Source organism: Eurypyga helias, unplaced genomic scaffold, assembly GCF_000690775.1.
Source record: "Eurypyga helias isolate BGI_N326 unplaced genomic scaffold, ASM69077v1 scaffold4055, whole genome shotgun sequence".
NCBI classification, from domain to species: Eukaryota; Metazoa; Chordata; class Aves; order Eurypygiformes; family Eurypygidae; genus Eurypyga; species Eurypyga helias.
The window spans coordinates 1-58,153 of NW_010253314.1; the positions used below are offsets into that span (position 1 = coordinate 1).

Consider the following 58,153-nt stretch of genomic DNA (forward strand, 5'->3'; position numbering starts at 1 on the left):
AAATAGGGCAGCTTTCCCTGAAGGCTCACCTCTTGTTTGCGGAGGGGAAATTTGCCGGATGCGACTTTGTGCTACTTTCTGACTTCTCTGTATCCCCTTAAATAACGAACAAATAAGGGATGGGATTGTTTGGTCCTGAAGTGAAATAGGCTTGTTTTGCCATAGTACAGTAGAAGCCACGTATCTTAGTTTTAAAAAATAGCCACTTTTAATCCCCCTGCCCCAGATATGAAAAATAGACTTCCCCATTCCAATTCCTAAATATTTGGCAATTTCCAGATGCTTTTGTAGATTAGTCACTGAACAAAAGTATTGAGGGCTGGGGTGAACTTGCTTGGGACTGAAATGCAAATTTTAGTTTCTAAATTCAAATGTGTTTTTTCTTGTGTGGAATAGTTTCTGCTTCATGTATGAAGAATGACATTTTAGACACTCAAAATTCTAGCTCTCTGTCTCCCTCCCCACACCCATTTCCAGGACAGTCCAGGGGTTTGGGTCATCACGTAGGAGAGCAAGCCTCCAGTTTCAGTTTCCCTCTCTGCATGAGAGTATTCTGAAACCACAACTGAACCATGAAACCCAGGATAGTCAGAGGAAATTTTTCCACTTTACTCAACCAGATGCTGACCAGTTCCAGAGGAGGTTAATAGCTCCTTTGCTTCCCAGTGCATTTCCAGCATCAGAAGGCGCATAGCACTGAGAGGCAGGAATCCAGATACTCAGATTGCATCATTCCTTTGAAGTCACTCCTTTGACTTCAGTCGTGGTAATGATTTATATCAGCTGATCCTTAGAGCCAAATATAGAACTGTTTTGACATGACCTTGGACTTGCATATTGGTTTTGGATGATCCACTTCATAAACAGTCACATTATTTCCCTCAAGTTTTATGTTGTACCTGCTTGATGGGCTGTTAGAAGCTGAAATTTTCAGGAGAGACCACAGGAAGTAGATGCTCATTTTTGATACTCGAATTAAATGTTGAGTTAGGCTTTCTCAGAAGATCTCATGGGGAGAGCTTTGTACATTTTAGGTGTTATGCAAATGACAGCTATTACTGTTCTCTCTCAGCACATCAGATCCTGATTTGCTGTTTGGATTATCTAATCACTGTCAGCCCAAGTGTTTGGAGTGGAAGTAATTACAGCAGTACTTTCAACTAATTCCTATTCATGGAGTAGTAGTGAAAATGTTGATTTGAGGGATAAGTGAGCTAAGTATTCATGACGGAATAAGCACCTAAGAGCATTTGGGGCTGGTTCTTGCTGCTGTCAAAACAGCTGTAACAGTGTAAACAGTTCACATGCTGTCTTCAGCTTGAAGAAATACTGACAAGTCTCAGGCATGTGCTGGGTCATGATGGCGTCAAAGACCTAATTACTTGCTCTGCGCTGTAGCTCATAACAGGGTGCATGATTAACTCTGTCTTGGGCACATCATCTCTTCTGTGCATTGAAGGGCTTTCAGTGCTCCTAGGCAGATGCTGTCAAACTGCTTATTCATAGAATCATAGAATGGTTTGGGTTGGAAGGGACCTTTAAGGGTCACCTAGTCCAACTCCCTTTTTTATCGATTTATTGCTAGAGGTTTAGGGTATCATGTAGTTTATGTTCAGTTAAGGTGGTGCTGGATGTTCACCTGTGACAGAGATGTGTCATGGGAGCATAGAAATGGTACTGCGATAATAGTACCCATTCTTGATGGGTACTCATCCTTATCTCCTTTTAGAAGGTGCTAAGCATGTTTCAAATGAGGGGATGCATCTTCTGTTTGAGTTTGTTTATAAGCTCAGCAGAGAGGAGGAGAAGAGTTAACCATCTGATCACTAACATTAATGGATTCCAAACTCTGTATTCAAGCAAAAAATTGTTTATTGTCTCTAATGAAAACAAAATACTTTATTCTACTTTAAACTGCTGTTGTGGTAGGAAATCTCTAGGCAGAGAGATTCTAAGAGAAGGGAGCTGACAAGCTCTTACAGAAGGAGGAGGAAGTTCAGGGGAGGGACCTTCATGACCTGACTTTCCTGCTGTTTGCTCAAGTTAGCATCATGAATGTTGTTTGTTCTTTATAGGCGTAGTTACTTGGGCCGTGATCATGTTTTCCTGAAGCACTGGCATAATCTGTTCCAACTCTGGGACCCTTTTGTTAGAGAATTGTTGTAATATGGGATTGGAACCAAAACTCAAAGAACAGCATTTATATTGTAGGCTGATTTGACTTTTGCATCCCTGGAGGTACGTACGTGAAACAGTTGTTTTGGGGTGTGGGTTCTTTTTCTCACCCCCAGCTGTGCCTTGATTCTGATCAAAATCCAAAAATTAGTCTTGGATTAGTCATTGTTGAACTACAGTAACAAATCCCAGTAGCACCAATTTATAGCCATCTACCACGGTTGACTGGAGTTGATTGCTAATAGTACTTACGCTTGTAGTGGCATTTGGAAGGGTGATAACCATACTGGATCTCTGCCCAGCTGGAGGTAGAGCAAAACTTTACTTTCTTACTTGTATTAGAATGTTGTTTTCCTGTTCTGCCCCTAATTCTGTGTGCTGCTGAGCTGACCATTGCAGCTACAGCTTTGAGATGCTTGTTGACCCAGAGAGGTGCGTCTGAGTAGGACATCATCATGTTGTAGTTGCTGTCCTCGTGTGTGTTGTATAATGGCAAATGCAGTACTAAAGGATTCTGTTCTCTTCTATGGCTTCTGGTTGCTACAGCAATAACTATAGGGTTTTTGAAAAGCAAAAGGGTTGAATGCTCAAACTTTTGACAATCTCTTTGGGTGGGGTTTTGGAGAGTTTTTCTTGTCAAGTGTCATGAAATTTTCTGGGCCCAGCAAACAGGATTTTCAGAATGCAAATGTGGAAAGTCTATTCCAGTATAAATGGGTGCATACCTAAGTTGTTGTGTGTGTTGTTTTCTGGTGTGGTGTTTTTTCTTTTTTTTTTTTTTGGTGTGGTAAGGTGTCATTTTGGTCAGTGTGCAGTAATTTTTGAACAATTCAATTCAAATACTTGAGTTAAATAGAACAGGTTGAGTGGCCAATAAACTGTAAAATTGGAAGAAAATCTTGATAGGTTCAGCTGGTGCCTGGCATCAGGACAGCCTGTCCATATGCTAAATGCTTCTGCAGCCAGGCGGGCCAGGAGTTTGAGTGCCCATGAGTGAGGCAGAATAACAAAGCTGGTGGGGAAGTAATGTGGCTTGCTGAACAGCCTTATAGAAACAGCTCAGAGTTGGTGAAAGAAGCACAGCCAGTCAACTAACAGTCATTTTTGGGTGCAGAACCAAAGTTATAGTTACTTTTTATGGTGTCTTGTGCTGTATACTTTGGTTAGAAAGCCATCAAGTGTTCAAAGGATGGAGTTGCCTTGTCTGCTGGTTACTTGTTGGGTGTTGGCTTAGCTGTAGGCAGTGAGATGTTTTGATGGGTCTCATCCCTGACCACTCTGGTGAATTTGTGCTGCGCTGGAGCTCTGCCAGAGCTGTGAACTACTTGATAGTGGCTGATCAGGTTTTTTTCTTTGAAATCACACTAATTTTAGTGGCAGTTTTGTTTTATTTCTAACTTGCCAGGTGTTACTTTGGAATTACTGATTAAATGTAGGCTGTGAACAGTTGGCAAGGCTTATAATTCTGTCCTTCTACACAGACAGTATGTCATCTAAGATGAGAGCTGTGGTTTTGAATGTAAGAGATTGGTAGAAAGTGCACCACAGTTAAAGAATAGATGGGAAGATTGCAAGACATGGTGTCAGAAATTTGGAGGATGAAGTGGCTTAATGCTTTAGATGGAAAGGTGTGTTTTCAACCACTCTGTACAGTCTTCCCCAAGTGACTTGAATTTAAATTCAACTGGACATTGAAAGCAAAACAGCAGCTGTCAGATTGGTTCTAGGTTCTGCATCTAAATGATCAGTCTTTTTCATTACCCAGTAGTTCAGTTTCTTCTCCCTTATGTATCATCATTTACCCTTATATATAGAATATACATTTACAGTTTTCTGTCTCATACTTTTGTGATGGAAGGTCCATTCCTACCTGTCTACTCAAGCTTTCTTCATGTCCATCTTAAACTTGCAAGACTGGAACCAATAACAAATCCACATGGAAAAGTATGTCACTTCAGTTTTAAAAAGCTGTTTCCTAGAAAACCCAGCATGTGCAAGCATGATTACAGATATTTCTTCCTAGCACCCTTCATGCGAGCATGTACTATCTTCAAAACAATTACAATTACATTGTATTGTAATTCAAAGGAAATAGGATGTAACTATCCAATAGCTTGATTTCTTGCTTTGTCTAAGCTACTGAGAGTCATTAACTGTAGCTCCAGAGCAGCAGCCGATTTATGAATTTAACATCTGTGCAAATATTAGTGATATTAAAGTCATTAGAGATGCCAAGTTTACTCTCTTCTGTTTCTAGATTTACCAGAGATGCTGGTTAGTATTTAAAAAAGCTTCAAGCAAGGGTCCAAAGAGGCTGGAGAAATTCTCAGATGAACGAGCTGCTTACTTTAGATGCTATCACAAGGTAAGAATTGGTAATACAGTTGTTTCTCAAACTTTTTTTCCTAACATACAATCAAGGCTAAAATATGAAGTTGATATGTATAAACTTGCCTGAAAACTGGAACTTTTTTACTATCAAGATCATAAACCCAATTCTATGTTCCTTCATTCTGTGAAGTGGAGGCAGAGTAAATGTTCTGTTTTCTGCTTTGTAGCAAACCTTTTGCTAAGCTAATGGAAAACAGCTTTATTTTTAAAGAAAATATCATTTTCTGTCCTCAGCTCTTTAAAATCAGATCTGAAATACTTTGCAATGACTACTACTCCTCATAATTATGGTAACAACCATCCAAGGTAATGTGAATTGAAAAAGCTGGGTACTTAGAGGTTCCAATCTTACTAGGATTTTGTATCTGTGGGAAGACAGTAGACAGCTACAGAAATGAAGGACAATATGCAAATTTTTCTTGCAATGATGGTGTGAAAAACTTTGCTAAATTCACCAGTATTAAAAGAATGAAGTTTTTCCCTCTAATCACTTCTCTGGAGTTATGTGCACATTTCATATTCATCTGAGAATTTACATGTGTAATTCTCCTGGGCATGGAGATGAAAATAAGAAACCCTTTAATTTATAATCATTGTTGGCAAAAGCTTAATATATTAGAAGATTAGGAATTATGTGCATAAATTCCTCGGCGTCAGCGAGCATAGCTCAGCTTGGGGCTGATCTGCACTTACTCACTTTGACATATATTTAGGAGGAAATCTTGAGGGAATACTGAATCTGAATTCAGACTTGTCTGTCTACGTGCCATGTAATTTGTAATTGATTGGTCATAAAACCTGTGGCTATTTGTAGTAAGTCATGCCTGGAAATAGTTCATTCAAATTTATATTAAGCAACTTCAAAAAGTAATGAGAAGTGCCCTTTTTTGCATTTGATGTGTGGGGGGTGTTGCACAGGGGGATAAGACAATTTCCAGCTCTGTGTGAAACGCTGTGTTTATATTAGCATGTCTCTGTCAATTATTGATGCAAATCTCTGTTTCTTCCATTGTATTAATGCAATATTTTAGCAGCACACACTGACTTGAGGTTCACATCAGGTAGTGGATATGAAATCCAAGAGGAATCTAAATGAGGCTGGACTTTTTTCCTTCAAGAAGTTCTGTAGGTCAGCACTTATCTGTCACATATATAACCTAACAGCAGCTTCCTATGTCTGGATCTGCAGACTAAAACACTGTGGAAAGTATCACTAGCTTGGAGGGATTTTCAGTTTTAAGTCAAGCTTACTCTATAGTTAACAGTTACTTAATTTTGAACTATTGCTTCTTCTATAGATTTAGTTTCTGGTTTTCTCTGGTGGTTTATTTGACAGGAATAAACAATGGTCAGATCAGTCACTGGAAATTGACTGTTTAGTAGTTGCAGAATTCATACTTTCTGCTTTAGAAAGCTGTAACTGTATGTAATCAGATCTGTAATAATTATAGTTAAGGCAAGCCCTTGTCTTGGTTGAAGTTTTGAGAAACATTGTTATAACAGTAAGATCTTACACACGTATTTTGTGTGTGTGTTTTTTAATCAGAACGTAGCCAGATTAGGGGGTTATTTCAGGTAGGATGAAGGCCTCAACCCAAATGTCTTGAGGGGAAGTGGCCAGAGAAATGTTTACCTTTTGGGGGAGTAAACCAAATTGGAATGCAGCGTATACTCCTGAAAGCACTGATTCCAGCGGGGGTGAACGGACGGATTATTTCCTAAGTCTTCTCAGGGGGGTGGGTGGAGTGTCTTGGGGTCTGACTCTTAAACTGAATATGCTTGAGGAGTTCAGTGTGTTTTTGGTGTCTTAGACCTGCCGATCTAGACTGCCAGCTCCAATCACGCTGAGCCCTTCCCTTAACTTCTGTCTGCTTCAGGTCCCCATTGTCACACTGATGGTAAATGAGACTGTCCTCTCGTAGGGTCACCAGCTATGCAAGTGATTGCTCCTGTTTATTTTTAAAGAACCTTACCAAAAGGAAGCTAATGAATATTAAATAGCATTTTCTGGTTAAAATATACTAACTTATAAAGAGCACAGGTGGATAAAAATTAGTTTATTTTTTAAATAAGCTTTGTAAATGTGTGAAATTCTAAGGTGGTGAACTACGCAGTTTCTAACAATATTAAATATGAGGTGTTGAAAAAGAACGTGTCACTGCTTCTCTATACTGCTCTGTAGTCGAACGGATTCTTATAAAAAGCATAGTTAATTATTAATTTAGAAACAAACAAAACATGAACAAACAAACAGCTAGAGATGGCAGTCTTCAACTAACACCTGTCACCCAGTTTTGATATATAATATTAACGGGACTTTGGTACTCAAGACATCATCCGGAGGTCTGGGATAGCCATTGCTGTTGTCTTGGTACACATTTGGTCAGCAAGAGCATCCTCTTGTAGTAATAGCTTGATGGTGTGTAGAGGCTTTTCTGTGACTATTCTAGTTCTGTCACTCCTGGACAGAGGGCTGCTTCCCACTCTCTCTGACAATAAATCCTAAAAATGAGAAGCCCAGCCACTCCTGTTAACATGTCAAGTGTCACTGTGTCATAAGCTTGTGCTAATGACTCTTAGGACAAATGCAGTTCAGTCTGATAGATGATACTGTGAGAGGAAAACCTCACTCACAGATTACCCGTGTTTGGGAAGTATGGTCGTTAACATCCTACCGGGGTTCTGAAGTGATTCTCAAATACTGCTGAAAGCAGCATCAAGTCTAGAAAACTGAGAAGCCCCTGGTCACCCCATCAATCTCGGGAAAGGTTTAATCCATCATAAAACTGTAAAGGGTAGAAAAAGAAAAATGATGAATGAAGCTAATTTTTCAATAGCACCTGCCTCCTTCTCTGAAGTGTTAAATTGTTTCACTTTGTTACTTTTCCTGTGATGAATTAAAGTGCAAATGTTACTTGGATTTATTAGTAGAAAGAGGCTGTCCGTTTGTTCTGTGTCACCGTGGTGGTACCAGTCACTGGAGCGGAGTTGCTGTGCTCCGAGACTGTGCTCAGAGCTCCTTGGCACCTCTATCGAGTCAAGGCCTCTGATTATCCCATGAAGTCCAAGTGACAACCAGCGTTTCGGAGGTGTCTCAGTGGTGCTTATGTTTATTGGGAGGTCCGCTTTCTTTGTGTTGGAATGTACTGATGTGCGTGTCCTCTTCTGCAGCCCCGCACCAGTGGCTGAATTTTGACATCGTTGCCACTGGAATTTTGAAACAACAAAAGAAATAAGTACTTTGTCTTGTATAATATTGACCTTTAAATACCTTCTGATCTTGTTCTATTTTTTAAAAAGTGGAAAGGTTAGTGTCCTAAAATACAGGTCGTCTGAGAACAGTCATCTCTAGCTTATGAAACGGAGATCTGCATACGCAAAGCAAATTGCCCACTTAATTCATTTGTTCCCACAAAGGAGAAAAAATAATTAAGTTCCAGGCTACAAAATCTATGCAGAGAATCGCCTTTCAGGTAGCTGTCTAGTCTTCACTTGTTAATTGTAAATAATCAGCCACAAATTACCATATTTTTAACAAAATAATGTTGAGGAAGGAAGAAATTCTTATTTCTCCAAGTGACTTTTGACTTTGCAATGTGCTGGAAGAATCCTTAATATTCCGATACAAAACCAGCTAATTGCATAATGCTGACAGCAATATACTGATTCCTCGAGGGGCTCTAAGTTTTAATCCGGTTGTATTAATCTTGCCTTGAAACAGCAGAAGTAATTTAAACAGTCTTTCTGTCTAGTTATGGAATAATCCATTTGGAAAATTGAATTGTGTAATTTGTAATTGTTTTCCAGGCTCGCTAATGCAAAACTGTATCAGTAGCAAATTAAATGTTTAAAGTATGACCACTCTGCTCATAACTGGCTGTTAAACATTTATTTTAATGAATACTATCACATACTACAAATGAAATGTCTAGTTTGAGCTTTAAAAGAATTAAAGCACCTTGTCAGGATACTTTGGTATCTTCACTATAATGCCATACAGCAGGGCTTGTTGCAAGTCTGTGGGGGCAGGTATGTGTCCTTCCATATGGGAGGACGTACCTTGGGCACAGCTCCACTGATCCTGTGAGTGAGAGAGCAGCCTCTGAGAGTGATGGTAAAAACTGAATCTCTAAACCTGGTAGTTGTTCCTGGCTTTCATTTCTCGGCATAAGCCAGTGTTGGACTACAGCGGGGTTACACCAGTGGGTGTGATTCTGTATGTGAGCAAGTGAAAAGTGATGTTTTTTTGAAGAAAAGGGTTATAGGCATGGCTGTAGATTTTATTTTTATATGTATGTGCATTTTAAATAAATACTTGAAAAACTATATAGAATTTTAATATGTTATGTGAGGTATATACAGGCAAGTATTATAAGCGAGACTGGGCTGTAATTACAACTGCATTTTCCTTTAAATGTTTCCCAGGAGTTTCCTGGGGAGTGTTCTACGTGTACTCATGGGGCGGAGGGAAGGGGAGGGCAGGGATTTTCAGGAAGCCAAGACACATGCACAAAGTCCTTAATTAAGATTAAAACATAAGATGAAAACCATTGAGCGTGGCAGTTGTGTAGGCAATAAACATACTCCCTTGTGTTATGTTCTGAAAGGCAACCCATATTGAAGAATTATGTACTACTTCAAACAATAGTTTGAATACTAAAGACCATTTTTTAGTAAACTGTGTGTTTGGCATGTTTTTGAAGGGAATGGGAGAGATGGAAGAATTTTTGCCTGAGTGTAGCTGGTCAGGGTGAAGCTCTGTCTGCTTGTTCTCTCAGCTGGGAAATGAATGATTAATCCCACTTCCTGGTTCAGAACTCTCTTACCACACAGCTCTGAAAGGATTTTAGCTTTTAGTGTAATGAAATATATTTCAATTCTATGGTTTGTCATCTCAAAAGAGGCGTGGAAGTAAAGGGGAAAGGAGAAGTGTGCAAAGAGAGGTCTTTAACCCCTAACAAAAATATAATTCTTCTTGTGATGTATCTGTTAATACTGGTTTAGGTCCAATATTTGTGGTTTACCCACCTTTTTAGAATTGTTTATAAATGTACATTACTTATTAATCTCAGATAAATAAAACATACTTGAATTAAAGTAACCATGAAAACACTGTTTTCCAGGAGCCTGGAAGGAGGACAGTTATTTAAAAAATGCTAAAAAGGAAAACTTCAGCCTCAAATATTTGCAGGTGTTTGGTGTCTGCTGCTGACTCCATTCCAAACGCGTGGTAGAGAGGACGTTAGCAGCCTGCCGCTTCTTCAGTGTGAGTTCGGTGCATATGTGCCAGACAATTTGGCACCATCTGTTGCACAAGGGTGAGCAACAGGAAGGCTATTTAGGCACCTGGGATAATGGTGGCATTTTGGAGCACCTTGCTTGGTGCCGCAGGAGGTCAAATATCAAGTGGTCTTTAGCCAACTCCTCCCTCAGAGTCCAGGTGCACTGTGGAGACTTGGCAGCAAATGGATTTTGCCAGAAGGGGCTACAGCCATACTAGAGTACCTCTGAAAGTTGACGGCAACTTCAGCAGTTCAACCCCGAAGGAGAAGAGAGGGCAGCTGCTTATTGAGTATGTTTTTTGCCAGACATGACTATCAGGTGCCATGGGGTTGAGCCCAGGACAGAAGGCATGCATGAGCTGAAAGGCTGAACTCCAGTGTCTCTTCTGCATGCGATCGCTTCTGCCACTGAATTCAGAAAGAGTCCCAGATTTTGTCCATCTCCATGTGGCCGCTAGGTCTGGTACTGAAAAAAATTTAGCCTGAAACCAGCAGGGAGGAGAGTAGAATGTGTGCATATTACGGTAGACGTTTGGACCTTGGTGTTCACTGGACTGTCAACTTCAGAGGGAGATGCTTTGGTGTCAGCTTGTGCAGCTCAACAAAAGCACATGCCTTCAGATGCATGTGAAGACTTTCAGATCGTGCTCTGTGATGTGCCATTATACAAGACCTCTCAAGCAGTCAGTGCAGCACAAAATAACCCAGGAGCTGCCAAATATTGTAGCTAGTATTTCACCAAATACAAATATCCCTTTTTTCCCAGTTCAGAGCTAAAACTTGAGTTACAAAGGATTTGATAATCAGGGAAATTAACGACACAATACTACTGATTTCAGTATTTCTTCAAGATATCGCCCAAGGGGTGAGATCACCTGTAATTTTATTTGTCCAGGCTATGAGCCAGGGCTCTTCAAGTGTGTGTTTGGTACATGGCCACTGTGCTTTGCAGTGCAGTCAGTCTGTATTCACACAGGGCATAACGTGATTCCTGGAAGCACCTGACACTGCACAGTGCCGCAGTGTGCAGACTTACGCTGGATCTCTGCCCTGTCCCTCCTTTCCCAGCTCATAGCATTTGGAGGTAGAGAGTGTGATGAGGAAGGGGCTTAGGGTAGAACTTTATAAACACATTAGAAGAAGTAAACCTCATAGAATGGTTTGTTCGTGTTCACCCCATCTCTGTGCCCCTTTTTCCTTCCTCCCTTCCTTGTATACCCACCCTTCAGACCCAGGGAAAAGCAATCTCAGTTGCCCTTACACTACCACCCTGGTCAGTGACACACTCGTGTCATCTATATCTTCATCCTCTGCTCTTACGTTGACTTAGGAAGAGCTTTCACTTAGAGATGTATTGACTGCTGGTTGATAACCCAGAAAAGCAGAATAGACCACTGTGAATACTGCGAAGGCAACAGATAAGAGATAAGCAGTGTCTTAGATAATCTGAATTGTCATCTTCATAACACAGTATGCTTAGAGGGAGTACTGTAATAAAAAGCAGATGTAGGAGAAGGCATATTAAAATGTAAACATTTTTTTTCTGTTCAGAAGGATGAACTTTGGGATTTCAAGCAAGAGCTGATCTTTGTAGAATCTATTGGAATATATTACTCTGCATTTGAGATTACAATGAAGTACTTTGCTGCAGTAACTAAGTGGCTTTTGAGAGGAACTTATGATAAGAAGGAAAAAAGTATTGCTATTCTCAGCTCCAAAACAATGATGCCATTATATTAATGCTTTTTTTGTATTTAGTTGTTTCTAAAGGGATTTGAGCGTTATGCTGTCAAGTCACCCAGGCACCATACTTCTGGACACCTGAGTTTTGCACAACTCCCTCATGGTCCACAGAAGCGACTGTAGCATAAAGTGCGTACCCTTACTTGGGGGGAGCAGAAGGGAGGTTGCTGTGCTGGGCCGTATCTTGGAGGAGGAGCTGCTGTGTGACTTTCAGTGAAACTTTTCTTGACTGGGAGACCTAAAGAAAGAAAATTCTTGGTTGCAAGAAATGGTTGTGGCTTCTTTCCTATTCTGTGTGCTGGGGAGATCTTGTTGGAATTACCAACTGCTTCTGATGTGAAGTTGTAGACTGGAGGGAGACCGCAGGTGTTGGAACTAGATGATCTTTAAGGTCCCTTCAAACCCAAACCATTCCATGATTCTGTATTGGCAGGAGCAAATCTCTGTCCCTGTGGCTGGGTTCAGAGATAATGCAGACTTAGAGCTGCAATGAGGATATGATGTATAAGCAACAGTCTGCAAGGCTGGAAGCCTTTGAGTGAGTAGGGGTGAGCTGGAGATTGGAGTGTGGTCTGGAAGTACAGGATGTCTCTAGTAGTACCGAAATGAGGGGAAATGGATGGTGGATGCTCTGTGCCAGAGATGCAGAGACTGCAGGGGCTCATGTAGTGACATTGGGCAGTAGTTGCAGCTTGCAGTCCTAATGAGAAGAAAATATGACAATTTGGGGAGTAAAGTGTGGTCTTAGGGAAGCTGGGGGTGGTGAGGGTAAGAGCTACAAGGTTGGAGTCATAGTAAGATCAGAAATGTCTCTCCTTTAGTGTGGGCAGACAGAGCAAGTGTGTTAATCTTGTACTCGTGCTCCCAGCAGTGTGAGAGACATCTGTTCCCATCGGGCCCGGAGGTGCATGACTCAGCCAGAGCACAGGGTCATCAGTGCTACTGTTAGGGTTGGCGGTTTGTGTTTCCTTTCCCAGTGCTGTGCAGCAGCTAGCAGCCTCCCACACCATCCAGTGCCCTTTGCCTCGCTGGCTGGGATGGAGGGCGTCTCTGCCAGGGTTATGGGGGTCCCATCCCCAGGGGCTGACAGGGGCATGGGCAGCAGCTGACCAGTTGGTACTTCTGAACCTCCTAACTGCCAAAAGTGCTTCTGGCTCTTGAACCAGCATGGAAAAGCAGTGTGCTGTTCCCTGATGAGTATAAACCTTTCATGATCTCACTGAGCCCTGTCACAGCATCCTCAGGATTCATCGCACTGGAGACAATTACTGAGATACCCGACAGCAGGAGTGTGACATGCCTGATTTTAAGCAATGAGCTTTCCATTAGGATGAATCTTAGATAGCTAAACGATTCATTGCCAGAATGTATGGCTATGTTCTGTTTCTGCTAACTTTTGTGCTCTTAAGTACAAAACTTCATTAGCACATTCCCTTGCAGAAAATGTAAATGTGCTGGGTGTAAATGTCAGCGTGGCTGCTGTCCTGCATGAAAAAGTCTAGCTCTTTTTTTATTTCCTCTTGCATTTGAATCCATTTTTGGCATATGAGAAAAGTATGTGTTGAACTTGGCAGCTGGCAATTTGTGCTTGACCTGCTATGTGCTGAGCACGATGGGAATAGGTTATGACAGATTTGTCATATTTAACCATGAGTGTCTCGGTGTCTTGTTAGCACTGGCTGATGTGCTTCCATCACAGGGTTTTCTGGAAGAGTAAGAAATGCTCATGCAAAATTAAGCACAATTAGGAATTCTTAGTTTTGATGCTTTTCAAAATCTTGGACCTGGAGGCTATAAAAACCTGAGTTCTAAATTTGGCAGCTATGCAGGAAGTTTGGTGTGTTCCTCATGGGATGTTCCTTCCATTATTTCCTTCTGCAACTGCCCCTAGAGTGAATTTCTGGAGATTGGATGTGTTGCTTATTTTTATTTTGGGGAGGCATTACCCACCAACTGCTCTTTGTTCCTTCCATTCACAGTACGATTACCTTTTTGGGGGTATTGCTCGAAAATGTAATTTTTGGCTGGCTGTTCTCCCTTGCTGGAAGGGGACAGGCAATGAATTGATTCCAACAAGAAAGTAACTTAGGCTGAAGGGCCAGAGGGATGTAGTGGGTGTGCTGGTGAACCCAAGATGCTCTCAGGGAGCGGTTTCTGTTGCTGGACCCTACAACACAGATGATTATACTTCTTGAGTCTTAGAGATAAGACAGTTGCTGCATTTCTTTAAATAAAGTTGACACAGTTTGATGTGAGAGTACTCCCCAGGACTAATGAGACCAAAGAAGTGAAGCTGTGAGGTTGTATGTTTGGCAACATTTCTGTTAGATTCCCTTTCGTTCTCTTCAAAAACTACCATGCAAAAGAATCAGTGAAATATTTTCTAATAATGAATACTTAAATATAACTTCTTGATCCCCTGTCTGGGCGTTAACCTTTATAGTAAAAGGAATTTAAATAATGAAGAATTCCACCTCAGTCAAATTTAGGAGTGTTACTTATGGTTGTGAGGATGAAAAGTGGATGTTAGAAATACAAAGCAACTGTACTATCTATTTACTAAAGCTGTTTACAAGGTAACAGATACATGTGTGTGGTTTTTTTTTTTTGGCGTGAAGGCTACTTTTCAAAACTGTTTTTGGCCACCATGCAACAGAAATCTGTGTTTACAAGTCTGTGAATCTTTAAAGCTAAAAAGCTTTCTAATAACTAAAACTGTGATTTTACTTTTTTTCAAGTGGATGATTCAAACAAATCCTCAACTTTCACTCAAAAAGTAATTTAGAGAGCAACTTTTTACCATTATTAACAGTTTTGCTTTTTTTCCAAGTGGATGATTCAAACCCTCAACTTTCACTCAAAAAGTAATTTAGAGAGCAACTTTTTACCATTATTAACAGTTTTGTCCTCCACAATGAAAGCTGTACTGGAACTGGACTTGCTCATCCAAATGGGTGAATTTTTATCTTCACCTGTCTGCTTCTGCTGCATCAGGTTGGTCTTCCTCTTGTCCTTCAAGGAAATGTTTCTCAAACTGGAGTAGGCTTTGACTCTACCTGCCCTCGGCTGAAATCCCGTGCAGATGGTGTTGCACTGAAGCTCACATGCAGACAGAAGAGAACTGGACGATGTGGCTGCTTTGTCATCCAGGGTCTTTGAGCTGACTGTCTAATGTGATTGATGTCAAGGCTGCGTACCTTTAGGAGCAATCATGGTCATGTTCACACTTTCTGTCCTTTGCAACTTGACGTAATTATTTTCTCTCCTTCTCCAGTCAGTAATGGATGTATATCTTTTTAGCCTTCTAATTAAAGCTCTGAATTGTGCTTTTTCAGGTCACAGAGCTCAATAATGTGAAGAATATATTGCGAATGCCAAAAAGCACAAAGAAGCATGCTGTTGGGATTTATTTTAATGACGACACCTCCAAAACCTTTGCTTGTGAGTCAGGTGGGTAAACTGGCAACACACATTAGAAAACGTAAGAGCATTAATTGTGAAATTATAAATGTATTATACCTACACACAGATTTTCTGGGCATTTATACAGAACTTGAGGCAGATGAGTGGTGCAAGGTGCTGCAGATGGAGTGTCTTGGAACGCGAATTAATGACATTAGCCTTGGAGAGCCTGACTTGTTGGCATCTGGCGTAGAGAGGGAGCAGAGTGGTAGGTACATGAATATTGACATTTAAAATCTTTAATAACATTATTTTAATGTCTTTTGGATTGTCCATAGGAACATCTGAAATAAATTGTTGCAAAATTGTTTTTCCAAGCCCTCCTTCCTATATTGTGGTGGGTTTTTTTGTTTGTTTAGGGGGGTTTTTTGGCTTTTGTTTTTGTTAATTGCTATCAAATAATAATTAAGGCAAGTAGGGTTATTTTGAAAATGCACTTTTCTATTTCAGACAAGTTAGTTGCTCTTGGAGATGGGAACTGTCTTTTGTTGTATGCTGTTGTATGATGTATGTACAGCAGTTTCAGTCTGTGACTGATGCTCTTTGGCAACATTGTAAAGCAAGTAATAAATAGTAGTAATTGCATGCAAAACCTCAGCCCATGGCTACTTCACTTTCCTATGCAAATTAACTAATTACATGCACAAATGTAATTGCAATGTATTTATTCATGCACACAATTTTATTAATTGTTTGCAAATACCAGGATTATGATGGTGTAGTTCTCTTTGGTATGTGAACGCACGCACAAATGTTTGACACCCTTTGAGTGCAGCATTCTGACTGCCCCAAACACGGAGTTTATGGAGTTATTGGATGGAACTGAGTCTTTGTTTTTGAATTAATTGTTCAAAGTGGAAATAAGATCTTGTAATAGAGGTGGAAAATAGGAAATTCCTTTAATGACTTGTGCATTTAATGAGCAGGGATTTTAGACTAATCTTTTGTTTTTCTCCCAGAGAGATTCAATGTGTATTTGATGCCATCCCCTAATTTAGATGTGCATGGGGAATGTACCTTGCAGATAACATTTGAGAATATCTGTCTTTGGGACATCCAGAATCCCAGAGTAAAACTCATCTCTTGGCCATTAAGTGCCCTCCGACGCTACGGGCGGGACCCGTCTTGGTTCACGTTTGAAGCAGGGAGGTAGGTGTTCGCTGTATTGTGTTGCTTTCCTTGGTGGTGCTGGGTGGTGCTCTGGACCACTTCTGAAGGTTGTGGAAGGGCATCAGAGCCCATCTTCAGACAAAGGCTAGTCTGTACCCTCTGCTAAAAAAATCCCATAAAACAAAAATAAACAAAAAGAAAAGAAAACAAACAAAAAATTCAGTCAGTCCCAGGTTGCAGCTTGCATGGAAGCAGTTGCCAAATGAAAGTGCCTGAGGATGGGGGTGGGAGAGCGGCGGTATCCGGGGGGAGTGCAGGGTGGAGGCTGACAGCATTGTATGTTACTCTGTAGGGTTGTTCTTAAATAAAGTGTTATATGAGCCAGGGAATTGGATGGACAGATCTGGGAAGAAGTGTTGAACGTCATTCCAGAATTTGTACAATGTGGGCCTTTGGAGACAGAGTTATGGGTGCTGTACTAGGGGAAGTGGAGGTTGAAGTTGGGAGCAATGAGTGCCAAGTTGTTTCCCAAGATCAAACTGAAGTAATGGAGAAGAGATTTCTGTTTTCCATTGATTATATTTCTGGCTTCTGTCTATTTGACAAATGTATGTCTAAGAAATTAGAACACAATTCCTTGTTTTAGAGATGTTGTTCTGTATTACTTCTAGTGTTAAAGTCTTTGTGTGGCTGAAGTTGGAGCACTTATTTGTTGAACTAAACTATCAAATCCTTTCTAAGGGATATGGATGCATTACTTTAGATAAGCACATTAAAGAATTACAATGGTAAAAGAGAAACAGATCATACAATTAACTTATGTGGAAAGGGAAGAGGCATTTAAATGTCCATCCTCCAAATTACTGCAAAATTCAGTCCTCTCTGGGGAGGAAAAGGATACATTTTTATTTAGCTGATCATGCATTAGCTGTGATAAGACAATGCAATTAGGATGCTGAACATATATATTTGTTTCAAGTGGGAGACAAAACTCTGAAAAACTCATTACAGGCAGTGTTAAAAGTCTGAAAGGGGCAGACAAATTAATCCTACCTGGCACAGATTCTAGATAAGGTCTAAATATTAAAAATCTGGGTCTTGCGCATGAACTCTCTAGAGCTTATGACAGAACAGGGGTACTTAGCTGAGTCCCTGTTTGGTGAGAGCAATACAAATATAGGCTAAAATAGTAAGATTGGACCAGGGTTAGTTAAGACCTGTATGCAAAGGCTTTTAGATCGCTTCATTCCGTATTTCAACAGCCTTTGTTTTCATACTGCTTATGTGATGGTGCTTTTAGAACAGCATGGTGAAGTTTTGCTTGTTCGTGGTGATCTGTAAACTGAAATCTCACACTCGGGTCCCATCTGCTCTTGCTTTGGCAGGATGTGTGACACAGGAGAAGGACTCTTCATCTTTCAGACTAGAGATGGGGAAGCAATCTATCAGAAGGTTCACTCGGCTGCTTTGGCCATAGCAGAACAACACGAACGCTTGTTGCAGAGTGTGAAAAATTCAATGGTACGACTGGTTATGTTTGTTATTTTACACTGGGCATCAATGAACAATATGTTTCTTCAGTATGATTTTAAGTTTTGATTCATAGCTAGTTATCAGTCATTATTGCTTTTACTAAATTCTGTTTGATTTTAATATTTAGTGTAGTATATATAACTGCAGTTGCTTTCCAAGAATCAAAGCAACAGGAAAACTTAGGCCTTGATTTTGTGTTTGCAAAACTATCAGTAAGTGTGAATTAATACAGAGATGATGAGATGATAAGCTCCTGTCACTGCACATTCTCATTAGGTTGCTTTGATTAATCAGTATCATGAGTCTGTTTGGAAGCATTTCTCATCAATCTATTTGCAAACTGTTGTGGCTCATGCTCAGTTTTCCATTGCTAATTGATGTCTACACTCCAAGGATGATTTAGAGTCATATGCTTCGTATTAAACTATGGGGGAGGACTAAACTGTGTGATCTCTCCGTAGAGGTCTGTTTTCCACCAGTACTTTTTGTGTCTAAAACTTGTAGGAAATGTAAAAGTCTAAGATGAAAAACTAACATACAGACTGAGAAAAGATAGCGTGGGATCCCCAGAAGCATTATCTCTCAGGAAGGCAGTTTTGTGGTACTTGCACCTAATGTGTTCAAGGATCTTACTAACTTTTTTTTCCCATGAAACCTCTAGAGTGGAAAGGAATGTTCTGTTTTTCCCATATCACAGTTGGTCTCTACACCCCAAGACTCACAGGTTGAATTTGACAGCAAAAATAGTATCCTGAAGATAACAGGATTTCTGGAATATATAAAATGCTCAGAATAGACAACTGTGGAAGAGCCTGGCTATAAACAACATCTCTATTCCAGGCAGTAGTAATTGGTTTATGTAATCTGCAGTAAGGCTTATATGTCTCTCTCACAGTAAACATGAGCGCTGCTGTTATCCATATCCATGTCTAATCCTTTTGGTAATTCTACTAACATCTTGGTTTCAGGCATAAGTTGTAGTGATGAATTATCCCAGTATTAACTGGATGACCCAGCTGGGATGAAACAGAAAATGCCATTACTACATGTGAAAAGAAAAGAGTGGATGTTGATGGGATGGAAAAGGGAACAAAGTGTCTTAAGTACTTGTATTTCTTCTGTTATCCCAATTTCTTGAAGTTCAGACAGAATGGAAGCCAAACACATGATAGGAAAGTTGTTTTTCTTAGTAACAGTCCAGTGAGGAGAGGAGGAGCAATAGGAAACTCTTTCCTAGTGTCCTGACCAACCTTGTGGACTGCATAATGGATTGCTTCAGCCAAGCATGCAGGCAAATGGGTAATTCTGTCATTTTTAGAGCAGGTGGGATATCTGCAGTGGGAGAGTGAGAAAAATTCAAGTCTGTTTCTAGGTGATATGGGTCATGCAATGTTTTTACTTTTAACAGGAAAGAGACTAGTTAGTGAGAGAGATATATATTTCACGCTATATATAGTGTGATATGCCAGTTTTCAGTTGATGCTACTCTGTTAACTTCTGGCTGGTGTCATTAGAATATGGTCACTTCAGTAAAGCCCATGGGAGAACACTGCGTCTGTGAGGATGAAGCAATAAGTCATGACAGCCCCTGCCCTGTGTCCATTAAGTCCACATGCTTTTCTCAGCACTTTATGTTCACTAGCCAGAGTTTGACACTTCACTTTCTTTCAAAATGTTGGAACTAGCAGGTGAACTCTGCAGTCAGCTGCACTGGTATTTTTTCCTTTCCCAGTAAAGTATCATCTAACACCATCAGTGCTAGTTTTGACTTGTGTTTAAACCAGAAAAACTGTATAGTTCTAGTTAGTGAAGGGAGTTTTTGTTCAAAAATATCCAAGAGTATCCAAGTTGAGACAGATGGGTAGAGGATACTCGTCCTCAACAGTAAGTAAATTAAGAGATTAAAATTAACCTAGGCTAAGTCAGCATAACTAGCTAACATTTGTAGCCCAGCAGGATCAGAAGCGATTGAGTTACCTGTTGAGAGCACAACTTCATTTTCAAAAAAACAGGGATAAGTTCCATAACAATAGTGAATAGGCTTACAGGCAATTTCATATTTGGTGGTTTTACATTCATGAAATAGCATCTTTAATAGATGATGTTGTGCTGTAAAATTTCTCTTACAAGTGCTAGTAGACTCAACAGTTGCAAAGTTGCTATAGATTTCAATAAAGAGCAGCTGCACAAACTCTAAAAGCTTTATATGAACACTGTGTCCAACCACAACCCCTAAATCTAATTTTATGGACCTTAGAGTGCTAGCTGGGGGATAAGAAGATATTCCCGGTGAACTGAAAGTCCTATAATTTAGAAGCAGAATATATTTTTTTCAGATAAGTCCATATGTCCCTGAATATGAGTTTCCCAAGTTTGTCATAGAAAAGTTGTCTATTTTCCAAAATAGACAGACTTGGTTGCCTCTCTGGGTTCAAGGATAGTCAGCTTTGGAAGGCAGAGGGTTGTTGTATCTGTGTAGAACTCAGGTGGCTTATTTTCATGATTACAAAATACTTGTAAAATACATTTTTGTTCAGATTGACATCCCCTGTATTTTTCTTCTGCTTTTGAATCCTTCAGCAAGGAGTTAGTTTTAGATGCTTGCAATTCATGCTCAGCTGTCTATACTGGTTCTATCTCCAAGAATTATTTATCCTGTGTGAATTTTCTCATTAGTGAAGGTTGAGCTATTGTGTACAGAAAGGGTAAATAAAAGTAAAAAGTCGGAGATACGGATGGTGAGAAATTAAGACTACACTGAATGTCTTCTGTTTGCACCTGTAATCCTGCCCACTGCCACATCAGTGGTGTGATTATCCAAGACCGAGCCGAAGATGGTATTAAGCTACCTGAGGGATCCTGAAGCCTGTGCAAAAAAATAAAAAAAAAAAAAAAGGGAGTTGAATGTCCCACGCTGATAGAGCGAAATAAAGCTGCCAAGTACTGTTGAGAATGTGGGCTATAATGTGTCTGTCACCTCCCTAGCAGTCACTCTCTTTGTATTACAGTACATTGGTTCAGTTTGTGACTACAGCTGGCTCTGGCTCTTGAAATGCATGTGGAAAATGGATGTAATAGTGGTTCCTCAGCTGGGAACCTCACCCTGACACTTTCTGTTAATGTGCTCTTGCTTTCTGGTGAGGTCTGAGCATATGCTGACCACAGTCTGTGACACTTTCACAAGTAGGTTTCATTTATTTTCCTTTTCAGTCAATTCAAAGATCTCTCCCTTTTCTCATCTAAAGGGAAGAAAGAGCTGGCTTTGCTTCGCAATGCATGAAGCCATTCTGGTCATTTGGTAACTCGTCTCACCCGACTGTTTCTTTCACTTTTGCAATGCCAGACAATGGAAAGAAAATATCTATTCAAGTTATATTTTCATGAGTATTTGGTTGCCATGAAAACTGACAGGAGTAGTGCTGAGACTTGACTGCTGTCATTTATGCCTGCTTCTCAGTTCAGGTTACTTTAGAAAAAGATGTTACAACTTGACATCTCACTAAAGTAATAACAGTGAACTTTCCAGTTTTGGCAGCTAAAGCTCAGTGCTTCATAGAAAGATATTATCAGCCAGTTTACCGGCAGCCTTCCCTGACTCTTATTCCCCTCAGCAACTCAAGTGTGTGTTTCGCACTAGATCCATCCGATGTGTGAGTTCATCAGTTCAGGCTGGAGCCTGCTATTATCTCTGGCCATTTCCACAGAGATTCATAATTAAGAGTAGAAGTGGTGCTCACTGACTTTTCAAATAAGAGAGGAATATTGAGTCAGTGTAAGATGGATAATAGTCAAAATGGCAGCAATATGTTAGTGCCCTCGAATTTCTGAGGTTGCTCTTCTTAGTTTACCATCCTGTAGTTTTGCTGTGATGAATTTAGCCCATGCTTCTTAAGCAATTATCATTCTAATTGGTTTTGACTGATTACATGAATTTGCTTCACTGGGAAGAATATTCTCTCAAACATCATGAGTGTAGCCTTCTGCAACTGGGGATCCCAAGATGAAGGTTTACTCTGTGTAAGTTGTGCTGCAAAATCTTTGACAATTGCATTGTCCAGCCTGAGGAAACCAACCAAACCTAACAAACCTGAATCTTAAATCATCTTTCTTTTCTTCCCTTTTGGAGCCAGGTGCACAGCTAGCTTGAGGGAATGTTGTTGGGGGGGTGGGTAGTTTGTTTGTTTTGGTTGGTTTGTTTTGGTATGTATTTTTTAGAAGACAGGGGTTCTGCCTCTAGTGCAAGTTTTGCTGATTGTTAAGGTGTGATCCAAGAAAGAAAATACTTCATCTTTCCTCCCTGAGCCCCCAAGACTTCTGGGAACCAGCTGCACGCTGTGTTTGACCCAGAGCTGTGCTTTGGCTCAGCAAACGTCCCTAGTTTAACTCTGTGCATCTCTCATTGAGGTGACAAGAGGTGGCACAGCAGCTCCCCAGCTGCTCCCGGCACTGACTGCTGAGGGCTGCATGTGCTGAGGTTCCATCCCCTTCCTTTGTGGATCTCTCCTAGCCACTGGAGCTGCGGGGTGGCTTTGTGTTGTCCCTCACCGCTTCTCACATCTTTGCTGCCACCTTGGTCTACGTGTGACTCAACATCACTAGATCCCTGCCATGTGTGCAGGGAGCTGTGTTTGAACTGCTCTGGGGATCCTCATCTCCTTTCAGCATTCTCCTTCTCGCTAGGGCTAAAGGCTACAGATTAGGTGCCCTCCAGTTAACAAATTGTTGTATTAATGATATATGGAGTTTCATGTCCCGCCTGCCACTCTGCTCGCAGCCTTTGCTCACACGTGTTCCAGCATATCAATTCTGTTTTCCACCTGCTTACGGTGCTGGCCGCTTCTGCGGCATAAAGTCAGGTCATTATCAAGATATTCCTATTCTTTCTGTTGCCACAGAGATACCGTAGGTTAATTGTGAGAATGAAATCAATCATCGTTAAAGTTGTCTTTGCTCACAGTCCGAGGTGGTTTGATGAAATGCTGTGTATTCAGGACATAACACACTAATTTTTATCTCCAGCTGTGGGGTTTTTAATTTTTTTCCACTGCTGATTGAGTTCAGGAGGGGCTCCCCTTCTGGCCCTTTTCTGCATCTTTGTCTGATCTTTCTCCAGCTGTGTTCCCAGGATAGCCTACTGGCTTTTTGCACTCCTCTGAACAGCCTAACTCCTGCCCAAACTGCCTTAGCTTGCTGTCCAACTCACCAATCAATGAAACCACCAAAAAAAGTATCTCCAGCCAGGAAATGCCATCTTCCCAACGCTCCACTGATTTTTATTCCCAGTAAAAGATCCATCGGTGTTTGCTTCCGTGGTGCTGAGATGTGTGTGGTGACACTGCAAAGGGTGTTGGGGCTCTAGTGAAGGAGCTGTAATAAATGTGCTGTAGGTGGAACCTTGCAGGGTGCAGGGATTCACGTCCAGCTGACGTGGAGGTGGGTGTTGTAAGAGGGGGAGTTGATCTGGGCTTGGCTTTGTTCTGTTTTACCTTCACATCACAGGCGCAGTGTCCATAGTACAGAGAGGAGGTTGAAGGTAGATGACACCTCTAAATAACTTGGAAATGGGTCTCTTGGGATACAGCCAGCCCTCACCTCTTTTCTGTGCCCGCTTTGCCTGCTTGGTTTTGCTCCAAAATATACCAATCTTCTTATAGAAGGTTCTTCCACCTCAAGTTTTGTGAAACTAAAATGTAAAAGCTCACTTTTCTGTAAAAAAGCTGCCTTTATAAATTAGAAAAGCCAAGTGCAGTCTCAGTATGTTTGAACTGATGTTTTCCTGAGCTTTGGGAGGAAAATTTTAGCTGTACTGTGAAGCTTATGATAAAATCCAATTATTTTTATCAGCTTGCACATACATCTTATTAAATTCATGGCAAAAAATGCATTAAAGTAGTCAGTTCTCATATATTTTTGTGTTAAGTGTAGTATAACTAACAAGGGGCTGTGATTATGTAAGAAAATGTAGCTGAAGACCCTGTATGGAGGGGAAAGTGTGAGATGGGGCTTCCAGCAATGCACTGCAGCCCACGTGCTCTCAGCCTACCTGGATGTGCTATTTGTGCAAGGAATTTAGCTGAAGGTTGTGTATCTCCTGTGCTGAACTCCTGTGCCAACCAGCTGGCCCATTCCTCAGCTGTAGGAGATGGGAGATAAATAGAAAATGCTTTAAAACTAACAAGAACAACTTACTCTTACCCATGTGAAACATCTCCAGTCAGGTTCTCGTTGTGCTGAGGCTGTATTTAGCTTTGGGAAGGTTCTTGCGTGGCTGGGAATACCCTCGGATGGCTTTGTTGCTAGAGGGGGAGCATACCAGCACTTTCCTGTCTTCCACTGATCCCCAGTTTCTGTTTCAGCTGCTTGAGTTAAAACTCCCCTCGGGGGAAGCAGTGCTTGCCCAGGACCAGGGGAGCACCAAGGTGAGCTTTGGTGTGCGACGACAGCGTGGCCTCCTAACCCGAGTGGTGTGTGCCCGTGAGACTAACCCCCGAGTTAGTTGCCTCTGCTCATGTGGGTGGGCTGAGGGAGGGAAGGGGAGGCTCTGCTGGCAATATTGGTAGTCCTTGCAGCCAGCGGGCATGCTCTTCTCAGTGGATTTGCGATAAATGTGGCTGTCTCTTCACCTCAGTTTCCTGCTTTGCAGCTTCAGATGAAAATGAGCGAGCGAGCCATGTCCCTCAGCACCATGGTGCCCTTGCCCCGCAGTGCCTACTGGCAGCACATCACGCGACAGCACAGCACAGGCCAGCTCTACGGTCTGCAAGGTAAGGGACTGGGGTGGAAAGAGTCCGGGCACAAATCGGATCACGGCACTGTTGGATCATTTCAGTATGTGTCCATCTCGCTGGTGTTCGGTCTAAGCCAGTTGCCACTGCTGGCTGGTGGGTGGAGAGAAGGGCACATCCCACCGTAAGATGGACAACTTGGCAGGGGGCTTGTCATCAGGAGGTACCGCTCTTACTTACCATTGGAGAGGGATCCATCATTTGACAAGTTTTCTGACCAATTTAAGGTAAACAAGGAGAAATTACTATTAAAGGATGGCCAGTTGTCAAGGTTGCCCAATCCTTCTGCTACCAAACTCCTTTAACGGCCCCTGTTTTTTTTGCCACACTTATAACCATTTGGCTCCCCTCCCCTTTGGATGGCTGCCTCATGCCAAGAATGATGCAATCTTCATTACTCATTTGAGCACTTGCTAACATTCAGTGTAAACAACTGCATCCTTGAAAGCAGCTGAATTAGAAGAAGTAGAAGGAAATGGCCATGCTAAGTAGCGTTAGGAAACTGCTGTGTTTGCAGCTGCAGGGCTACCACCCTGCATCACGGTGTGGCCTGAAGACGGGCAGAGGTCTTCTCCACATCCCCTCCTTGCCGGCAGCCCAAGGGCCAGCACAGCTCTGTCCCCTCATGCCTGGAAACCTCCCCAGGCTGCAGAGAGGGAGGGATTGATCCCTGGGTGGGGGGTTCTCTGCACTCACTGCATGGTCACCAAGGGACATCTAGTGGTTACTGCACATGGGTGGGGGGAAGGCACAGGAGCACCTGCGGGTTGGATGGCTAACAGGGATTTCCCAGGGGTGCTGGTGTGAGCCATCTCTGCCCCTGTTTCAGAGGTGTTTCAACACCGAGTTTTAATCTCCTAAGATAAAAGGCAAACTGGCACCCGCCACGCTGCTGTTGCTCCAGTTTCCCCAGGGGCATCTGGAGCAGGAGATGCAGGTGCTTAGTCCAAAGGCAGCATCTTGTAGTCATGGGTGTTTTTATAATTAAAACACCCCAAACAACCAACACCCCATTTGTATCTCAAAACACACTCTTGCACTCCAAATTATGTGGATTGGCTGGGTTAGTGTTTGTATGGAAGTTGACATCGATGAGTTGGGAAGTCAAGATCAGGACATTACTTGGAAAAGCAAGCAGAAAACAGCTTAAACACTAAATAAAAGTCCAGCAACCTGGAATATTAAATGGGAGGAGCCGATTCCTGCCATAACTTTATTTTCACAAGGTATGGAATAAAGATTGAGTTTGATTAAGCGTTTGGATGATAAGGATGGACTGCAGCAGTTTCCTTTCACCATGGGGGCATTAGAAAGTGAAACTCAGCTTGGCCATCAGGATATGGGTTTGCCATCCCTGAAGGTCAGGGCTGGTGTGGGCTGCACCCAGGGCCAGCCCTGCTCTTTGGTGCCTCATCCTGCTGTAAAAAACCCTACAGGTTAAACCTGTGTTTAGCAGAAAACCTCAGGAGCTGGCAGGACTTTCAGATACTAACAGAGATATTTTCCAACATCAAGCATTCAGGAGTCACTAGACAAATATTTTAAAACATCTTAATTTGGAAAACTATTGGAGTGTCTCTGTTTTGTTTCTTTTTCCTCTTAGATACAAGGAGTCTCTCAGGGAACACTGAATGATAGATATTTATTTTACTTTTTTTTTTTTTTTAATAAAGCAGGAGATTGCAGAGGTTAGCACCTCCAGAACACAGAGTATCACAAGCTGTGATTAAAAATTACAGGTACTGGCAGGCCTGACATACATAGCTATATTTTTTTCTGGTCCTCTCTTTTTTTCAGCAAATCCAAACAGCTAGTATTTTTCCTTTTCCCTGTTTTCAACACTAGAGGGGGCAGGCAGCACATAAAAAAGCCCCAGCTAAACCCAGCAAACGTTTCAGAGGAGGGATGACTAATAAAAGCAGTACTTACATGCCTGTTCAAATTTGTTCAGTAAATTAGGGCATGGGAAAATGACCTGCTGGTGGCAGCCTGTGGCACAGGAGAACAAGGCTGCTTGCAGCGCTCTGACACGATCAGTGGATTGGGCTTACTGTGCCTTACTATAGAGTCCTTTATTAAAACAATAATTCAGAATGGAGTTGACACAAAATAAATAGACTGTATGGGTACAAACCACTTGTTTTATATTTAGAAAAATAGCTTGCTTGTTAAACTTGGGGAAAAAAAAATCCTAGGTGATTGTTGTCATGAGAATGTAGTAAAAGTCTTTGTGAAATAAGTAAGCCATGCATCCAACCTTGTAATTAGGAAAGACACTGAGGTCCTTGTCTCGTTCATCAGTCAGAGCTACTACTTCAGTGGTACCCCAAGCACCTCTAATTAGATTAGGCTGCCAAAATCTTGAAATGCTTCAATTATTACTAGAGAAAGAAATATGAAATAATTGTTATACCCAGTTGTATAATTCCATATATATAAAGCAGCATTTTTCTCACTGAGTGGTAGAGGCACCTGAAACCTTGGAGACAAAAGTTTTCTTCTACCAAAGTTGTAATTTATGGTTTCTGAATTGGCTCTTGTCCCTTTTTCTGCTGTACAGAAAAGAATTGATGCCAATATTGTGAGATAAAAGTAATTTTTAATTTAAAATGCAAAGTCAGAAATTTTAATTTGCTTTGTATAACTTTGTTCTGAAGGAGCTGGGAAAGAAAATCTTGAGTGGAAATGTTTCTGAGACGGAGCAGCAGATGAAGCAGGGATAGGTTTAATTAAAAGGCTGTAATCCGTAGTTCACATAATCCTTTATAAAATACTGAATAAGGTGCCCATGTCTTACTGAGTGTTCTTCTGTTTTTTGCATCTGACTCGGCGAAGATGTTTCTAGCCCAGTGAAGCTTCACCGCACAGACACTTTTCCAACCTACAGGTCAGACCATCGATAAAAGACTGTAAAGAACTTTACAAACTCTTTGTCTTCTGACAAACTGCCCAGTGGATGACAGCGATGACGATAACCAAGGACGGAAACATGGCTGAGTTCAGGTTGAATGTAAAATTCTTGCAATACAAGGGTTTTTTTAAACTTTGCCAGAAGTTAAAACTATTCTGTAGATATCGAGGAGGGCAACAAAACCAACAAACCCTCCAGTGTTTCTTTTATATCTTACAGCTGGACAGGGAAGAAATCACTCCCTAAATATTTCCAAATGTTTTTGTATGATAGGTATGTTGTAAATATATGAGACTTCCCTGTTGTAGTGTGGTTCCATTTTGTCTAGTACAGCTGTGTGTTCACTGATGTCAGCTCTGTCACTCTTGTTTGTTGTAATGCTTATCTTCAGTTATTTACATTAATTGTTCAGCCTAATCCTTGACCTTTGAAATGGTGGCCAGTTTTAAGCAGCTATTGGATACAATTTTTCCTGTTTGAAGTCTGATGAAGACTTGATTGATTTCTTTTGAAAGCACCCTCCCTATCTTCTATTTCCTGTATTTATTTCCATCTCTGTAAATGTTTAAAATAAAAAAAAAAACTCAAAACATTTAATTGGTGGTACAGTGCTTTTTTGTTGTCACGATCAGCGTCATAAACAGAGCTGTTGTAGGGCACTAGAAAAGGAGGATGCAGGGGGACAGTGTCTAGCTGTGTGTCCCCCCCTCCACATCTAAACCAGCACGGCCACTCGTTGGGCGTCCTGGTGAAAGAGAGTAGTAGATTTAGCAGGAATCTCTCAGTGCCACAAACCATTTTGTGGCAGAAAGCAGATTTTTCTGTTTTCTGACAGCATCCTTATTATCCTAGATTGGCACCAGCATGTTAATTTAACAGCAGACTTCTCGAAAATAGCATGGTTGACTACTGCGTGCTATGCCAAATGGTCAGAAGTGTATAAGAGCTGAAGATAGAAGGCTATGATTACCCTGAATGCCAGAGAAGCACTGTGCTTAGCGAGGTGTAGTTAGACCATTCTGTTAACAAGCTCTGAGTAAGAATGCCATGTCAGGTTACAAGTCAGACTGATGGTTTCTAACCGTGTAATTCCTGCTCAGTTTAGAACCTTAGGGATAAGGTCTCATTTTGATTGTTCCAGTGGGGAATACAGTCTCTGCATATTTTTAATTGAAAAATATGGGATACAATTCTAATGATAATAGAATTTATCTAGGCAAGTACAATATGAGCAGCCCCTTTTTCAGCAGATATCCTGGAAGAAAAGTAAGAGAATGCAATGGCCTGAGTAGGTTTGTAAAGAATGAGCTACATTTGTTCATGTTTGTAGAGAATGAGTTAGCACAGGCTAATTTTCTTATATCACATGTCTTATGGTTTGAGTAAAAATAGCAAGTATCTTAAATGTGGCTTTTCATACTACATTGGAAGTTTCAAAGCAGACTGGGAGGACATGATGTTGATCATGACCCACATGATGGCTAGAAGGAGGCTTCAAAACTATACTTGTCGTTACAATGAGCTGTACTTAGAGGTGCTGTCAGTGTTCAGTACTGGAGGAGAAGGGTATCCAGGGTGGCATGTGGCTCTGTGTCTTGTTCCTGGTTAATCACTTGGATGGAGCAGCAGGGAGTGTGCTTATTAAAACTCTGCAGATCTATAAAATGGGAAGGAAGGACACAGGAATACAAGATTAGAATACAAAATGACCTGGAAAAATGGAAGAAATTCAATAGGGACAAGTGCTTCTAAGCAAGGCTAATTGACTACACAAATACGTAATGGGATGAGAAGCAAGACAGCAGCCCTTTAGAAAGGGATGTAAGGGTTATAGCAGATTACAAGTGGAACATGAGGCAACAAGGCCATGTGGCTGCAAAACAAGTAAATGTCATAAGGGAATGTGAAAGCATTTAGCTTTCAAGGCAGCTGAAGTACTTCTGCTCTGCTTAAGGCTGGCAAGGCCTCAGCTGGAGGCCTGCGTGGTGGCTGATCCCAAGCTAAGGTGCTCAGCTTCTACAAATGGTTGTGCCCTGTTGCAGTGCTGACACACTGGGATCCTTCACCTCTTGAAATGCACTGTGCACTGTATAATGTCTTTACTTTCCTTTACCAAGCAAGGAATAAGAAAGGAGAAGATTTTCCCAAGTCAGTTCAGTCTTTCTGTTTGTTAAGAGTGTCCTGAAGTAACCAGTCACTCCACTACGATGTTTTTTAACTGGTTTGAGCACAGAATCTGTATATCAGTTTAAGAAACACATTATCAGTTGTGAAGGAAAACACTGGGAAAATGAGATGTTGGGTTTCTGCATCCAAAAAGGGTTGTACTAACAGAACTGGAGGTGAGAAGGGCTTTCAGGGAGGCAAACCAATGAGTGTGGTGAACGTGAATGTGTTTCTGAAGGAAAAAAATCAATATGCCATTGTTGTTTAAGATACACCATAGTGCAAAGATAGGCTTAATTTATTGTAAATAAGGATTATGTTCACTTTATTTCAAAGCTGAACTGCTAACATAAATAAGTGATTGAAAGGCATGTTATGACTAATAGGTCTTTATCTTTCAGGTTTACTTCTGCTAATGTATTCCCTTTAGAGCTGACAGCATCTGTTGTTTTATCATAGATATGACAGTTCAGTAAATGCTTTTATTCATGTTTCACTCATGCAGTGATTGATATAGTAAGACTATCTGCGGTTGAACTGTACAATTACAAAGAATACAAAAAAAGCCACTCTCACTTTGGCCTTTAAATGAAGGGTCATTAAATCAACTAGGTCTGATATTATTCCTCTAGTGAAAATGTCTGCAAAGGAAGGAAAAAAGGCCTAAAAGTAACTTTGTTTGAATTACTGTGTGTTTATGAGACAATATCAAGGAGTTTCTTTGTTTTAATTTGTGGTACCAACAGATTAAGTGACTTATTCTTTGCATCATTAATGACTTGCATAGTTAGCAAGGTCATTAGCTGAGGGAAGTCAGAGGATTTGCTACTCCTTTAGTTACTGGCTTTATGGTGAGGGAAAGGCCTTCACTATATTTGGAGCTGGAGTGTTTAGACTGTAGAGCAGACTGTGTGCGCAACACTGGAACGATGATGCCATTGTGTGTGCCAGTTGGGTGCTGGTGATATGCTGATGAAAACAGATGCAGAACTGGAGTGGAAATCCTTTGGGTACTGGAGGTGTACTTCAGAAAATGTGCTGCATTTGTAGAGCTGTGGGTCTCAGGGTTACCATGGGCTTCAAGGATCAGCGTGTGACAAATACTCGAGAACTATTTTTTTCCAGTCCTTGCCTACACACAGGCCCTCCTCATTAACAGGGCTTCACAAGGGTTTTTTTTGAGCTTTCCCGGTACACAAAAAGGAGGATAACAATTTTACGGACTTGTTTCAATTGCTCCACCAAATTCCAGCATGGCCTTTTATATGCTTCAACCTTGTTCTTTCTCGAATGTCCACAGATCTTCCTCAGTAACTTTATCAAAGGCACAAAAGTGTTCTGCAAAGTCATCCCATCTGTGTAACCTCTCCCATTCATACAGCTTGAAGTAACGCTGTGCTATTTCTCAGGCAGCTGCTTCTCAAAGACCGGACAGAAACGCTGTACCTTCAGGTCCCTTTCATCCCACAAAAGACCAGTGGCCAACCTGCCAGTTGTCATAGTGGAGACAGAAGAATATGTTTCAGGAGTAAAAGAAGAAGGGATCGGAAGAAAAAAAAGCTCACCCCACTTTTCCAATCTATTGCTAAGAAAAGTTGTTCTATCTTTTGAGCAGGTATGAACAAGCAAACTGGTAATAGCACAGTGGGTAGATGGAGACGGTCCAGACTGCAGCAGAACTCGATGGGTAATGACCTTAAAAGGCTAATCTTGGAATCAAGTACATTGAGGGGAATCATAATATCAAGACTTCAAATTACATTTATTTTTCTTAGATGTTCTTATTACAGGTAACAGAATGCAAATGCCATTATCTAAAATGGCATAGAGTGCAACGTAACTACCGTAAATTGTGCTGCTGAGAGAACTGGGATGGCTGGCATCCCCTCCTTTTCTGCTTTCTAAATGGAGATGGAGTCGCACAAGGACTTGCCAAATGTTGCTCAAGACCTCAAAGTATTTTCATCATACTTCAAACCTTCTTTTTTTTTTTTTAAGTAAAGGAGATCTTGTGCATTTTGCCTGACCAAGATTTAAGAAAAAAATTTTTGGGTCTTGAGGGAGGGAGGGAGGGTAGTGGTTTAAGTGGGTTGTTAAACCACAACAGGGTTGCTTCAGCATTTGTCTAAGTGAAACAGCTTTATTTTTCATGCTCGTATTGTTTGTAATATTTATTGTTTAAACTGTTAATATTTAGTTCTTCTTTCCCTTCTTTCACCTTACAGCAGTAAAAGCATTTAAGCAGATGAACATCTCTTGAAGTTTGTGACTTGCAGCCAGAACATCCTTAATTTAAATAATCACACAGACAAAATTAATGCAATAAGAGTTGTATCTGAGGCCTGTTGCTGAGCAATTCTGGCGAGTGCATAATAATACTGCTGCCTCAGGCACTGAGATCGGGGGTCATGATGTGATATTTCTGTGTATTCATTAACTTTCACAAGGGCAGATTGATCTTCTGTTTCCATGAACACTAATGAACCATTTTCTTATTTTCAGGGAATATTCTATCACTAACACTAGCCACGTAGTGTTTAAAGAAAAGCTGTTTTCAAACGGAAGGCTCTAATTAGAACTTGGGCCTCAGCTGTATTGATTGCACTACACTTTCTCAGTGGATTTACAAATGCCAGCAAATAAACTTGCCAGGGAAAAGTTTACTGTAGTGGTTTTCTCTTTAGTATCTAGCCTATGCCTTGTTCTGTTTCCTTGCAAGCCTGAAGAAGGGAATTAGGTGCTGAGACACTCAGAATGCTTGGGCTTGTGTATGAGGATTTTCCCAGCTATCTGTCTTTTAAATACTCTAGAATCTGAAAGGTGTGAGGTGTTCATCTTACTCTAAGCCATCTAAAAAAGGTTTAAGTCTCTCTGGTGAAATTGATTCCTGGTCTTTCAGCCGCATGAACGTGAGAAAATGTAGAAAGGAATAACCCAAAATAGCTTAGCGTGTGTTGGGCTCTTGTTTTGGCAGGTCTGCATCGCCAGTGCCGGAAGCCGATTGAAGCGGAGGCGCGATCTGTGCCTCAGCCACCGGGTGCCAGCCTTTCCATGGGAAAGGGAACAAGGCTTATTTACCTTATCGCTGCCTGCTTGGCTCTCTCATCTCCCCCTAAACGGGGGGTTATAGCTAATAACGTCAAAATAGCTCATACTTTTTTTATTTCCTTTATCTGTCTTGTGGCACTTTCCATCATTTCTCCCCTATCAATCAAACCTACGCGCTCCCTCTCTCCGCTTGCTTGCATGGCCATGGAAGTGAAGCGTGACGTTTGGGTTATTCTAAAAGGGATCTCTGGCTAAACCTTATAGAAACACAACAGAAGTGTAAATGTTTTGGAACACTATAAGTTCCCTTTGTACAAGCAGTGAATGTGTAGGAACACGTGCTTTCCTACGCGTGACTGGTGCCATTTGTGCACCCTGTGAAGAGGATTGAGGGGGCAACAGCATGAGCCCACCGGTTGCGGTTTGCGCAGGGGAAGGAGGGATGGTAGATGTAGCTGCTGAAAAACTGAATTTGCAAAGATATCTCTCACTTCTTATGTGAATTTGAGAACCCCAAGGCCTGTAAGTGAGCCACAACCCTCTGCTGTCAGCTCCGGAGCATCTCACTGAAGGTGTCTGAGCTGGCACGGTGCAGCACAGCCGCATAGGTACTCCAGCCCGGTGATGGAGAGGCAGGCTCTGCGGCTGGTCTGAAGGAAGGTGGTTCATCTGTTTGCTTGGGGTGTTTTATTACATTATTCCCGGTTCCAAATGTTAGGTCAGAGTGACTCAACTGCAGCAGTTTCCAGTTTAAAGTTTCCAGAAAGCCACAACCTAGCAAAAAGAGCAGCGTAGGTCTGAGCCAACTCATTGCAGCTGAGCAGAGAAAATGGGGTTACACAGAGATTTATCCTGCCCTTGGATTTCTGCTACAGGTCACCACCTAAGCGAAGAGGTTTATATCCCCAGGTGAGGGAACTAGCAGTCTCTAGATGGGCTAATTTCTGGCTCAGACTCTATTTCCAGTACAACCTGGGATTCCCACTTATTTTCTACATCTTAAAAAATGGGAATGGCATCTCTGCAGACAGCAGTCCCCAGGATAAATGTGTAGTAACAGTCCTGCCATTTTCAGAAACAATGCAGTAAGGACCCCATAAAATGGTGTGAAGAGGACCTCTGGTCCTATTGGACAAATTATATTGTAAAAGATGCATAAAAAAGAGACTCTAATTACCTGTGCTCGTTAAGATGTTTTTGATATTTATTTTTTTTAAAGATAATTATACCCTAGCCACACTTAAACTCTGGTAACTGCCTGAATTTGTCTCTAGTTTTCTAGATTGACTTTCCCTAACCTCCTGTCCTATACTTTTATATTCTGCTGTGAACTTAAAAAGTCTAGTATACTCTACCGCAGAGCTGGACACGCTATTTATATGTAGTGTAGGAAATCATGCGTGTTTGAAACTATAGCTTCTAATCAGATATTTTCTGTATTTTGAGATCACTGTATAAAAGATATTACAAAATGACTAAGAGAAACAAATAAGAGAAATTTACTTGCTAATATAATTTATTGTATCTTTTGACTGAACAAGGACCACTTAATTTTACATAATGAGTTAAACTGTATACAGACCAAATGATACAGAAAACTCTTTGTGCTGAAGGCAATACATCCGTTTGGAATAAATTGTCCATAAAATGAAGTCAATAGTTGCATAAATACTTATTTCTCCATAAACATGTAATGACTCAGCTGAAAGGCAGACAGTATTAATGATGTATGATCTCTATTTTTGGCACGTTTAGTAAAATGAAAGTGTGCATGCATTTAGCATAAGTGAAACACATAAATGTTGTTCTGCAATGTAGGAAGGGAAAAGGTAGCAAAATTAGATTTATAGCTCCTCTGCCAGCTGTGAAAGATAAAGATTTGGAGGGACCTATCACAGCTAGAGATCTGTTCTGCTGTCCCCTTGGTGCCCTTGACTAATCGTCTTCATGTATTTGTCCCAAAATGAAGACCAGGCCCATCTTTAATGTGCCATTTAAATGTGCAGAGGGTAGGCTCAAAGGAAGTCCATGTATTGAAACACTGGAATATCTGTGGACATAGGCAGCAAGGAGGAACAAGAGTGGCTATGATGGAGTGATGCCCACGAAAAGCCCCAGCAAAATGGCATCCTTTCGTAAGCCAAATGAAGAGATGGATTGGAAAAAACAAGCCTGTGGTTTCTCTGGGTGCCTTTGCACCTTACAACCGTGGCAGCTCAGAAGAAGGAAGGTGTCGCACAGCCCTGCCCTGTGGAGGTTGGCTGCAGTAACTCCCTTGGCTCGTTCCGTCTCTCCACGGTCCATCACTGCACACAGCCTCACACTGCAAGTCAAGAGGATCCCGGCAGAGGCTGACCCTTCCCAGGAGAGGAACAGTGGTGCTTGGCATGGCGTGGAATGGCACTGAGGGGCCTGATGGCTGTTTGGATGCAGGCTCTCAGTGGAAATCACTGAGAAAGAAGTTCTTCCTCTCTCTTATCCGAAGGCATCCATCTCTGGAGAATGGGCTGGATTTGCACCCGTAGATGGTCCCTCTAAGACACAAGTGGCATTCCTCTAGCTGGGAAGGAAGATGGATTTGATGCAATACCCAGACAGAGGTGCTTTACCAGGAATACTGTCAGGCGACAAGCCTGGAACTGCACTAACTGCACATTCTTACTATTTTCTTGCCTTTCTTCCCTGAGACATTTGGCATTTTTACAAAACGCATTTTCAGTTTCAAACCAAAGGAAAAGCAGAATACATACTTTTAAGAAGGGTTGAGTCATTCTCCTTCCTGAGAGCCATGGTAGGTCTTTAGCCCACTCTATCCTTTTCTCTACTCCAGAAAGGTAGCAAATATTTGCAAGAAAAAATGCTTCTGTGTCAGACCTTTTCCGACCTTTTGCAGTGAGCCAATAAGGATCGATCCAAGGCCATGGTCCACCTGGAGCAGCAATATATAAAATAAAAATTCCATTTAGCTTTGTTGGGGAGGGGATATGTGCCTGTTATTTCTAGCATTTGTTTATCCCATGTATTATTCAATTTACTTTACTTGCTTACAGAGTGAAACAAAATCAATCGAAAGTTGCTTTTCCTTTGCCACACGTGACTGTCAAATCCTTGTGGAAAATTGCTTAAATTGTGTGATCTATGGTCCAAAGTGAGAACAGAATGCTTAAATAGAGTTTAATTATCTTGCAAGATTTGACACACTCTGACTGCTTTTGTTTTATTTCTTTACTTCCTCAGTGGCCTCTGTTGAAGTGTGTCTTCATTTGTAGCAGAACCAGGTGCAGAGGTTGACATTGCACAGGTCACCAGCCTGAAAGGATGTATTTTCTCTTCAGTCTCATGCTTACGTGTGTATCTGTTCAACGGACTGGGCGGCAAGAAAAACACAATTCACCTGTTAACATGGGCCTGGTCCTTAGAGCTGGTGACTAAGTGAGGTGGGTTTACACAGACCAATATGTTATGTTCTATTTAGACAATGTTTTTAAGGCCAGAAGTAGGATTTACAGAAGAACTATGATTTTTGATGTTGAAAGCAACAACTTGCCCGTCAGTGCCTGATCTGGCACCAACTGAACTGGATGAAAGTTTTTCTCATAAGGCAGCCTAGGTAGCTAAAGCTCAGCTTTCCATTGTAACCAGGTTCCAAAGATGTTGACATGCTACAGGATATTAAGAATATATAATTTCCAAACCATGTTCATTTGGGTGGTGGAAAAAGGGAAAAAAATGGGCTGTGCCTTGGTTTAGATCTCTGGCTTTAGTTCTGACACCGTGGGACTTAGTTCTCTGCCAGCAGAAAACTGATCTGCTTAAAACTGCACTTGGGTTTGGGGAATGTTTTGTTTGGGTAGGTCTATTTAACTTGAATTAGTTCCCAGCTTGTCTTCACTCTGGGGCTGCTGGCACAGAGAGGGGCAAAGCAGAGGCAGGAGCAAATAAAGGGGAGAATTCTGGCATCAGTGCCAAGCTGTGCTGGTTTATGGAGATCATTGGGTTGTGGTGCGAAGCCCTGCCTGACTCAGAATTGAAACAAAGTGAAGGCAGGCATGAAAATTCATGAGCAGGTTTTGTCTCTGAAAATCTTTACATCTGGTTCAGTGTCAAGAGCACTTTTGGATTTGAGTTTTACTCAAGTTTCTGATTTTATTTTTTAAGTTTCACTTTATTTTTTGCCAAATGAGGATAAGATTGTTCATTAACTTCTAACCAGTTAGGCTTGTGCTGTTTGATTGTTGACAAAGACTTCATGTCAGATGGGGAGAGTTTGGCTGGAAAAACTTGTTACCTGTAAGAAAACTGGAATTAAGAACCCCTTAAGTAGATGCATTTGCATAAGATTGTTTCTCTTTGTGTGTCTCCTTTCCCCTGGGGAACCTCCTGTGACAGCATGTTGTTTTCCTGAGGAGCCATTATTTAAATAAGAGCATATAGGAGATTATATAAGAAAAGGTTGTCTTCGGTGTCAGGGTTCCTCCAGGCTCCCTCCTTGAGCTACACAGCCCAAAATAAAAGCTGACATTTGAGCAAGCCCAGGTGATGTTTGTGTTATTTGCAATAGTCACCTCTTAATTCAACCTTAAACTGGGAAAGTGAACAACTGAAGCCATGGACGGCGCCAGGAATCCTTTCCATTGATATTGCTGGGCTTGGATCAGGCAAGCATTTATTAGCACTCTTGGGAATGCAGGAAGTCAGCATCAAATGACAATGGCATTATTACCGGCTGTCACTGCTAATGTCGATGTGAACATTAGGTCTGTAGCATGGAAAATGAGACGAGAAATCCAAGTCCAGTAGAAATAAAGAAGGAGAATCTTTGTGAGGAAGGCTCACAGTGCTATTTTTAATCTGTTTGAATCTACTAATAAGCTGGTAACAAATCGTGATATATTATTTGATTATGTTTCTCTGCTAGTTAATTTGTTTGATTATGATTAGGGGATTCTGAAGAATAATGCTAGCTTTTTTTGCTTTATTAGCAGAATCAAGACTGACACATCATTATCTATGAAAGGCTGAGAGTGTTCCTCCTGCTTTAACATGCGTTCATTTATCTACCCCATAAGCCAAGAATACAAACCCTAGTACTCCAGAAGGGGCATACGGATTTGGTTTCACCTGCTTTACAAAATATGGGAAGGTTTGCAGATTTAAAACTCAAAATATAACCCCTGCTTTTCAGGGAAAATTAGATTTATAGCATCTTCTAGCTGTATTGATTTCCAGCGTTGAGCTGGGATGTTACTTCTGTTCCCAGGAGCAATATCTCAGCCAGGCCCATTGCAAATGAGAAAGAAGACAAAAATAGAGGTTGGTCAGAAAGCAAAGAGAGAAAGAATTCACAATGCATCTAAGAAAGCTGGACATAATCAAGGTCTGAAACTTGTACTTAAAGCAATACAATAAGCTGGAAACAAGTTTTTTTTATGATAGTAAAATATGAACTGGTGGCTACTACTGTGGTGGCTCTCCAGCAAAGATGCCATATGGATCCTTTGGATGCATCTGTCAGTACCTACCTCTTATGTGCGACCTCTGCTCTTTGACTGCTTAGAGTTATTAGAAGCAGCTGCAGGTTAAATCAACTTTTGGCTTGCTCTAAGTTGGATCAAGCACTGTTTTGCTGAACAAATGTGTGTGGGATAGGATATCTGGCTGCTGCTTCTGTGAGCAGGGAAATACCATACAAGCCAGCAGGCAATTGCTGGGAGAGAAAGCCAGGAGCTGAAAAGCACAGGCATTGTGTGGGAAATTTAGACCCTGTCCCTATTGTCCATGAAATTTCCTGCAGATTACACTCTTCCTTTTTCATCTTCCTAAACAGTGACATCTCCTTGATTTCCTCCTCACTGTAGAGAATAGCCTGATCCAAAGTACTTACTAATGAATGTCATTAGGAAGGAATCTTTTAGCAGGATGGGTTTTTTTGGTTTAACTGCAAGAAGACCTGAACCATCATTGTTTTATAATTTATTTTCTTGCATTTTATTTTTCCTCACTTGTGCAGCTTGTGAACAAGTCAATGAGCAGTTTCTTGCCAAAGATCCCAACTAATATCTCTGACAAAGTACACCAAGGTGCATTTTCACACTGGTTCAGTAAAAACACCTTGATGGGAAATAAAGAGCCCCTCTCCTTCCAGACGTAGCATTTTGTTATCAGATTTACACGCTTTTATTTTTCCTTTGTGACAAACCTGAGTCAAAGAAGTTGAAGAATTACGTGAACAGATAATTGCACTGGCTTTCCCGTCCAGGCAAGTGTGAGCTCTCTTGCTGCTGAATGAAGCAGAACATACTTTTTGACATTGCAACACATTTGAACTCTGCTTGCTTTGGGTCTTTGTGCAAGGGAACATTTCATTTATAACTCTCCTGATGCCCTCAAAAAGGGAATCATCAGCTGGAGCTGAAAGTACTTTATTGTCTAAGTGCCAAACTCTGATTAGGGTAAAAAGAAATGGGATAAAAGTAGGTGAACCACATAGCATTAACATTTAAATGACTGTCTCGATAGCTAGGTGTGCCAGCATTGGCAGTGTCTGAGCTTCAGGATTTTTCGGTGAACTCTCCCTTTCCATACAGCATCTGCCACAGGGAGGGAGCACTGTCACCCCAGTTTGCAGAAGTATGAATCCCATCATATGAGACCCTGAAAAAGGCATTCCTTTGCCTTGCAATTCCCAACTCCTGGCTAGCTTGCTTCCACAGGGAAGTAATTGCCCTGAGGCAGGTGAGGATGGAAGTGGGAGCTGGTACTCAACAACAGACATCTCACCAGCCTGCTATGGCTTCAGCAGCAGTGGGAGAGCACTCCTTCCCATATCTCATGCCACCCCTTTATGTGGAACTTTACAAACCATTTTTCCTGTGAAAAATAAAAGAATGGGGCCCCTCCACATATTGTGAAGAGACTAATTCCAAGAGCAATCGGAATTGTCTTATTTTATAATAAACAATTAGAACTGAGTTTCTACCCCTGTCTCTAGCAAAGTGGGAGAACAGGTCTGTCTCAGAGGTGCCACACATCTAGTAAAAATAGCAGACTGGCAACTTGAACTGATTTCCTTAAAATCAAGAGTTAATCAGTAACCTCTGACTGAATGAAAGCAAGAAGGTTATCTTTCTTTCACTGGTAATAGTGGAGTTTTCCAGCTACACTATTGCAATATCACTTTTCCCACCATGTGCTGTCAATTTTCACAAACCGTGTTCAGGAATCGGAAATTCTAGCTGGGTTTTCTTTTCTTTGTCTCTTATTGGTACCTGACAGAGTCCTCTTGAAATGCTGTTTTAGGCTGTCCTTTGGTGATCGGTCAGGTGAGTACATAATGAACACCTATGGAGGTATCTGAAGTGCACAATGAGGTGAAAACTCCACAGAGGTATCATGCATTTTCTACAGAACACAGGGATAGATACATTGTATTGAGACATTTTAGATCGCAAAGCAACGTGTTTGTGCCCTCCATCAGAATGAAGGAAAAAGTATTTATGATGTACTGATAGCAATCCAGAGATTCAAACTTCCATGGAATCAGACACTTTTGTAAACTGTGGCCTTAACAGCCCTTTGGAAAGTTCTGGCTTCATAATTACTTTGTTTTACAAAATTACACTGAATTTCAAAGAACTGAACCCATTGAAGTTACTTGCATTATAAATAGTGCAGATTAGGGTGCAATTTCAGCGGTGCAAAGCTAGCTCAGGGGAGCATCCCAGATCTCCATTTCATTTAGCTGTTACTGATGTGTCGAGAAGAAGAAAGAGTTGATTGCTGATTTATATGCCTTGTCTTTCATTATGTTATATTTCTGCTGTGCAGGGGGTCACAACAGAGTCCATTAACAATAACCAAGGCAGAACCAGCTGATGGTCTTATAATCATGTCAGATTCTCTTCAAAATTGCTGTTAGCTGCTTTTTCTTCATTGTTGTCTCCAAAGTTTGCAGTCTGCTCTCCCAGCCATGACTAGAATTTTAATGCTTTGCAGTCTCTTGTCTATTATGGTTTTTATTAGTATTAATATGGTCTATTTTTCTATCTGTCTGTTTCACTATATTTAATTTCAAAATGTTTCTGAAGTACAGGGTAAAGGGGCATTCCCAAGGCACTATTTGCTGAAAGTTCATTTTAAAGCCATTAATATATGCCTCCAGCAAACCCTCATATTAGGTTATGCAGCAAAAACTCCGGGAACCAGCTTCTAAAGACACATCTGATTGACTCCCAACTTAGAAGAGATACTTTAAAAAGATCTCAGCACTCTTTTTCATACCAAAATAAAAGATTTGTCAGAACAGAGCACCTCACTGTCAAACATACTGACTGTAATCTGCATTTGAGTTTGCACTGTGGTCATAGTTTCAGAGATTGTTAGCTTCCTACAAACTTCATGAACAGCATAGGTTTTCTGCAGAGGGGAAGGCTGAGATAGGAAGTCACCTTTTACTGAACATCCAAGAGATCCATGTAGGCCAAGGTAGGTGCTGCACAGCTTCCATGCGATAACTCACCCACAGGTCACAGGTCCCTGGGAAGCTGGTCCCTGCTATTTCTCTGGCACGTAAAACTATTTGTTCAACCTTGCCCTCCCCCTTCTCCAGGAGATGATTTAAGGAATGAAGAGAGAGATGATGCTGGTGGAGCCCATCTGGCTGCTGGCTACTGCAAGAGAGGGAGTTTTCCTGTTGCCTTAACTGAATAATCAGTTTCTTTTGATCCCAGAGTGTTCATTGTCTTTGTCAATGTCTACCAGACAGGCAGAATTACAGCTGCCGCTCTTCTCTGAACAATATAAATCTGCAGAAAGCAGGACACAGCAAAGACATGACAGAAATGTGGAATTCCTGCAATGCATCTTTTAATCTGATATGTAAGAAGAGAAAGAGAGCGTTCTGTCATAACACATCAGTTTCACCAGATAGATCTGTTATGCAGAAATGTGGAAAAGTTCATGATATCAAAAGAATCCCAATTCCTGAGAAGCTGAAGCAGGTGCTGTGCTTGGGCAGGGCTCCCGGGGGTTCGAGAATTTTGATTGAAACTTCAGCCTAGTCCTCCCTCTTCCCGGTACTGCTTGAGTAACACAAACTGGTGTAAACAGGAGACTTAATCATTAATTTTATCTCAGAGCCCAAATTCCCCCTTTCTTAAACAACAGTTTCTTATCTCTGTAATGTTTGAAACCAGAGCCTGAGATATGAACCTTTTGCCCTAGGTTTGGATGAACTCGTTTGGATTAAAGCAAAGTCCTGATCTGCAGACTGTGTGGCATGAAACCAAAGCAAAACACAGCGGCGTGTGGAAATAACTGACATTCTCTGGCGGAAAGCCTTGGTTGCTATCTCTATTTTTGTGATATTTGTCTTCTGCTGTGTTTCTCTTAGTTAGCAAAGAATTTTTTTGTTGGCAGAAGCAAGGCAACACAAGAAGTCATCTTTTACAATTTACACACAGTGTGGAAAGCTTTATTTTCTTCCTGGCTTCTTTCACCAGCCCACAGCAAACATTTATCTTCTGATTCCTCTAATAGGATGTGACTTGTTGTGACATCATATTTTGAAGGGCTGTGATTTAATGGGTGTATTTTATCCCCCCTTCCCCAACACACATACATTTTGCAGGGACTAATCATTTAAAATGCAGTGCAACCTCCTGGTGATCAGAATTGCTGCCGCAGGCTTCTCCAGGGCACTTGCTCAGTCGTGACTTTGCACAAGTCTATCACGGATAAACATCTGCTTCAGGTTCTCTCAGCACCACCCACAATTCTCTGGTCCTTCGATAGTGCCGGGCACTGTAATGCAGATCGTGGTGGCAGGGGCCAAGTTGCAGAGAATTAGCTGTACTGCCTTAGCACGTGCACCGAAAGCGTCTGAAACCAGAACATTGAGTTCCTCCTATTATTTTACTAGTAGCAAGTATAAAAGTCCACAGCAAAACACTGATAAATATCCATTTCCTCCCCTCGCAGTGTACATCAAAGATAGAATTCATTCCATCAGGGAAGCACCCTGCGGAAATTCTGAGCTGTCAGCCGAAGCAGTGCTGTATATAAAACATCTCTGGTTCTGTTAGTATTTGTGCCGTTCCTAATGAGAGTCTTTAATTGTCCCAACCTGATACAGGGGAGACAGGAATATACTGTATTTTCTTTCCTGAATGAACTGTGCAGGTAACTGTTTTTTACATTATTGTTCATTATTTTAAATAAATAGATTTATCACTGAGCAAATAAAAAAAAGAGCGGTTGACAGGCGGGGATTGGCCGGTTTGAAAAGAAGCCATCTCTTCAGAAAGGGCTGCTTCAGGGCCAGCACGTCCGAAGGGGAAGGCTGGCACCTCTCTTGCAGGTACCCCCTGCTCTGAGGGCTGCAGGGGACATCGCTGTGCTCACGGTGGAGCCGGTGGCCTTTCCTCAGTCTGTCCTGCTCAGCTGCCACATGCAGTGAGTGACCGGGCAGCATCTTAACACCTGGTTTTTGCTCTTGGAAATGATGCTCCTCAGTCAAAGCAGGAGGAGTGTGTGATGAAGGCATGTGCATCTCGATCATCTTTCTGAGCGGCAGGCAGAAGCTCCATGGCTTATAAGGGGTGAATGAGCAAACCGGGGGTACTGAAGACAGTATAACCACAATAACACAAGGCTGAACACGGACAAACAAACAGCCTATGGGCTAACTAATGTTGCTGTCACGTAGGGAGCCCACACGGTGTTTTCCAGTGCTGCAGGAGGTATGGATGTGAATGGCCCAGGTGATGTAAAGCAGAGCTGAAGCCTGGAAACTGCTATGCTGAGAATAGTTGGATGCTGGCAGAGGTTTTCAGCCCATTCTACAGGGCTCTGGGCTGTCCTCAGCTGCTTCTCCAGGGCTCACCAAAGGGCAATAAGAAAGTGAGTGTGTGGTCAGCCCCTCTGGAAATGGCTCAGGGATCTGAGAATTGAAAGAAGGTTAAAATCAGCATGTTGGGGGTTGGCAGTAGAAGCAGAGGAGGAGAAGCAATGCCTCATCAGCCTCAGGCAGATGTTACTGGGAGGGAAAAAGTCCTCTGCAACCTTCCTCTTCCCTCTGCTTTTGCAAAGAGGTGAAGCACTGTGTGCAGGAGTATCAAAGTGTAGTGACACTTGGACAATCAGTAATTAACCTTGTAAGGAAGGGATTCAGCTGTTGTGTTTGGCTCCTGCACCATAAGCCCATTGTGTGTGCTAGCAAACGCCTTTACTGATTTACTACTCCTACAGCATCAGGTCAATTAAAACATTCTGTGGCACACATTTCATAATGGTATGGAGCACTGAAGAAAAAAAAAGAAAGATGTACTGTGGGGTGTGAAGTTCATCATTCCACCCCAGGCACGACAGGGCCAAATTCATCAATGATGTAAGTCTGTTTGCACTGCTGGAGTCCCAGTGAGGTTACATTAAGCCCCCTGTTTCTGCTCAGCACATAGCAAGTCATTGTGGTTTAGAGAATATAGAATTTTTCTCACTGGCCATCAGAAGAATAAAGATATCTGACTTAAGTGCTTTGGCCATCCCCCTAAGGCCCTGAAGGGGAGAGGTGTCTTGTGGGTGACTCAGAAAAGGAGCCTGAGATGTTCTGCAGTGTTATCTGCAGGAGCCTTGTCCCCCCTCCAGTGACTGGAGAGGGCGAAGGATGCCGATGCTGGGAGCTTTCAGTAATATGCCCCAAATCAGATGCTATTACAAGCAGTTATCAAGGTGAAAGAAATCAGACGCTCACTGCCACAGAAATTAATTAGTTCATTTTAATCTGTCTTGATCTGGGCAGATTGAAAAGCGCTAAGTGGGGTTCTAGCACTATCATGGGACCATGCCCATGGGGCTACCCAAAAGCCTTATCTTGTCTAGGTCACAGAAATTCCTGTAAATACTTCTACACTTGCGCTGTTTCCATACATTTAAAAGCCCAGAGCAACAACCTTTAATAAATCTGTCTTATGCTGAGTAACCAGAGGTCACTCAATACAGTGACACTATTGTCGGAACTCCTGTCATTCTGTTCACCAGCTGAATTGACTTTTAGCCATTCATAAGTGTAAATGCCACACACAAGCCTGAGTTCTCCCAAACTCTCTTTCTCATGAGATCATTGTGGCAACTCATATATATTAGTTCAAAATAGCATTTAACCTATTTTATTTTTTTGGCTTTTTCAGGCATTATGTGCTTCTTGGTTTTACTTTATTCTTTAGCATGTAGAAAGGCCTAGTGTTTTAAAAAAACACGTCTTAAAATTCAGAAACAGAGCATGTACAGTAGAACAAATTGTCCAAGCAGATCGTGATGGTGAAATCACAAACCTGTGCAGCTGTTGGGTGCCCACAGCTTTCAGATATGCAGCAGCTGTTGAGTGGGTCACACAATTAACAAAAGAGCACATGCAAGTGCCTTTGCCATTTCTTAAGAAAACAGGAAGGCATATGCTTTCTCATGAAGGTACCCAGTCCTTGTAATCCTGCCTATGGATGTTTAATTGCATAGTAAGAAAAGAGCAGCTTTACTGCTTTGAGTCAGGTATGAAGATTGAGTTCACACAGCAGCGATCATCAAGGAAATAAAATGAGAAAAGCCAAGAGCCTCACCTTTTGAAAACAGTGGAAACAAGGGGAGTGATTTCTTTTCAAGTTTAGGTTCTTTTCTGTGAAAGTAAATGAAAACATCTTTCTGGCAATGTCCTGAACATCAGGGTTTGTTGCCAGATATCCTGCTACTAAAATCCAATTTTCTGTGTCCGTGTAGGGCAGAGCAGCCTGCTAACTGGTCAGGATCTGCACGCTGCCCATGGGGAACCAGGAGCATGGGTAGCCCATCCGTAAGTCTGTATTTTATATCAAAATGCAAAAATCTCAGGACTGACATCTGCGTGAGGACCTTGTCTCTGAGTGGCGAGAGGCCTGCCAGCACCTTGCACCTGGGCCGAGCAGCATCCCCGGCGGGCATGGGAGGGAGGTGGCATCCTGGCAGGCAGTGTGCCTCAGGAGGCGGTGGGCAGTGCACAGCCAAAGGTTGTGAGTGTGTGTAGAAGGTGTTCCTAGTGCTTCTCCCAGGTGCTGTCTGGGACACGGGGATAGAAATGTGGAGGAAAGGGCTGGTTTCTGAAGGCTGCCCTCTGAAGTTGAGCATCTTGTGCTGTTTCACCCTACGCAGAAAAAGAATGACCTTTTTGAAATTAAAATGTTTTTGTTGGGCTAAGGAGTTGTTTTACAGACCGAAGAGGGAATAGAGAGCCCTAGGCAATGTAGGACCTGCTGGGTTGCAGCTCCAGCCTCTACGTCTCTTTTTCGGGGCTCAGGGTGAAGCAGCACACAACCCCCCAGCCTTTGCATGCCAAGCAGAGAGGTGTTGGCTGTCTGAGCACTCCCTCTCTCGACTCCTGAGCAGAATCCATATAACAGTTCAGCTATGTTGAGTGTCTAGTAGCTATGTTTATGTTGTCTGTGTTTTCTAATACGAGTAGTATAAGGACTATTTAAACCTCCAGGTGTGAGTTATCCCTCATATGTCTTTTGTACTATGAAGTCCTTGAAAAAAACCCCCAAAAACCCCAAAACTTGGGATTTTGGGTATGAAAGACCTTTCTTTATATCATTATGCTAATGCAAATTTCCCATTTAATATTAATACTTAATATTGAATTAATAAATTCATTAACTAAAAAATATAGAATATTAGTTTGCAAATACCATACAGGAAATTTAATATATTTGAATTAAAATGCTACTAGTCTCTGCTGTAAACATAGTATACACGTTGTTTTTGTTCATGTTCAAACATGGAATGAGGCAATTTAGCCAAAGGAAATGATAAGCAGTGTAAGACATCACTACCCCATGGAAATCAGCAGAATGCCAATAATTTAATAAAACATGTGCTTGCTAGATCAAATACTCCTAACTCTCTTTGCTCTGCAGTGAAACCGTGAGATCCAAGCAGAAGGTACGCCGAGATACTCTGCTCTCCGAATCAGTAAATTGCTGAGTACCTAAAATCATCAGCTACTTCAATTATTCTTGGTAGCAGGATGTATCTGTGTTTAAATAGATGTGAAGGTTGTGACTGTAAGCAGGAAATAGCAGGAAATGAAAACTAATAATAAAAAAAAAGCCATGCTGGAACAGAAAAATAAAAGCAGATGATTTCTAACTAATGTGAGACAACTGTTTAAAACTGTGAAACTGAATTTTAAAATATAAAATGGATGGATGATACAAAGAACTGTTCTTGCTGGTGACAGTGCTGAGGCTGGCAGGAGAGCTGCTTGCAGGTAAATGGCTGGAGCACAACAAATATATGTATGTATGCTGTACGTCCGCAGAATATGCATTATGTGCATCAGTAGTGTGCCTTCACATGGGGAATAAATGAGGCAGTATGTCAATATGTGATACTGACATTTTTCAAATTATGTTTACTCCAATATTTATGTATATTGACTGCAGGATGAGTACTTTCAAATCTAAATTCCCATTATGGTTAATATATGTTTAAAATGTATATTACAATGCATATGAAAAATGAAAATATTTCTCTTGCCCTTATTTACTAAACTGGAGGAGAGAGTGTGTGATACAGCATGTGATATCTAAGAGCTTGAAACCAGCTCAAGGTGCTGAACGCCTCCTCCGTGGTGACGGACACCCTCGACTGAGTCATGTACGATGTGGAGCTGTTGTTTCACTGACTCCACGCAGAAGCAAGTCTTACTGAGATCAGCACTAGGCACCCCTCTCCTTGGAGGAGGAACCAGGTCTCTTGACTGACAGCTGTCCACAGAGGGATGCAAGCTCAAATAAAAAGATACTTGATATGAAATAATCTTTAATTTCCTGTTGATGGAAGATTTTCTGGGATTTTCCCCCTCTCATTTTGCCTCTGTTGTTATTACAAATGCACATACAATAGCAGATATTCCTCCAGGATGAATGCAAGATATGTCCAGTGCCCGCAAATAGTTTAGTTTCTCATTTTCAGGTTGTTTTGATCCTAACTCACAGCAAAAAAGAAAAGAAAACGTTCAGCAACTTTGATCAAGAATCACGGAAGGTACTCCTGAGGCATGCTCTTTGAATTTTGTAAGAGTATCAGTTAGCTGCTCTATTTAGTAATTATGCTGGCACAGTTCTCACCCTCCGCTCTCCACTGGTTTTCGTTAGCAAGTTCGTTATGATACCATTCAGATACTATTGTAAATTTTTCCAGAGTTTGAAGGACAGTATCATCGACATTAATCAGAAGAAAAATAGATTGCTCTGCTAACGCATGCAAGCATTTATTTGCCTAATACATAATATGCACAATTGATTGCCCAGCTATTCTTCCTGTTGCTACTCCCTTTACTCCCAGCTCTAACAAATGTAGCAGATGGTTAAATTTACTGTATCATCTTAGAGCAAGGAAGAAGGTGCTGACTCTTCCATTGTGCACGGAGAACCGCATGTGACCCAGAGGACTGCGGCAAGAATGGAGCCAAAAAAGAGCCCCATTCATTAACATGCTCTTTGTCATTCCCACAAGCATGATTTTGTTACTTTTTCCTTTGAATTTGCAAACTTTGGATTCATGATAACCATTACCTTCCGTATAGTCTGGATAGGATGGTCACTTCGACTCCTGATACATGCTCCACTTTTGGTGAAGTGTCTTGAGATCTCATGATTTGTTTCTAACAAATCCATCCTAACATTTCCTGTGACGTTTTGAAACTGCTGATCACTTGTATTGAGTTTGAGTGGCAAGATTATGGTGGTGGTGGCAGCTAGAAGGGCAGTTTCTGTAAGAAGTGTCCAGAAGCTTCCCCCATGTCCCATGGAGCAAATGCCAGCCGGCTCCAAGAGGGACCTGCTGTTGTTCAAGGCTGAGCCCATCAGTGATGGTGGTAGTGCCTCTGGGGTAACGGGTTTGAGAAGAGGGAAAAAGAAACCCCAAAACTGCATAACTGCAGCCAGAGAAAGAAGTGAGAATATGTAAGAGGAGCAGCTCTGCCAGACTCCAAGGTCAGTGGAGAACGAGGGGAGGAGATGCACCTGACACCAGAGCAGACTAATGTTATTATCCTCTGCAGCTGAGACTGTCATTACCCTCACGAGGATTACCTGGGACCCCCACCCATGCACCCACCCACTGGCCTCAGAACCACATTTAAGGCAGATCCAGATACTCAGCTGAAGTTTTTTTTGTCTGGTGGAAGTTCTTTGCTTAGCCCTACCTGTCCTTGACTCTTGGTTGCTGATGACTTTTCAGGTTGTCTTGGATTTGCCTTGCCTCTTTGCTGGAACTATTGGTGCCACCAAGACAGCCCTGCTCAGACTCTGTATGTGCTGGTGAAGGGGCTGCTGCATCATCCTCTGTAGAGCTGCTCTGCTTGTGCTGTTCCTAGGGGTGTGGCCCCCTCCTTCTGTGCTCAAGGTATGAGGTAATTATGGCTTTTTGCGTTTATGTGGCTCACTGCATCTGATTGCTTTGCAGCTTGTGGCTGGATTTTTCTTTAATCTCTGCAAAACCCTTTTGAGTTACAGAAGTTGTAGTATTTGTTTTAAAAAAAAAATGTAAAATTGAACCAATTGAACTTTAGCCCACATATGTAAATATTTTTTCTTGAATCCAGCAGGAGCTGGATGCCTTGGTGTCATCTGAATTAACTACTTGGTCTAATTTTGCACTAGAACTCTGCAGGAAGGCAGGGGCTTGAACATAAGATTTTTCATTTTGAGTTTATTGGGGTGCTCTGCCTTGTAAGAGATTCTGGAGATTAGCATATACACCATGAAGAGGAAGGTGCTACCATGCTAAATTTATTTATCTTCTGAGTCACTAGAAAAAGACTTCTAGCATGGAAAAGATGGAAACTCTTGTGGAGAAACAGGACAGAAACTCTTAAATAACTATTAAATTGCTTTTAACAGTGCTGCATGCTGCACCTTGCCTGAAGGAGGTGATAATCAAGTAGTCAAGCTCCTTCTTTCTTTGAATAAACCAAGCCTTTCTCTGCATCAAATCAGGGGTTTGCTAGTCATTTGCATGAGCTTGTGATGGAGCAGTCTCATAGGACACAATAAGAATTAAACCCCACTAGTTCAAGGAACATAGTGTGCCAATATAAACAATAACAAATTAAACATTTCAATATTGCTCTTTATTAAAAGAGGAGAGCATCCACATTGCCACAATATTGGCTATGATGTAAGACTCTAATTAGATTTTGCTGTTTTGTCTACAATGTAAAACTCAAGTTAGATTTGCTCGTTCTCCTTTTCCATAATGCTTCCTCTCTAGAAGCCACACACATGGAGACAGTTAGTTGTATGGGCATGTGAGAACAGTCCTAGAAAAGAGCTGTTCTACTTCCGGCTCCGTGCCAGGCTGCATGGGATCCTGGGGTAAGTGCTCAGCTGAAAGCTGTTCTACTTCCAGCCTTAGAGTGTGCTTCTGGCTCCGTGCCAGGCTGCACGGGATCCTGGGGTAAGTGCTCAGCTGTGTGTTGCACCTGCACACAGCTTTGGAACACCCTGTGGCTTGGGAGGGATGAAGTGGTAGTGCTTAGTGGTACCAGGTGCCTTGACTCTGAGGCTGCTTTTAACAAGAGGAGAAAGGAGCTTGTGAAGTATTTCAGAGGAAAATATATCCAGAGTGGCAGATATTCTCTCTATTTCATAGAATCACTTAATTGTTTGGGTTGGAAGAGCCCTTAAAGATCATCCAGTTCCAACCCCCCTGCCGTGGGCAGGGACACCTTCCACTAGACCAGGTTGCTCAAAGCCTCATCCAGCCTGGCCTTGAACACTTCCAGGGATGGGGCATCCACAGCTTCTCTAGGCAACCTGTCCCAGTGCCTCCCCACCCTCTCTGTGAAGAATTTTTTCTGATATCTAATCCAAATCTACCTGCTTTCAACTTAAAACCATTACCCCTTGTCATGTCACTATGGGCCCTTGTAAAAAGTCCCCCCCAGCTTGCTTGTAGCCCCTTCAAGTACTTGTAATGTCTCCCCAGAGCCTTCTCTTCTTTGGGCCAAACAAGTCAAACTTTCCCGGTCTGTTCCCATAGGAGAGGTGCTCCAGCCCTCGGACTCACTCCAACTGGTTGATATCCTTGTTTGGGGTCTCCAGAGCTGGACACAGCATTCCAGGTGGGGTCCCATGAGAGCAGAGTAGAGGGGAAGAATCACCTCCCTTGATCTCCTGGCCATGCTTTTTCATGAAAGCAAATTAAATCCCAGGAATACTGCTTTGTGCATAGAGGTAATTGTAGAGTTCCATGGACATATTTTGAAAGTGGAGAAAAAGGAGCTAAATTGATGGATTATATTGGTTTCTCAGTTCTTTCCTAATTATTTTTCTGCTGGACGGTTATAAATGTGGATGTGGGGAGTGGGGGAGGTGTGGGCAGTACCCTCCCACCCTAGGATAAATGAAGAAATTGCAGTGTAATAAAGAGATTATCCCTTGCACAAGTATGGTAGTGATAGTTCAGAACAGGAAAATGGTTTCCTCTCCCCCTGTTCAGCTTGTGCGGGTGTCAGCATCATGTGGGATGCCTGTTTGGCAAATGCACTGACAGCCCTGCTGTCTGGGTGCTGTGCACCCAAAAGTCACAGCGGTAGGAAGGTCACCCCAACCCCATCTCTGGCAGACCTGAGTCCCAGCAGGGCTGTTTGTCTTGGTGAGCTTTGCTGCAATTACTGGTTCACCAAAATGTTTACACTGTGAAATTCCTCACAAATTGGAGGCAGGTTTAACACATTATTGCTAAACTTAAAAAGCAACCTGTGGGGAGGCTGATGTGCTTGTGATAGCTCGTTGTTTGGAAATTGAATTGTCCTGCTGGAACTGTTACCCATCTGTTGCTTTTCCTCTTTTTCATCCTTGGTATTATTCTTTCAAAGTGTGATAATGCGTTTCAAGAACCTTTCTTGATTAAATAATCGTAAGTTGATAAACAGAAAGTGAAGTTATATCAAAACATACAAGATTGATGTGGTGTGAAGATATAGCGGAAATACTCTGTGTTGGAGTCAATAGAGAGACCTCAATTTACAGTACTTGAGGACCTAAATTGCCATTACAATGCAAAGGCAACTATCTCCAATACAACACTATAATTAGCTTGGCAGTGCTATACAAAGGGCTGAAAAAAATAACTTGTAGAGAAACTTGTGTGAAGATTTTTCCTTTTCATTCTTGGATTTATTACAGATAATGCTAAAGCATATTTGTTAGAAATTTGTGGAAGGAGTCATGTACCTTTACTTTCCTTGAGAGATGCGTATTACTTTTTTCCTGCTCAGAGGAAAAAAAATGTCAAAATTAATGGGTTACGTCTGTGCCAAAACTAAGCAAGAATAATTAGGTATATTTTAGGAAGATATCTTGTTGGTGTCAGGTAAAGTGTTTCTTTTGTGTTGCTTTTGTAACTGTGTATTAGACTCCTCAGTGTGAATTTCACTGAGAAATAGCATGGTCAGAAAGATGGACCAATGCAGAGCGGGATAGCAGAAAGCCAGAGCCCTTGGTGCACTCGGGTGCTCATGTGGCAAGGTCACTGTGCTGCGCGCAGGGGTTGCGGCTCTGAGTGACCATCCCTGCACCCAGACACCTGCCTTTAGGTGGCAGAGACAGGTTCTCTGGAGTAATGAAAGTGCTGCTTGCAGAGTAAAAATAAAAATCACTCCTATTATCTGTGTAACAAATGTGCCTGGGAGGATTAAATGCGTGGGTGGATGATCAGCGTGTTTTAATGCGTACATAAGGGCAGGCCTCCAGCAGCTGCCTGGCCTTGAGGTGGAGGCTGATGGGAGGAAGGGAGGCATCAGTGCTGCTTATAGGCTGGTAACAGGCCTGCAAGTGTGTTAGTGCACCAGTTGCACTGTAGAGGCAAAACTTCAGAAACAGGTCAGGGCTAAATCAGCTGAGATTTTTTCCTTGGTAAACTTCAAATGCAGTTATTTATACTATGGGTGCCAAGATGCCATTACTTACCAGTCGGGTTGAGTCTCTGTCTCTCTGTGTCTCTGCAGAACATATTTCTTCCTTTTTTTTATCAGATTTCTGTTCTGTCAGTGAGATGATTCCCAAAATACCTTGGGGTGGACTCCTCAGCCTGGATGTTCATTATCTGTAAATGCCCAAAGCCCCATATATTTCTTTTCTGTAGACCATGGTCTGGAAACAAAACAATAAACTCTGCAGCTTGTTGTGGCTGTGCAATAATATGAAATCTGACTTATTTATTAATTTACTTGTTCTGAGATTTTTTGTTTGTTGTCTCCCGCAGTTCAAAGGGGTATTCTGTGTTTCCATTCTTGTAGTTTTCCCCAAAAGCCAAAATTTTATTTTTCCAGATGCAGGTTACCTTTCATGTTGTTCACTGCTCTTCCCCAACCCTAAATAACCTATCAAATTCCTGAGAAAACCACGAGAAAAGCAAACATCTTGATAGGTATAAATTATTATTGCTTTACAAAAGTCATCTTGGTCTCCTCCTGATTTCTAACCTGGTTAAAAAGAATATGGAATAATATGAAAGAACTTATTTGCAGCTGACATAGAAATAGTAGTGAGGCAAATGTCCTTTTAGCTATTTGGTTTTGTCCTTAGGATTTATCTTTGCCATAAGTTTAGAGTAATTTTCCCTGCATTTTACCCACACTCATCTACCACTGCTACCCAAGTTTATGAAAGCCTGGAACCTAAGGCTGTTTTATGGAGGTATAAACTATTCTGTTGTATAGTGTGGATGCAGATCAATCTTACTTGGCAGAGATTTGTACTAGTCATCTGGTCACCAGCGAATCTGGACAGTTTACTGCCCTGACTGAGTTAAGCCATTACCCCAGATACAGGTGCTGTGCAGAATGGCCTGGACCCATCATGATGCTAACAGTTTGGGGAGTTTGAGATCTTGAGCAGCCTGCATGACTGGGTGCCTTGGAATGCTGATGGTCATGTCCTGGGGAGCTTGGGCATGGGGCTAGAAGGAGAGATGAGGAGGAGACGTGGCTGGGCAGGTTGGGGAAGCTCACCTTGGCAGTCACTGCCTGCGGGCAACCAGCTTACTGTGGTGACAGATAAAGGAAAAGCTAGCGACGTGTTCAGAGCTGTTCAAAGGAAGAAGTGCTGGATGCAAACTCTGTGATTTGTTGCTCCTTATTTGGGTCCAGCTTACATCACTCCTCTCGTCATGAAGACTCTGAGATTTAAATGAGGAATACTAACTTCAAATAAATAGTGCTTTCTCCACCAGTGTGGAGGAAAGTAAATATTTGGTCCCAGACCACTCTTACTATGACCCCTACATGCACTGGACTGAAGTTTCCTAACTGCCAAATGTTTTTGTCTCCCGTAAATCAGGTGGGTGTATTTTTAACTACTTTGAGAGTCAAAACAGGCCAAAATCTCAGTGAGGGATTTGCTTCACTAGATCAAGGACACTGACAGCCCTGAAACATCCTTGATGTTTCACACTTCCAAGGCTTATTGTTGATAGCAACGTTCATTGGTAATGACTAAATAGTGATGTGAAAGACTGCCTTCAGAAGAGGGGTTGTGGACAGCTACTTTAGCACTTGAACTGTTACTCAGAAACTCATGTCTTCCCAGTACTGGATTCTCAGTGATTGTTACAGATAACTACCACATAAAGATGCTGCCAACTTCAGATATATGCATTTCAGTTGAAAAAAGTATGTGTGCTATAGACTTTGGAATCTCAGGAAATTTTTTTTGAGATGTTGTTTCCTTAATTTCATTAGAAGGGTATGTAACAATGTAAATCTCTTCACCAAGTTCTAACCATCTCCCAGAAATATTTTCTGTTACTTCAGACTGTTTAAGTACACGCAGTAACAGAATAATTTTAAAGTACTTGAAATGCTTCATTGTTATATGTTGAATAATACAGAACAGCATAACAACATAGATTCTTTCAAAGCTGAATAGTGAATGTTGCCTGGAATATTTTTGGCCTTTTGAGGAACCTGATTGCCAACATAATGAGTCTCAATGGGAATTCATAACTATTACAGTATCTTTCAAATGACAGTTAAAAATATGGAAGCCATACAATAAAGCAATTTTCCAGTCATAGATGCCTGGATCAATAGTCTAAAAGTGATCAGGTGGAAGACACACAATGGGTCCCAATTTAAGTACAAAAAGAACCAACCTGCAACCTTCAAATGAAGTAAACCTGAAATGTTTTTCTTGAGAGTGAAGACTCTTTAATTTTCAGCTCTTTTTATGCTTCAAGTTCCCAGTCAGGTTTGTGAGTGTGACAAGAGTATGAGGAAAAAAATCACACTGTAAAGCTTCCCAGGCAAATTTTAGAGACCTAAGAGCAGCTGTGGAGGAACAAGTGAGACCTGGACAAGGTGGGCCTGAACATGCAAAGAGTGGCTGGGGTTGATGAACACAGTTACTGGGGATGTGCAGCCCCAAGGCTGTTAGAGGTAGGTAAGCAAGGCCTGCTCTGAGGAGACCTGGCTTGCTATGTAACTTTCAGAATAGTTTTTTGCTGGGCAGACCAGGGGTTATAAAGGCAGAGGCTGGAAGTGGCATATGTCCTGCTGCCCGAGCTGAGATGGGGACCTGATGAATCTCAAGGTCCCATGGCTCAGCCAGCTGAGTACCTGGCACCTGTAAAGGTTTCTTGGGGTGCTTTGCCCTGAGTTCTGCATGTCTTCCCCTTGACTTTGATCAGCTCTCCTCTATAAAACTGGATTGAATATAGCTTATCTGAGGTCAGAAACATGAGTCAGGTGCAAAGCCTGGGTCAGAATCTGTGATGCCTCAGAGCTCATGTTTGCTGTGGTTAAAGGCTTTGATAAAGTGTCTTGTAGTATTAAACCTCACATCCTATCCATTTCCACAACGCCTAAGACCCATCTGGATTGGATTTACTGGCTAAAACTGTAGGTAAAAGTTAAATAATCTTGGGGTGGTCTTCCCCCCCCCATATGAATATGAGAGTCAGCTACAAGGTACATCAAACTGCAGAGTACTTCAATGTCCAATTTGCTTTAAATCCTGTTCACACTAGAATAGTTGAGGCTATTGCAGGGTTTTTACAGGTCACGAGAGAGTTGCACCTTCATACTATACTCAAAGAACCTACACCTGCTCCTTACACAACACACAAGGCACTCACATGGCCAAACTGGGGTTTGAAAAATCCAAGATTTTCAGTGGAGCAGGAAGAGCACCCTCTAATATAAAAACTGGGAAAGCGTAAAGTACTTGGTCATTGGTCAATACTTGTTAATGTGTCCTTAAGATAATTTTCTCTTTAGGATCCTTTGAGTTACGCAATATTGATAATGGTACCCGGTGTTGTGATTAATTTGAAATGCCTTTACAAGCTGATTATGGGAAAGGATAAGGTGGAATGGGAAGGATATGATATGATTGAGTGCCAGGACTAGAGGTAAACAGCACCACACAGGTAAACATTCATAAGGCCATAGCTGTGGACACATTTTACAGATGTGGAAGTGTGACCTAGAGGATGTTTGACCATATGATAGTCATCACTCCTGCTGTAGAGATAGCAAAGCACCAGGGTCAGCTTCCTGCCATAAAACCAGCAAAACCACAGTCCTTATGGAATTTGGCTGTAACAGGCTTTTATCAGAGAAAAGGCAAAACATGCTTTCTTAATGACTTTTTAATGACTGAGTTGCAAGTTATCCCCAAACATGTGGGTTTTCTGCATTTCATACAGGATATCTTCCCATAATTATCTTCCCACTCAGACCTACAGCTTAGATTTCACATGATTTTGTGTTTTGCTAATTGTCTAGAAGTAAAAGAAAGCATGGTACCTTGATTAGTTGTGATTAGAGATACAGAACAAAATGCTGGCCGAGAGGTTAAGTCTTCAGTAGAGTTGTCTTGCTCTGTTTCAGAAGTATTTAGTGGTCATATAACAGCAAAGAGGCATCATAAATGAGGGAGGGTGTGTGAATCAAGAACAAAAGGGGAAATAATAGATTTTCATAAGTATTACTAGTGTAGTTAATATGAGGAAAGCATACAGCATCACACATCTTGACACTGAATATTTTTAGGCACAGCAAACACTGGAATAGCAGCAACACAAACATACCCAGATGTTCAGAACCCTCTAAAATTCTTACTGGCTTTGGTAGTTGTACAGTACTAAACAAAATCTCTGTCAGAATCCTGGAAAAAAAGGAGTAGCTATGAATTTTAAATTATATATGTGGAGGTTGTATGGGAAATAAAGCCCACAGTTTGAACGAAGTGGTGTCATAGGAGGGGAAAATCCAGGTCCAGTGAAGTCTGAGCAATTTATATATTGGGTTCCCGTCAACTGGAGGGACAAATAAACTCTCAATTTGTCATATATGGGTTTAGATTTTGATGGTAAATGACATTATGTAGACAAAAGTGCCTTTAGATAAGGGTGTTGCTCTGGCAAATCTATCAGGTTTATGAAAATGCTTGTATAACAAAACCAAAAGATGTCTTAAGACCACATTAATAAATAAGAAGTGGACAGTTCATTATCAGAGCGATATCAGCTTAGCCCTGGGATTCTTAGCATGAAACTGGGCAAGAGACTTGAAAATCATACTTTTGTATTCCCTGTGTACTGTCAGGCATTAGCTGACTGTTTATTAAAAGTAAAAAAGATATTGACCATGGCAACTCCATTATGCAATCTAGCTGGCAAGTTTGATAATCACGGATGTTAACAGGAAAAACCGCATAGATGGGTAAAAACAGAGGAGCGGCCTCATTCATGAAGAATTCTTTTAAGTAGAAATGGAGCCTGTGGAGTGGACATATGTTTCTCATTTAAATAGAGCCAGTTTGACTCTGACATTTATGAAAGTGAGACTAATGAGCATAAACCAAGCTGTGTTCTCACCCTCAGCAGGGTAGCACCAGATTGACCTGACCATGCGTAAGTGAGAGTGCAATCTAGTTCAGTTATTGTCTGGATAACAGACAGTTGTTAAATACAGCTCTTTTGTGTTAGTTTTTCCAAAATTGAGTTTTGTTGGCATAAATGACTGAAGATGTCCCTTTCAAAATCCTGCATGCTTATATTTGACAGAACAATTAAGGTACACAAGCAAAATTTCCTGTAAGCTCTGCCTGTGTGAAATGTTACTGGCTGATTTTTCTGGTCCTCCCCAGAAATTTGAAAGGGAAGGAGAAAATACTTCAATGTGATCTTCAGACTGTTTGGTAGAATTCATTAAATATTCCTTGGAGTATTCTATCTTATTTCATGTGTCTTAAAGAAGTCATTATCAAATAACACTGTGCCAGGACTTGATGCCTGGTCATGCCCAACTTGGCTGGAAGGACCTGTCACAGTAATGTTGGATTTTAATTTGGATAAATTAAAACCCAAATGAACCTAATGTTAGAATAAAGCTGTGGAAATATATTAAGAGAAGTAGCCTGAGCTGTTAAAGATGGCAGCGGACACTAAGAAAGTGTGAGCAGGAACAGACGTGGAAGGAAGTAACATTAAAAATATAAATAAATAAA

At 41.6% G+C, this 58,153-nt stretch overlaps 1 protein-coding gene across 1 annotated transcript; it reads left to right on the forward strand.

Annotated features, from left to right (window-relative positions):
- Positions 1–4,432: 4,432 nt before the first annotated feature.
- On the forward strand, positions 4,433–27,384 carry DOK5 (docking protein 5; the record flags this gene model as incomplete). Its single annotated transcript, XM_010152618.1, has 8 exons — positions 4,433–4,540; positions 14,927–15,041; positions 15,142–15,261; positions 16,013–16,202; positions 17,549–17,684; positions 24,053–24,115; positions 24,340–24,460; positions 27,317–27,384. Coding segments are annotated over 8 exons (921 nt in total), but the record flags the coding sequence as incomplete, so codon positions are not given.
- Positions 27,385–58,153: the final 30,769 nt, after the last annotated feature.